The following is a 72,089-nucleotide window of genomic DNA, read 5'->3' as shown; positions in this document are numbered from 1 at the left end:
ATTACAGTTATTGCTTCTTCCTCACCTGCTTATGAGAAGGGGTGAGGAGGCACAGTACTTTAGTTGTTTGAACAGGTCACATATCAATCCAGAACATTAAGAACCTTCCTCTTATTGACTCCTCAGCCTTATTTCCAGGGTCCCAGAAGAGTCCCCTTTCTTCCCCTGTACTCAGTCCTGGGGCACAAGGGGAACCTGGGATGATGTTTCTTATTTACACTGTGCTTCAACACTTTACCTTCTGCCCACTGCACAATACCATAGCTAGTATTATATCCAGGTCTGCAACCCCTGCAAGGACTGGTATCAGAGTAGTCTTGTGGCTTTATACAGAGCAGTCCTCCTGGGATGTCATGTTTCCTTTAACACCTTCTTTAGGCCTTGCTCACTATAGATGCTTCCCCTTCAACATCAGCTTCCTATCTCAAGGGCCTCACTGTAGGGGACACCTAAATACTGCTGCAGCTCCCTTACAAAATGGCCCGCTACCTGGACAATTCTCTTTACTAGTGTAACTCCCTTACCAAAGGGCCCCGCTCCCTTACTGTGATAGCTCCCTTACCAAAGGGCCCCGCTCCCTTACTGTGATAGCTCCCTTACCAAAGGGCCCCGCTCCCTTACTGTGATAGCTCTCTAACCAAAGGGTCTCACTACATAGGGACACTTTCCTTGTACTATAAAACAACACTCCTGTCTTAATCTAATTACTCACTTGACCTCTACTCTCAGCATCTCTCTGTCTCTCACTCCTCCTGGAATCCTCCTGAACTCTCTTTTATGGCACCCCTCTCACCCCCCCCCCTCCTTGTCTCGGGGTAAGCAAAGGGGCAGAGCTAAGCTCCTGCCTGGTAACTATGACAAGGGCAACTGCTTAGGATCTCCTCCTTTAACCCTCTATAGTAACCCATATAAGGAAGCGTGTAACACACCATACAGATGGGCCGGCCTTAGGCTTTGCGGTGTCAAGGCAGCATGCTGGCAGCGGGGACCCCCTGTAAAAATAAACTTAAGGGACTAACGTTGCCGAGCAGCATCGCAGTGTCATGACGTCACGTTGCCATAACAAACCGCTCTTGAAAAGGCCCCTGCGCTCCCTCCAGCCGGGTGAAAGTTGGATTCTGGCATCGATGAGACGAGGGAGAGGACGGAAGCACGTGGACGCTGAAGGTGCGGGGCCCGAGGCGCCTGCCTTGCCCTAAGGCCTCCCAAAACAATTGTTAAAAAAATGAATCAAAGGAAAGCCTAAAGAGAGAGGGATAGAAGAAAGTGAGAGGAAGAGAGATAGGGAGAGAAGGTACCGAGAGATGTGGGGAGAGAGAGGTGGGAAGAGATAGAGGTGGGAAGAGAGAGGTGGGAAGAGAGAGAGAGGTGGGGAGAGAGAGAGGTGGGGAGAGAGAGAGGTGGGGAGAGAGAGAGGTGGGGAGAGAGAGGTGGGAAGAGAGAGGTCGGGAGAGAGAGAGGTGGGAAGAGAGAGGTGGGAAGAGAGGTGGGAAGAGAGAGGTGGGAAGAGAGAGAGAGGTGGGGAGAGAGAGAGGTGGGGAGAGAGAGAGGTGGGGAGAGAGGTGGGGAGAGAGAGGTGGGAAGAGAGAGGTGGGGAGAGAGAGGTGGGAAGAGAGAGGTGGGAAGAGAGAGAGAGGTGGGAAGAGAGAGCGAGAGGTGGGAAGAGAGAGAGAGGTGGGAAGAGAGAGAGGTGGGAAGAGAGAGAGAGGTGGGAAGAGAGAGAGGTGGGAAGAGAGAGAGAGAGGTGGGAAGAGAGAGAGGTGGGAAGAGAGAGAGGCGGGAAGAGAGAGAGAGAGGTGGGAAGAGAGAGAGGTGGGAAGAGAGAGAGGTGGGAAGAGGGTGAGAGAGAGGTGGGGAGAGAGAGAGGTGGTGTGAGGATTCTGGAGTCACGCCGCTCACGGCGTGCTCCTCACTTACCTGCAGCTCCGTCTGGGTTCCCCGCGGCTCACATGGACTCCAGAAGCAAGCCGTCGATCCCAATTGCTCCTATGCCCGCGCACGCACGTTTGCTTCCCTCTTCTGCCCTCGGATCAGGGCGTGGGTCCGCGCACGCAGCCACTGACGCTGCTACACGGAGGCGCGGCCACACAGAGGCGCACCCGCCTCTTAAAGGTACAGCTACCCAAACTATTGCTACGATTAAATGCAGTCAGACTACTGGCCTTTATGGCTCCTCCCCTGGGACTCATGCTGGACCTATCCCTGCTGTAGCCTGGCCCTTCCACACACCCCTACCTTGCTGCACTGCTATTGGACCCTTTCTCCTATATATACCTTGCAGAGTCACTAACTCATTGGCTGAGCATAGAACCAGTTGTTCTCATCACTCTCTGCCTCCCTAGTTCTATTTCGCAGACTTCCTCGTGAACCGAACCTGCTTCCGCTACGTCTTCCTGTACCTCTGGCAACCTGAACTCGGCATACGGCTACACGACTCTCCGCACCTCTGGTATCCCGATCCTGGCTTACGGTAAAACGACAACGTCCCTCTCTCTAACCCTGGACTTGGCAAACGGCCTCCACTACCAACCGTACCTCTCCTACCCCGATCCGGAATCCCAGACCAATCTACTCTTAAGACGTGTCCTCGTGGCTGTGGGTGACGTTCTAACCTTTCCCACCTCAGCAACGCGGTCTCGTCTCGTTTGTGGTGAGCACATCCTTACATTATGCTCAGCCCTACAAACATGGACCCCGCTGAGGTGGAGCGTACTTTAAATGCCCATACTGCTCTTTTTACCAGATTAGAGACTTATCTGGACCAATCAGATAGACGGATGGATACCTTGCAGCAAAGCGTCCACGCTCTTACTCTTCAAGTTCGAGTCCTCACTCGGCAATCTCCACTCGTGGCACCCTCTGCACCGGCTAATCCTTTTCCGACACCTCCGTTCACTCCGGAACCACGTATTCCGCCTCCCAAACACAATGCGGGGGATCCCCAAGGATGCCGGGGTTTCATTAACCAATGCCTCGTCCAATTTCGTCTCTCTCCCTCTCGCTTTGTGTCTTCTGTCTCCAGGGTTGGCTACATCTACTCCCTTCTCACCGACCAGGCACTGGCATGGGCCTCTCCCATCTGGGAACAACAGGGTGCTCTCACACAGGACATCGATCTCTTCGTCAAGGAATTCCGAAGAGTTTTCGATACCCCAGCACGGAAGTTAACGGCAGCTTCTGCTCTCCACCACATAACCCAGGGAGATCGTTCGGTTGCCGTGTATGCTGTGGAGTTCCGCACTCTTGCTGCTGAGACGGGTTGGAATAATGAAGCTCTATCTTGTGCGTTCTGGCAAGGTCTGTCTGAAACCCTAAAGGACGAGCTCGCCGCACGAGATCGCCCTACTAACCTAGAGGAGTTAATCGCTCTGGCTATCCGTGTAGATCAGCGCCTACTAGAGCAGAAATACGAACATTCTCATTACCGTCAACGGGTTCCAAGAAGTCTTGCTCCCTCCTTCGTGGCTCCGTCACCTTCTTCCGGGGACATTCCTGAACCAATGCAGTTGGGAGGAAACAGGCTGTCTCCTGCTGAGAAGCAACGTCGGCGCACGGCCGGACTTTGCATGTACTGTGGCAATTTTACTCACGCTTTACCCCAGTGTCCCCACAAACCGGGAAACGCCAGCTCCCAATGAGATCCCGGAGAGTTTCGTTGGGAATACTGACACTTTCTCCCATCGTCCAAAACGTCCTTCCCACCAGGATAGTCTTGCCTATAATACTGTCTGGAGAGGGGTTTCACACCCGGGCACGGGCGTTCATTGATTCCGGTTCTGCAGGTAATTTCATTGATGAGACTTTTGCTACACAGAACAATATTCCATTTATCAACAGGAGGACGCCTGTAGGTCTGGAGGCCATTGACGGTCGACCACTAAAGCCGGCATTTATCACGCTACAGACGGTACCTCTTCTACTGCAGTTCGTCGACGTCCATACGGAGATCATTACTCTCGATGTAATCCACACTCCCTCTGCTGAGTTGATTTTGGGTCTTCCTTGGCTTCAACTTCATAATCCTCGCATCGACTGGACGGATCGGGAACCTGTTCAGTGGGCTCCTTCTTGTGCCAAGACATGTACCAGGGTTTTCCAAAGGATTGGTGGAGTGTCTACCATATCAGAGAAGATCAACTCCTTACCTTCTGTGTACTGGGAATTCCGTGACGTATTCAACAAGGCACGTTCCGAGGTACTACCGCCGCACCGTTCTTTTGATTGTCCCATTAACTTACTTCCTGGCGCACCTCTTCCCCGGGGAAGATCCTATCCTCTCTCTCTCCCAGAGACAAAGGCCATGAACACTTACATTGCTGAGAACTTAGAAAGGGGTTTCATCAGAAAATCTTCCTCCCGGGTCGGAGCAGGCTTCTTCTTTGTCAAGAAGAAGGACGGTTCTCTTTGTCCATGCATAGACTACCGGGGTTTGAATAATATCACACGCAAAAATCGCTACCCTCTGCCTTTGATTCCGGAACTCTTTGACCGCCTCAAGGGAGCAACTATCTTTTCTAAACTGGATCTAAGAGGTGCCTACAATTTAGTAAGGATACGAGAGGGGGACGAGTGGAAGACTGCTTTTAACACCCATGACGGCCACTACGAATACCTAGTTATGCCGTTCGGTTTGTTCAACGCACCAGCAGTTTTCCAGGATTTTGTGAACGAGATTTTTCGGGACATTCTTAACACATTTCTTATTGTTTACTTAGATGACATCCTCATCTTTTCTAAATCTGTTCAAGAACACATTAAACACGTTCAACAAGTACTATTACGTCTTCGGGAGAATCATCTCTTTGCGAAATTGGAGAAATGTCAGTTCCACCTCAAATCCGTGGCGTTCTTGGGTTACGTTATCTCGGACTCCGGTTTCGATATGGATCCGGAAAAACTTAAGGCTATTTTGGATTGGCCTCGTCCGACCACTCTCAAAGCCGTGCAACGCTTTTTAGGTTTTGCAAACTATTATCGACGTTTCATCCGCAATTTTTCTGATACCGTATCTCCCATAACTGCCCTCACTAAGAAGGGTGCAGATCCTTCATCATGGTCGGAGACCGCCATAGGGGCGTTTGATATGCTAAAGAAGGCTTTTGTGTCTGCTCCCATCCTCACCCACCCAGATCCTGGACTCCCTTTTACCTTGGAGGTAGATGCATCGGACATCGGGGCTGGGGCTGTCTTGTCCCAGAGAACATCTCCTTTAGCCAGACTGCACCCATGTGCTTTTTTTTCGAAGAAATTTTCATCCGCAGAACGGAATTATGATGTCGGGAATAGGGAGCTTTTGGCGATCAAATTGGCTTTAGAAGAGTGGAGACACTTCTTAGAGGGTACTGAGACACCCATTACCATTCTTACGGACCATAAGAACCTCCTCTACCTGGAAGGGGCACGTCGTTTGAACGCTCGACAAGCCCGCTGGGCTTTGTTTTTTACACGATTTAATTTTCTCATTTCCTTCATTCCTGGCTCCAAGAATCTAAAGGCGGACGCCCTATCTCGACAGTTCCTTGCGGAGGACAGGTCTGAGGAGCAGCTTCAGTCTATTATCCCCTCTAGTTGTATCCTATCCGCTAACTCCTTTGATATCATGGGCAAGATTCAATCCGAACAGTCGCAGACTCCTGGGGGACTCAAGGTTCCGGAGGGAAGACTCTACACGGCACCTCAACACCGCAAAAAGGTTCTCGAGTGGTGTCATTCCTCTAAATCGGCAGGACACCTAGGGATACGGAAGACCAACGACCGGGTTCAACGTACCTTCTGGTGGCCAGAGAGGGCTAAAGACATGGAGGAGTTTGTCAAAGCATGTAGCATTTGCGCTCGCAACAAGGTACCTCGAGTCAGACCTGCTGGGCTTCTTCTTCCTCTACCCATTCCAGACCGTCCCTGGAATCATATTTCTATGGACTTCATTGTAGAGCTTCCAGACTCCAAAGGAAAGAATACGATTCTGGTGGTCATCGATCGTTTTTCCAAACAGACGCACCTTGTTCCTTTGAGGGGTCTTCCGAATTCCTCCAGGCTGGCAGATGTCTTTATCCAGGAGATTTTTCGTCTTCATGGAGTACCTTCTACCATTGTCTCTGATCGGGGGTCGCAATTCGTGTCAAGATTTTGGCGTGCCTTTTCCAAAAAATTGGGGATTTCACTTCAGTTCTCCTCAGGATACCATCCACAGACCAATGGGCAAACGGAGAGGGCCAATCAAAACTTGGAACAATACCTTCGATGTTTTATAACTGATACACAGGAGGACTGGGTGGATCTGCTTCCTTGGGCTGAGTTTGCTCTGAACTCTCTTCGCAATGACTCTACCCAAGAATCTCCATTCTTGATAAATTATGGATTTCATCCTTCCCGGTCACCCTTCTCTTCGCTATCCTCAGGGGTACCAGCAGTGGACAAGCACGTCTCCCGCCTGAAGGTTTTATGGTCCAAGATTCAGGAGAACTTAAAGGTAGCTACAGGGAGACAGAAACTCCAGGCAGATCGCCTTCGACGCCAAGTGCCGGAGTTCGTCCCAGGAGACAGGGTGTGGCTTTCGTCTAGGAATATCCGACTGAAGGTTCCCACCATGAAGCTTGCTCCCAAGTTCCTTGGTCCCTTTCCCGTGGTTAGGAGGATTAATCCTGTGGCTTACGAGCTACGCCTTCCACCTTCTATGAAGATACCTTCGGTCTTTCATGTGTCCTTACTTAAACCAGTGTTTCGCAGTCCTAGCTTTTCCAAGAATACTTCTTCTCCACGTCCGATTATGATTCAGGGTCAACAGGAGTACGAGGTCCAGTTTGTCCTGGATTCGAGAATTTCCAGAGGAGGAGTACAATACCTGGTCCACTGGAGGGGGTTCGGACCAGAGGAACGTTCTTGGATTCCTCACCGGGATCTTCACGCACCTCGGCTTCTACAGGCTTTTAATCATAGAAACCCCTCCAAGCCTTATCATGGTCGCCCGGAGGTCGCCCCTGAAGGGGGGGGTACTGTGAGGATTCTGGAGTCACGCCGCTCACGGCATGCTCCTCACTTACCTGCAGCTCCGTCTGGGTTCTCCGCGGCTCACATGGACTCCGGAAGCAAGCCGTCGATCCCCATTGCTCCTATGCGCGCGCGCCCACGTTTGCTTCCCTCTTCTGCCCTCGGATCAGGGCGTGGGTCCGCGCACGCAGCCACTGGCGCTGCTACACGGAGGCGCGGCCACACAGAGGCGCACCCGCCTCTTAAAGGTACAGCTACCCAAACTATTGCTACGATTAAATGCAGTCAGACTACTGGCCTTTATGGCTCCTCCCCTGGGACTCATGCTGGACCTATCCCTGCTGTAGCCTGGCCCTTCCACACACCCCTACCTTGCTGCACTGCTATTGGACCCTCTCTCCTATATATATACCTTGCAGAGTCACTAACTCATTGGCTGAGCATAGAACCAGTTGTTCTCATCACTCTCTGTCTCCCTAGTTCTATTTTGCAGACTTCCTCGTGAACCGAACCGGCTTCCGCTACATCTTCCTGTACCTCTGGCAACCTGAACTCGGCATACGGCTACACGACTCTCCGCACCTCTGGTATCCCGATCCTGGCTTACGGTAAAACGACAACGTCCCTCTCTCTAACCCTGGACTTGGCAAACGGCCTCCACTACCAACCGTACCTCTCCTACCCCGATCCGGAATCCCAGACCAATCTACTCTCAAGACGTGTCCTCGTGGCTGTGGGTGGCGTTCTAACCTTTCCCACCTCAGCACCGCGGTCTCGTCTCGTTTGTGGTGAGCACATCCTTACAGGTGGGGAGAGAGAGAGGTGGGAAGAGAGAGATGGGAAGAGAGAGCGAGAGGTGGGAAGAGAGAGAGAGAGGTGGGAAGAGAGAGGTGGGAAGAGAGAGAGGGTGGGAAGAGAGAGGTGGGAAGAGAGAGAGAGGTGGGGAGAGAGAGGTGGGAAGAGAGAGAGGTGGGAAGAGAGAGAGAGGTGGGAAGAGAGAGGTGAAAAGAGAGAGAGGTGGGAAGAGAGAGAAAGAGGTGGGAAGAGAGAGAGATAGAGAGTGAGAGAATGGCGTGTGATTTTAATGTTGGAATATTAATAATGTTATGTTATTTTTTTATATTATGGCTTGCATTAATTATTCTCCTCGGCAGGTATTACATTTTGAAAGTAGACACGACATATTTTATCTGAAGTGTAATTTACAGGCCACAAATTTTAAGTGATATCAACTATGTTTTTGTACTCAATCTACAGTATGTGCGCAAGTAATAATTTATGGAATCAAAAGAAGAAAATGTATGTATTGGATTTAGAATTCTTCCTACACTAATGAAGTAGAATGTGTCATGTACATTGATATAAATGATGTTGATTGTGGACAACGTGTAAATATTATTAAATGTGTTAGGAAATGTGAGAAATAATTTTTTTTTAGGATACTTAGAATTTTTTTACTTTATAACTTTAAATGTATAAAAATTAACAAAAGGTATAAAACGACAACATCAGTGGGGCATTGACAAGGGTACACCCCGATGCCGCTGCATGAAATGTAATACAGGTAGGTCACCCAGGTAGATGCTCTGGAGATGTCACTATGAATAACTATGGTCCCGTTTTGACTCCCTGGCCAGACAGGTGGCTGATGAAGCAGTGGGTGCGCCAGGTGCACTGCATGTGAAGGTCTGTGTCTTTTGTCTGAATTGCCCTGCAGGGGGAGGGACTGGGGGTCCTTTCACTGCAAAATACACGAACAACTTTGGAATAGAAAAACTATAAAAGTGTCAAAGAGGTGATCACTATATAGAGATGTAGCCAGGTCCCCCCCCTGGTCCTCGTTGGTTCCCCTTACCTCTGGGGAGTGCTGCGGAGATGTGCCAGTTGGGAGCATTGCGGTGGGGGCTGCTGGTGATAGATGGGGCGAGCGACTCGCCGGTGTCCCACGGCGGATGGAGACAGGGCGCCGCCATCTTGAATTACCACGCATGCGCAGAAGAGCCCCGGTGGCCATTAGGAAACTCGTGCATGCGCAGTGAAGCGCGAGCGTCGGCCATTACAAATATAGGGCTCCGCGGGGACTACATGCCCCATAATGCACTGGGGTGGCAATCACATGCAGGCACACAGCCAATAGGGCTGCAGGATTCTCCTACCGGCAAGTTAGATAAATTTGGCACACTTATACCGCGCGTGTCATTCTGGAGCAGGACAGCAAGGCCCAGGGAGAGGTGCTCTGCTGGACTAGGCCAGATTACCCTCTGTAGGTCCCAGATAGGCCCCGATCACCCTCAGCTTGTGGCTGCTATAGGAAAGGCCGATAGTCATGGACGCTTCCCCAGTAGTCGCTGTAGTGAGGGTGCAGCACGCCGGTGACGGACGACACGCGGAGCGCAGGGCCGTGGTCTGGGACCAGACCATCATCAAAATACAGAGACTCTTAAAGGAGGGACGCTCCAGCGGGAGTCCACCCCACGCAGAGGCGGAAAGTGTCGGTGGAACAGACTGATCGCTTGGATATTGTTCAGCGACACCCAGGGCTGGAGCACCCGGGCAGGTATATCTACAAGTGCACCAGCAATCCACACACTTAGGTGGGATTGACAATCAATGGGTTGGACACTGGTGCCCCCGCACCACAAGTACTGTGTGAATACCTCCGGGTGTATATGTACATATATTGTGTTGTTGCAAAGTGTGATCTGTTATTACAAGCACGTGTTAGTAAATACTGTTATATTAAGCCTGGTGTATTTACTCGTTATATTGTCTTGGGAAGGGCTATTCCACTGCGTGCGGATCCTTTCCAGGTGGCGCTGTACAGTATGTAAGAAAATAAGGTCACCCCAGGCTCCCTTCAGCGGAGAATCAGGCCTCCCCTAAGCCATGCAGGTAACGCGTCCCTAGACACGGGGGAAAGGGGCTACAGGGAGTGATTGGGAATATGAATGAGAAACTGCTTATGAATGTGAGTAATATCTGTGATTATTTCCCTCTGACTCTGTCTAGCTCCTCTACAGCTGCACACTGATTGGCTGCTTCCTTCCCGTCACATCTGTCATTCCTCCCTCCTCCTCTACAGCTGCACACTGATTGGCTTCTTCCTTCCCGTCACACTCTGTCATTCCTCCCTCCTCCTCTACAGCTGCACACTGATTGGCTTCTTCCTCCCGTCACACTCTGTCATTCCTCCCTCCTCCTCTACAGCTGCACACTGATTGGCTTCTTCCTCCCGTCACACTCTGTCATTCCTCCCTCCTCCTCTACAGCTGCACACTGATTGGCTTCTTCCTTTCCCGTCACACTCTGTCATTCCTCCCTCCTCCTCTACAGCTGCACACTGATTGGCTTCTTCCTTCCCGTCACACTCTGTCATTCCTCCCTCCTCCTCTACAGCTGCACACTGATTGGCTTCTTCCTTCCCGTCACACTCTGTCATTCCTCCCTCCTCCTCTACAGCCGAGATTCGCTGCTGCTTGTCCTGTCAGCTCTTCCTTCCTGCAGGGGCTTCTGGGAGCTGTAGTTCTATTCTTCCAATAGTATAATATTTACAGATAAATTAACTACAAGACCCAGAACTCCTTGCACAATGATATAACGTCATCGAGGGATCAACCAATCAGTCTAGAGCTTAGATAACCACACCCCATCCCTCCCACACATGGCTGCAGTAAGGTAATGATCTGATCTTCTGTCATCATTCACATTATACACACACACACACACACACACACACACACACACACACACACACACACACACACACACACACACACACACACACACCTATTGTAATACACAGACACCCTATTGTAATACACAGACACACTGTAACACTGACACACACACACAGCTATTGTAATACACAGACACACTGACACACAGCTATTGTAATACACAGACACTGTAACACTGACACACACAGCTATTGTAATACACAGGCACCCTAACCCTAACCCTGCTGTAGCCTGGCCCTTCCACACACCCCTACCTTGCTGCACTGCTATTGGACCCTCTCTCCTATATATATACCTTGCAGAGTCACTAACTCATTGGCTGAGCATAGAACCAGTTGTTCTCATCACTCTCTGTCTCCCTAGTTCTATTTTGCAGACTTCCTCGTGAACCGAACCGGCTTCCGCTACATCTTCCTGTACCTCTGGCAACCTGAACTCGGCATACGGCTACACGACTCTCCGCACCTCTGGTATCCCGATCCTGGCTTACGGTAAAACGACAACGTCCCTCTCTCTAACCCTGGACTTGGCAAACGGCCTCCACTACCAACCGTACCTCTCCTACCCCGATCCGGAATCCCAGACCAATCTACTCTCAAGACGTGTCCTCGTGGCTGTGGGTGGCGTTCTAACCTTTCCCACCTCAGCACCGCGGTCTCGTCTCGTTTGTGGTGAGCACATCCTTACAGGTGGGGAGAGAGAGAGGTGGGAAGAGAGAGATGGGAAGAGAGAGCGAGAGGTGGGAAGAGAGAGAGAGAGGTGGGAAGAGAGAGGTGGGAAGAGAGAGAGGGTGGGAAGAGAGAGGTGGGAAGAGAGAGAGAGGTGGGAAGAGAGAGGTGGGGAGAGAGAGGTGGGAAGAGAGAGAGGTGGGAAGAGAGAGAGAGGTGGGAAGAGAGAGGTGAAAAGAGAGAGAGGTGGGAAGAGAGAGAAAGAGGTGGGAAGAGAGAGAGATAGTGAGAGAATAGCGTGTGATTTTAATGTTGGAATATTAATAATGTTATGTTATTTTTTTATATTATGGCTTGCATTAATTATTCTCCTCGGCAGGTATTACATTTTGAAAGTAGACACGACATATTTTATCTGAAGTGTAATTTACAGGCCACAAATTTTAAGTGATATCAACTATGTTTTTGTACTCAATCTACAGTATGTGCGCAAGTAATAATTTATGGAATCAAAAGAAGAAAATGTATGTATTGGATTTAGAATTCTTCCTACACTAATGAAGTAGAATGTGTCATGTACATTGATATAAATGATGTTGATTGTGGACAACGTGTAAATATTATTAAATGTGTTAGGAAATGTGAGAAATAATTTTTTTTTAGGATACTTAGAATTTTTTTACTTTATAACTTTAAATGTATAAAAATTAACAAAAGGTATAAAACGACAACATCAGTGGGGCATTGACAAGGGTACACCCCGATGCCGCTGCATGAAATGTAATACAGGTAGGTCACCCAGGTAGATGCTCTGGAGATGTCACTATGAATAACTATGGTCCCGTTTTGACTCCCTGGCCAGACAGGTGGCTGATGAAGCAGTGGGTGCGCCAGGTGCACTGCATGTGAAGGTCTGTGTCTTTTGTCTGAATTGCCCTGCAGGGGGAGGGACTGGGGGTCCTTTCACTGCAAAATACACGAACAACTTTGGAATAGAAAAACTATAAAAGTGTCAAAGAGGTGATCACTATATAGAGATGTAGCCAGGTCCCCCCCCTGGTCCTCGTTGGTTCCCCTTACCTCTGGGGAGTGCTGCGGAGATGTGCCAGTTGGGAGCATTGCGGTGGGGGCTGCTGGTGATAGATGGGGCGAGCGACTCGCCGGTGTCCCACGGCGGATGGAGACAGGGCGCCGCCATCTTGAATTACCACGCATGCGCAGAAGAGCCCCGGTGGCCATTAGGAAACTCGTGCATGCGCAGTGAAGCGCGAGCGTCGGCCATTACAAATATAGGGCTCCGCGGGGACTACATGCCCCATAATGCACTGGGGTGGCAATCACATGCAGGCACACAGCCAATAGGGCTGCAGGATTCTCCTACCGGCAAGTTAGATAAATTTGGCACACTTATACCGCGCGTGTCATTCTGGAGCAGGACAGCAAGGCCCAGGGAGAGGTGCTCTGCTGGACTAGGCCAGATTACCCTCTGTAGGTCCCAGATAGGCCCCGATCACCCTCAGCTTGTGGCTGCTATAGGAAAGGCCGATAGTCATGGACGCTTCCCCAGTAGTCGCTGTAGTGAGGGTGCAGCACGCCGGTGACGGACGACACGCGGAGCGCAGGGCCGTGGTCTGGGACCAGACCATCATCAAAATACAGAGACTCTTAAAGGAGGGACGCTCCAGCGGGAGTCCACCCCACGCAGAGGCGGAAAGTGTCGGTGGAACAGACTGATCGCTTGGATATTGTTCAGCGACACCCAGGGCTGGAGCACCCGGGCAGGTATATCTACAAGTGCACCAGCAATCCACACACTTAGGTGGGATTGACAATCAATGGGTTGGACACTGGTGCCCCCGCACCACAAGTACTGTGTGAATACCTCCGGGTGTATATGTACATATATTGTGTTGTTGCAAAGTGTGATCTGTTATTACAAGCACGTGTTAGTAAATACTGTTATATTAAGCCTGGTGTATTTACTCGTTATATTGTCTTGGGAAGGGCTATTCCACTGCGTGCGGATCCTTTCCAGGTGGCGCTGTACAGTATGTAAGAAAATAAGGTCACCCCAGGCTCCCTTCAGCGGAGAATCAGGCCTCCCCTAAGCCATGCAGGTAACGCGTCCCTAGACACGGGGGAAAGGGGCTACAGGGAGTGATTGGGAATATGAATGAGAAACTGCTTATGAATGTGAGTAATATCTGTGATTATTTCCCTCTGACTCTGTCTAGCTCCTCTACAGCTGCACACTGATTGGCTGCTTCCTTCCCGTCACATCTGTCATTCCTCCCTCCTCCTCTACAGCTGCACACTGATTGGCTTCTTCCTCCCGTCACACTCTGTCATTCCTCCCTCCTCCTCTACAGCTGCACACTGATTGGCTTCTTCCTCCCGTCACACTCTGTCATTCCTCCCTCCTCCTCTACAGCTGCACACTGATTGGCTTCTTCCTTTCCCGTCACACTCTGTCATTCCTCCCTCCTCCTCTACAGCTGCACACTGATTGGCTTCTTCCTTTCCCGTCACACTCTGTCATTCCTCCCTCCTCCTCTACAGCTGCACACTGATTGGCTTCTTCCTTCCCGTCACACTCTGTCATTCCTCCCTCCTCCTCTACAGCTGCACACTGATTGGCTTCTTCCTTCCCGTCACACTCTGTCATTCCTCCCTCCTCCTCTACAGCTGCACACTGATTGGCTTCTTCCTCCCGTCACACTCTGTCATTCCTCCCTCCTCCTCTACAGCTGCACACTGATTGGCTTCTTCCTCCCGTCACACTCTGTCATTCCTCCCTCCTCCTCTACAGCTGCACACTGATTGGCTTCTTCCTCCCGTCACACTCTGTCATTCCTCCCTCCTCCTCTACAGCTGCACACTGATTGGCTTCTTCCTCCCGTCACACTCTGTCATTCCTCCCTCCTCCTCTACAGCTGCACACTGATTGGCTTCTTCCTTCCCGTCACACTCTGTCATTCCTCCCTCCTCCTCTACAGCCGAGATTCGCTGCTGCTTGTCCTGTCAGCTCTTCCTTCCTGCAGGGGCTTCTGGGAGCTGTAGTTCTATTCTTCCAATAGTATAATATTTACAGATAAATTAACTACAAGACCCAGAACTCCTTGCACAATGATATAACGTCATCGAGGGATCAACCAATCAGTCTAGAGCTTAGATAACCACACCCCATCCCTCCCACACATGGCTGCAGTAAGGTAATGATCTGATCTTCTCTGTCATCATTCACATTATACACACACACACACACACACACACACACACACACACACACACACACACACACACACACACACACACACACACACACACACACCCTATTGTAATACACAGACACCCTATTGTAATACACAGACACACTGTAACACTGACACACACACACAGCTATTGTAATACACAGACACACTGACACACAGCTATTGTAATACACAGACACTGTAACACTGACACACACAGCTATTGTAATACACAGGCACACTGTAACACTGACACACACAGCTATTGTAATACACACGCACACACACACACACACACACACACACAGACTCACATACAGCAGCTATTGTAATACACAGACACACTGTAACACTGACACACACAGCTATTGTAACACACAGGCACACTGTAACACTGACATACACAGCTATTGTAATACACAGTCACACTGTAACACTGACACACACAGCTATTGTAATACACAGGCACACTGTAACACTGACACACACAGCTATTGTAATACACAGGCACACTGTAACACTGACACACACAGCTATTGTAATACACAGGCACACTGTAACACTGACATACACAGCTATTGTAATACACAGACACTGTAACACTGACACACACAGCTATTGTAATACACAGATACACACTGTAACACTGACACACACAGCTATTGTAATACACAGACACACTGTAACACTGACACACACAGCTATTGCAATACACAGACACACTGTAACACTGACACACACGACTATTGTAATACACAGACACTGTAACACTGACATACAGCAGCTATTGTAATACACAGGCACACTGTAACACTGACACACAGCTATTGTAATACACAAACACACTGTAAAACTGACATACACAGCTATTGTAATACACAGGCATTGTAACACTGACACACAGCAGCTATTGTAATAAACAGACACAGTGTAACACTGACATACAGCAGCTATTGTAATACACAGGCACACTGTAACACTGACACACACAGCTATTGTAATACACAGGCACTGTAACACTGACACACACAGCTATTGTAATACACAGGCACACTGTAACACTGACATACTGTACACAGCTATTGTAATACACAGACACACTGTAACACTGACACACACAGCTATTGTAATACACAGGCACACTGTAACACTGACACACACAGCTATTGTAATACACAGGCACACTGTAACACTGACACACACAGCTATTGTAATACACAGGCACACTGTAACACTGACACACACAGCTATTGTAATACACAGACACACTGTAACACTGACACACACAGCTATTGTAATACACAGGCACACTGTAACACTGACATACAGCAGAACGGTATTGAGTATTTGTTTATGATTATTTAGCTCGGTTAGCATGGTACAGATAAAGGCTTAGTAAGGCTGCGGCCAGTCTGTGAGCGTGCATGCTGGCGCTCGAGCACCGTGACGTCATGCGCTCTGCTTGGCCGTGCGATTCCTGGCCAGCTAGTCACGCGCGTGTGGGGGCGCGGCGGCCATGACGCCACAGAGCTGGTCGACCTCATTGTGTTAACTGCTCATGTGATGCTTCGGCTAGCCGCAAAATCAAATTTGACGGTCTCGGCAAGCAGCAAGCTCACGGGCACGCATGATGGTTAGGGAAGCAGGATCCTTATTGTGTTTTAATTTGAAATGTCTAGACACATTGTGTGCATTGTTGCCATTTATCACATTCCGTCTATGCTCGAGAAACCGAGTACTTGGAGACCGCATGGAACAACCCACATATTGTGGGCCTCACTCGCTTCGCGAGTACGGACACTTATTCTGCCCTACAGACCACCGTAGTAGTGATGCGCTGATTCCCCTCGCCCAATAGGCAAACGGCAGCTTGCGCATGCTCCTGTCAGCACGTCCTGAACAGCAATTCCAGCTCCCTACCTACAGTATACCGAAGCATCGATAAGTGGGGAAAAAGGTAGTGCTTCACTTTAAGTACACATTCGCTTTACATATATGCTCTGGACCCATTGCGTTCGTGAATGCGGGGTATGCTTATATGTTAAACCGGATCTAAAACCTATTATAAGGGAAGATGTTTATGAAGGGAATGATGAAAATGTAGAGACTTTGTGGATAGAAATGAGCAGTGGAGGTAAAAGTATAAAGAAAATGTTTGTACAGATTATTAAGAATTTTAATCAGTGTTGGGACCTGTGAATTATGGTCATGCCTTGGAGGGGCTCACAGGCTTTCAATGTTTTGGCCAAAGTGTTAAACTAAATGACCCTTTTATTCAAGAGATATATAGGTATTTCACTGTGTATTTTTGCCATTGGATGTAGCACTGGGCTCTGGTTGTGTTTGTTTCTAATATAGATATAGGACAAAGTATCTGTTGTCTACCTTTAGCATAGGTTGAACTTGATGGGCGTACGTATCTTTTCAACCTCATCTACTATGTAACTTTGTTATAAACTATGGATTACTGATGGCTCTGTTCTGGACTCTACTCTCTGGAATCTCCTACAGTATGATACCACTATGATAATACGTCATTTTTGATCTACCAAGGCACTACCGGTTTGCTCTGGTGATGAAGTTTTGTGCTCCTGATTTTAAATGTTTTTTCTTTTTTGTGGTTGTTTTTATATTTGGTAGCCCTCGACAACACTACAAGCAAACCTGGTTGATGGTGAGACTCCATACAGAGGCGACACAGTTTATCTGAGTGCGGCTAGCACCGCAAGCCGGGGGATGCCCCGGCATGCTAGCCGCACTCCCTCAGCGTGATGCGCGGGCACGCGTCATCGGGTGCCTGCGCCCCCTGCACGCGCGTCCAGGGCTCCCTGAGGGAGCCCTGGTGTCCCGCGATGTGGGGGACGGCGGCAGGGGGTTCCGGGGGACCCGTGGACCCGGCGAGCGGAGGGAGAAAGCCCCGATCGGAGGGCGCTCCTCCGCGGCTTCGGCGCGCGCCCGGCACCCTCCGGCGCTCGCCAGGTTACTGCTGCGGCTGAGAACGGGCAAATGCTCGAATAAACTCGGCCGCAGCAGTATCTATGATATTTGTTCTACAATATACAATTTCAGTCTGCACACATGATTATAACACTGTTGCTATCAGCAACCACCATTGGCTGCCATGGATACCGCCGACTACATGGCATAATATGGACCAAGACATGTGTGTTAACTGGTAGTTTGGGCTATTATACTGAGCACACTATGGCCACCCTGCTGTTTCAGCTCTACACTAACATTGGTGGTTCGTGGGTAAACACAACATTGGCTTGATGGCCCCGTTTGGCTCAGCACGGCTGTGCATTGACGTCTGCGCAAGCGCTGGATGCGTCTAGCCATTGCGTAACCTTTAAGATATGGTCATGCTCAGACATTTAGATTGGAGGGGACGTCCGCACATGCGCGGGTTGTTGTCTTGGACATGGCAATACTACGCTGTCAGACGCATGTGCAGTGGACAGGTCATATCCCGTTCATTTTTAGTAGCATGCGCAGTCGATCAGTCCCCTCAATGTACCTTACCTACAGTGCGCATTCGTGACTATGCAGATGTGAACAGCGCTCTGCGCAGGGCAGTTCCCCTACTGATATTGGGCAGTTGTGGCCACCATAGCCTAGGTAATTGGCTTTGTTTTTTTGGTGCGAAAATAGGCTTCAGGGCATCGCTATATATACTAGCAGTTTGTTATACTGCTTGTGGAGCTTGATAAAGGACCAGGAGGTCCGAAACGTTGCACTTATTCACTTATTCACTTGTTCCTGTTCTTTGATGCAATAAGTAGTGTCTACGTTTTCCAGTGAGTGCTGCAGTTCTGTGTACAGTTGTGTGAAAAAGAAAGTACACCCTTTTTGAATTCTATGGTTTTACATATCAGGACATAATAACAATCATCTGTTCCTTAGCAGGTCTTAAAGCTGCAGTTCAAGCAATATCCTGCATGTGTGTTTTTTTTAATAAATCAGTTCTGTAGTAAGAAAAAATACTTTTAACATTTTCTGTTTTAAAAAAAACAACTTTGAAAGACCATTTTTCTTGTATTCTATTTTAACAAGCATGCTTGTTCCTATAGCAACGATTTACATTCCCCATATTTAAAGATGTTGCCAAACTTTGCCGATCAATAGACGGAGAACGAATTGACCGGCAGCGGTGCAGTTTTTTAGGTAAGTAGAGATTGCCCACATGAAACTATTGAAGTTTAAAAAAAAAATTAAAAAAAAAAAAACGGGATCCTGAACTGCAGCTCTAAAATTGGGTAAATACAACCTCAGATGAACAACAACACATGACATATTACAACGTGTCATGATTTATTTAACAAAAATAAAGCCAAAATGGAGAAGCCATGTGTGAAAAACTAAGTATACCTTATGATTCAATAGTTTGTAGAACCACCTCTAGCAGCAATAACTTGAAGTAATCGTTTTCTGTATGACTTTATCAGTCTCTCACATCGTTGTGGATGAATTTTGGCCCACTCTTCTTTACAACGTTGCTTCAGTTCATTGAGGTTTGTGGGCATTTGTTTATGCACAGCTCTCTTAAGGTCCAGCCACAGCATTCAATCAGGTTGAGGTCTGGACTTTGACTGGGCTATTGCAACACCTTGATTCTTTTCTTTTTCAGCCACTCTGTTGTAGATATGCTTGGGATCATTGTCCTGTTGCATGACCCAATTTTGGCAAGTTTTAGCTGTCGGACAGATGGCCTCACATTTCACTCTAGAATACTTTGGTTTACAGCGGAGTTCATGGTCAACTCAATAACTGCAAGGTTCCCAGGTCCTGTGGCTGCAAAACACACCCAATCATCACCCCTCCACCACCGTGCTTGACAGTTGGGGTGTTTGTGCTGATATTCTGTGTTTGGTTTTCGCCATATGTGGCACGGTGCATTATGGCCAAACATCTTCACTTTGGTCTCGTCTGTCCAAAGGACATTGTTCCAGAAGTCTTGTGGTTTGTTCAGATGCAACTTTGCAAACTTAAGCCGTGCTGCCATGTTCTTTTTAGAGAGAAGAGGTTTTCTCCTGGCAACCCTTCCAAACAAACCATACGTGTTCAGTCTTTTTCTAATTGTACTGTCACGAACTTTAACATTTAACATGCTAACTGAGGCCTGTAGAGTCTGAGATGTAACTCTTGGGTTTTTTGCAATTTCACTGAGCATTGCACGGTCTGACCTAGGGATGAATTTGCTGGGACGTCCACTCCTGGGAAGATTGGCAATTGTCTTGAATGTTTTCCACTTTTGAATAATATTTCTCACTGTAGAATGATGGACTTTAAATTGTTTGTAAACGGCCTTATAACCCTTTCCAGATTGATGGGCAGCAACAATTGCTTCTCTAAGATCATTGCTGATGTCTTTCCTCCTTTGCATTGATTTAACACACACCTGAATGCTCCAGATCAGCAAACTGCTAAAACTTCGGTTTTGATAGAGGTGGTCACACTTGCTGATGATCAATTAATCAAGGGCATTTAATTAGCAGCATCTATCTGCTACTTAGCATCTTCATTCCTATGGAAGCAGTAAGGGTGTACTTAGTTTTTCACACATGGCTTCTCCATTTTGGCTTTATTTTTGTTAAATCATGACACAGTGTAATATGTCATGTGTTGTTGTTCATCTGTGGTGGTTTTTACCTATTTTTTAGACCTGAAAGGAACAAATGATTGTTATGTCCTGATATGTAAAACCATAGATTTCAAAGAGGGTGTACTTTCTTTTTTACACGTGTGTGTGTGTGTGTGTATCTATATATACATATATACAGTATGTGTATGTATATATAATTATATATATATATATATATATATATATATATATATATATATATATATATATATATATATATATATATATATATATATATATATATATATATATATATATATATATATAATATATATTCATGTAGAGGTATCAGTACCGTGTTAGCCGAGCTTCAATAATCAAAAAATAAATAGATGATACCGTTCTGTGGCTAACGAAATGCTATTAGCCACAGAACGGTATCATCTATTTATTTTTTGATTTTATATATATATATATATATATATATATCATGGAAATATTACTGTATGCTCATTATGCCTTTCACTATTATTACCCAGCACACAGCATTTCCACTGCAGCAAGGGATTCTGGGAAATTACATGCAAATGAGCACATAGTGCCACCTTTTGCGTCAAAACCATTAACATTATATACATACATACATACATACTGTATTGGCCCGAATATAGTACGGCCTTCCACATAACACGACCCTAAAGTTTTGAAGGTGTTCTACATGAAAAATAAAAGGTGTTGGGCTGCGCATATACTACGAGTACAGTTATGGGAAGGTCATTTTTAGGAAGAAAGCATAGCACTATATTTGGGCCAATACGGGTGGGGGGTGGGGGGGAAATTAGTTGATGCGCAAGTTACAGATTGCAATTGTATATGAATATAGGTGTCTAAATATGCTGCCACAATGTAATAGGTTTACACATGAACCCAAAAATGCATATAGATAAATAGACACAGGGCGCAATTTTAGACTAAGATTTGTACAAATATGCAGTCCTGATGGTGATTCTGAAATAATTGAAAGAAGCCAATATAGGGAAGTACTGTAAGATATATTGTATCGGGCAATATAGAAATACACACACCCAAACAATGTATACACCAACACTCTTACAAAGGTATCACTACATTTTCATTTAGCAACTGGCAGTACTACTACTGTTTATGTGTTTGCAGTCAAACATTCTTGCTAGAATAAAGGGATTTATTATAACAGATTTTTTTCAATTAAATTATATATCTAGAACGTTTTCCCAATGTTTGAGGTTTAGAAATATAAAGGTTATGTGTCCCTGTCACTGAAGGGTGACAGACAGAAGGACTCCTAGTCCCTCACATATGTCCCTCGCACTGTAGGGTCACACAGACAAAGGAACCACAGTCCCTCACATCTGTCCTTCCGACTGCAGGGTGACACTGACACAAGGGACACTCATTTCATTGTATCCTTTTCTGTCACTGCAGGGTCACATATACATCCCTATCTCTCTCCCCCCAGGAGATATGTAGGAGGATATTACGGTGAAGGAAGTACAATATATATATCACTAACTACAGAGGTCACCATGCAGTGAAACACTTCCAGAAGAACCAGAGCCCATTCTTGGTGCATCTGACTAACTCAATGATGATTAACAATGACATGAAGCAGATGACTGAGAGGATCTTGAATCACACCCTGGAGATTATCTACCTGCTGACTGGAGAGGTGAGGGCTGCTGGACAAAGTCATAATGACATCACTCTTATCTCCCTCACTACAACAGGGACCTGCAGAGCGTTAATATGGGAGGTACTTGAGAAGCAATATCCAGGGACACGTAATTAGAGAAAGCAAGAACCCAAGGGCAGACAAGATGTTTGGTCATATGAAGATCCCAGGACCACATAAGAACACTATTGGGCAGCAGGAGAGCACAGAGACAGATAGGGTCAGAGAAGGATGTAGTTTGGCAAAGGGGGTTGACCCCGTTATGGAATGCACTTGGATTCAGGAAGAGACATGTTTGGGCAGAGGGAGATCCTGGGCCCACTATATATATATATATATATATATATATCCCATGCATTACCCGGAGGAAGGTCCCGTTTGTGGGTCCGAAACGTTGGTGATTTGTGTCTTATTTTTCTAATAATATATATTCATGTAGAGGTATCAGTACCGTGTTAGCCGAGCTTCAATAATCAAAAAATAAATAGATGATACCGTTCTGTGGCTAACGAAATGCTATTAGCCACAGAACGGTATCATCTATTTATTTTTTGATTTTATATATATATATATATATATATATATCATGGAAATATTACTGTATGCTCATTATGCCTTTCACTATTATTACCCAGCACACAGCATTTCCACTGCAGCAAGGGATTCTGGGAAATTACATGCAAATGAGCACATAGTGCCACCTTTTGCGTCAAAACCATTAACATTATATACATACATACATACATACTGTATTGGCCCGAATATAGTACGGCCTTCCACATAACACGACCCTAAAGTTTTGAAGGTGTTCTACATGAAAAATAAAAGGTGTTGGGCTGCGCATATACTACGAGTACAGTTATGGGAAGGTCATTTTTAGGAAGAAAGCATAGCACTATATTTGGGCCAATACGGGTGGGGGGTGGGGGGGAAATTAGTTGATGCGCAAGTTACAGATTGCAATTGTATATGAATATAGGTGTCTAAATATGCTGCCACAATGTAATAGGTTTACACATGAACCCAAAAATGCATATAGATAAATAGACACAGGGCGCAATTTTAGACTAAGATTTGTACAAATATGCAGTCCTGATGGTGATTCTGAAATAATTGAAAGAAGCCAATATAGGGAAGTACTGTAAGATATATTGTATCGGGCAATATAGAAATACACACACCCAAACAATGTATACACCAACACTCTTACAAAGGTATCACTACATTTTCATTTAGCAACTGGCAGTACTACTACTGTTTATGTGTTTGCAGTCAAACATTCTTGCTAGAATAAAGGGATTTATTATAACAGATTTTTTTCAATTAAATTATATATCTAGAACGTTTTCCCAATGTTTGAGGTTTAGAAATATAAAGGTTATGTGTCCCTGTCACTGAAGGGTGACAGACAGAAGGACTCCTAGTCCCTCACATATGTCCCTCGCACTGTAGGGTCACACAGACAAAGGAACCACAGTCCCTCACATCTGTCCTTCCGACTGCAGGGTGACACTGACACAAGGGACACTCATTTCATTGTATCCTTTTCTGTCACTGCAGGGTCACATATACATCCCTATCTCTCTCCCCCCAGGAGATATGTAGGAGGATATTACGGTGAAGGAAGTACAATATATATATCACTAACTACAGAGGTCACCATGCAGTGAAACACTTCCAGAAGAACCAGAGCCCATTCTTGGTGCATCTGACTAACTCAATGATGATTAACAATGACATGAAGCAGATGACTGAGAGGATCTTGAATCACACCCTGGAGATTATCTACCTGCTGACTGGAGAGGTGAGGGCTGCTGGACAAAGTCATAATGACATCACTCTTATCTCCCTCACTACAACAGGGACCTGCAGAGCGTTAATATGGGAGGTACTTGAGAAGCAATATCCAGGGACACGTAATTAGAGAAAGCAAGAACCCAAGGGCAGACAAGATGTTTGGTCATATGAAGATCCCAGGACCACATAAGAACACTATTGGGCAGCAGGAGAGCACAGAGACAGATAGGGTCAGAGAAGGATGTAGTTTGGCAAAGGGGGTTGACCCCGTTATGGAATGCACTTGGATTCAGGAAGAGACATGTTTGGGCAGAGGGAGATCCTGGGCCCACTATATATATATATATATATATATATCCCATGCATTACCCGGAGGAAGGTCCCGTTTGTGGGTCCGAAACGTTGGTGATTTGTGTCTTATTTTTCTACAATATATTTTCTACAATTCAAACCTGAGTGCTGTCTGCTGATTCCCGTGCGAACTGTATCATGTGTGTGTGTGTGTACTGTGTATATATATGTATATATATATATATATATATATATATATATATATATATATATATATATATATATATATATATATATATATATATATATATATATATATATATATATATATATTTGTTTCTTGCTCTGCACAGTGATATTTATTACTGTCTCTCACATTATGTAGGATTATATTGTTGTGAAGAAGCACGGTGAGCATGTCACAGACAGCAGCAGTCCCTGTGTGCCAGAAATGTTCTGCAGGACCCAGAGACCCATCATGGAGAATCCAACTAACTCCCTGATACATGAGAGAAACAATGACAAGAAGCTGCTGTCTGAGATGATCCTGGAACACACCAACATCATCATTCACCTGCTGACTGGAGAGGTGAGGGCCGCTGGGCAGCGTTAGATATTACCTCCTTTCTGTCTTCATTCAGCCTTTTCTTTAGCAAACTTTGTTCTATGTATCTGTATTCTCCTCTCTGCCTTGCTCACCTGGCTTTCCATAGGGAAAAGATTCTTACAGGACCAATTATTATATCTGGATACTGAGTGGGGGATTCTCTGTGTTTCAGGTACCTATAAAGTGTGATGATGTTGCTGTGTATTTCTCCATGGAGGAGTGGGAGTATTTAGAAGGACACAAGGAGCGTTACAAGGACGTGATGATGGAGAATCACCAGAACCTCAGCTCACTGGGTAAGAGGAGGTTTTCTGTTATTCTAATATAGATGTCAGTCATGTTTGGATCCAGCAAACAGGAGCTCAAGTTACACTTTGTGTTTTTGTTGTGAGCTTTATGTCAGGAACAAGAAACAAGTTACAGAGCCAGAAACAGAGGTTCATCTTTGTCACTCAGGACGGGATATTTTAGAACAGAAGTTCTCAACCTTTTTTCTCTCGTGGCCCCATATTTATAATGCTCTGTTATTGAAGCCATTACTATAGTGCGAACAGGACAGACGGGACAGGCCGCCACATACATACTTACATACATACATACATACATACATACATACATACATACATACATACATACATACTGTCATATTCTCTAGTCTGCTGTTACCATGCTTGGCCACCGGGACTGCTACCACTCTCAATGTCTTGTTCTAGCCTGCAGTACCTATACTTGTCCACCGGGAGTGCTGCTGCTAAACTAAGGAACATTCCAGAACCTGATACCTGACACCTCTGCACCTGTGCTCCACCTCCCAGCCTGCCTTTATAAACCTCCCTTTCCTGTTCCTCCTTGCCTGTTTATACTGGTTCCTTAGCTTCTGCAAGGTTCCTGTGTTTACTGCCGTGCTAGCTATTGCTATCATCCTGTTCCAGTTTCCTTGTTGCCGACCTCTGCTTGTTTCCTGACTTCGCTACCTGCCGCCTGCCTCGGACCCCTGCTTGTTTCCTGACTTCGCTGCCTGCTGCCTGCCTCTGATCTCTGCTTGTGACCCCTACTTCGCTCCCTGCTGTTCCTGCCACTGGGATCCACTTCAGCCGAAGTCCAATCCTTGACACACACATACATACATACATATACATACGACAGACACAGAGGATTGCCGACAGGGGGGTACAGCCAGGACTGCCCCCGGGCCCGGCCTCCCTGCAGCAACCCTATAGTTTACTCTCTGCAGGCAATAAGGGCCCTCGTGTATTCTGTTTGCTGCCCCCGTGTGTATGTACGTAGGGGGGATTATTGTGTGTGTATTTGGGGATGGGGGCTTATTTTGTGTGTGTGTGTGTATTTCTGGAGGGTGGCTTGTTGTATGTGTGTGTATTTGGAGAGGGGGGCTTTTTGTGTGTGGGTCTGTTTTGGGGGTGAGCTTATTGTGTGTGTGTTTGAGTTTGGGGAGTGGGGGTTATTTTGTTTGTGTGTATTTGGGGTTGGCTATGTGTGTGTGTTTGGTTGGGGGGCTTATTGTGTGTGTGTGTGTGTGTGTGTGTGTGTGTTTGGGATGGGGGAGTTATTGTGTTTGTGTGTATTTGGGGAGGTGGGGTTATTTCTGTGTGTATGTGTGTGTATTTGGGGAGGCGGGCTTATAGTGTGGGTATTTGGTTAGGGGGGTTTAGTGTGTGTGTGTGTGTGTGTGTGTGTGTGTGTGTGTGTGTATGTGTATGTATTTGAGGTGTGGGACTTATTGTGTGTTTGTATTGGGGAGGTGGGCTTATTGGGTTTGACTGTATTTTGGAAGGGGGATTATTGTGAGTGTGTGTATTTTAGCAGGGGGGCTTATTGCGTGTATGTGGGTGTATTTGTGGAGGGGGCTTATTGTGTGTATGTGTGAGTGTATTTGGGGAAGGTGAATGTGTGTGTGTGTCTGTATTTGGGATGGGGTCGTTTAATGTGTGTGCGTATGTGTATTTGCGGAGGGTGGCTGTGTATGTGTCTATTTGGGGAGGGGACTTAGTGTGTGTGTGTGTGTGTGTGTGTGTGTATTTGGGGAGGGCAGCTGTGTGTGTGTATTTGGAATGGGTGGTTCAATATGTGTGTGTGTGTGTGTGTGTGTGTGTATTTGCGGGGGGGGGCTTATTGTGTGTGTAAGAGGGCTTATTGTGTGTGTATATATTTAGGGATGGGGATTATTGTATTTGTGTGTATATATTTGGGAGGGGCTAATTGTGTGTGTTTTTGGGAACGGGAGCTTATTGTGTGTTTGTACTGTATTTGGGGAGTGGAGCTTAGTGTGTGTGTGTGTGTGTGTGTGTGTGTATTTGGGGAGGGGGGGTTATTGTGTTTGTGTATATTTGGGGAGGGGGGGTTATTGTGTTTGTGTATATTTGGGGAGGGGGGTTTGTGTGAGTGTGTGTATTTGAGGAGGGGGCTTGTAACAGGGACTTATCACTGTTGGAGAGAAACTGCGTCTAAATCTAGCAGTGTGCTGGTTAATTGCTCACAGGCAATCAACCAGACTCCACCTGGATGATTAGGACTTTTAGAACAAGCCTGGTCTGAGAAACAGGAAGGAGATTCCTTAGCTCACCAAGGAGCTGACATAAGGAAATGGAGGGCTGTGTTCTGAGCGCAAAACAAAAGGGGACCAGACCTCTGTGCCTGGACCCTCAAGCAAACACCAACCCGGACACCACTGACCTGCAGGGCCACCTGCGTGAAGGTACCGCTGAGACTTTGGGGCGATAAGTGAGTAAGGGGCTTTTCCCCCCCCACCCCCCAGCTTTGCAGAGAGGGACTGGGGAAGTAAATTAGCCCTTACACAGGGCTGACACAAACGTGTTTGTTGTTTTATGTATATTTATGTTTGCTGTATTGTTTAAAGGAACAGGCAATAAAGACCCCCGATGAAGTTCCTGAAGCGAATGAAACACGTGTCGGGTGATGATGACATCACTGCCATCTGTTCTGTAGCGTGACTGCAACAAAGGTTGCAAGTCAGTTTGCCACACAATACTCTGTATCTTCTAGCTAGCTAACAAAGATGTGGACCATCAAGGAATCCACTAGCAGCTAAGATTTTGTTCACATACGCACCCTAGATGACAATATCAGGGGGGGTGTTAGATAAGGATTAAAGGGGAGCAGCTGTGAGTAACACTCTAAGAGCGGATAAGGTACATTGAACTTTACCTATCCGTGAAGCCACAGATCCCCCAACTCCCTCCATGCATAGCAGATATATATATACAGTATATTTTCTTAAAGACATTAAATGGTAATCATATCACAGACTGTGACCAATAGGGAAAACAGGATATCATTGAAGTTATGTCAGTATAATATATATCCAATGATTTAGTCTCAAAACACCCACCACCACCACCACCACCACCACGACGCATAGAAACCTACTGACATTACAGTGTTCATAGCCGCACGGCTATTCGCACTCAGTAGCAAATAAAATGAAAAAAAAAAAAAAAAAACACAGAACACTCTCCTATTGACATTCTATACCCGCTGCATCTGTAATCAGCGCGGCTTTAGGCTGAGTCCCCAGTCAGCCCTGTGACACGCGCCCGGCGGGGGGGTGGCGCATGCACAGCGCTAGTCTGCGATCTGCGGTCTGAGGCGAGAGAGAAAGTTTGTGACGGGAGGGGGTGTGGCGTAGGTTTGCGGGGGCGTGGCCATGATGTCCCGCGGCTGGTTTGCCCTTATTGGCTGAACCGCCGGCGGGGGCGTGGCCACACCTCCGTCACAAATGCCAATCTCAAAATCTCAAAGCCTGAGAGGGAGCGTGGCGTGCTGGCACACGAGCGCTGCGCCCTGCTCGGCCGTGCAATTTGTGGCTAGGTGCACGCTCATCTGGGGGCGCGGCCACAACGGCACTGAGCTGGTTCGCCCTAATTAGGTGAACCGCTTACGTGACGCGCATGGAGGCGGCAAATTCAATTTTGCTTGCTCTGCAAGCGTCTCAAGCCCCGATGCTCACCCTGGCCAGAAACATAAGGCCTCGGCCAGGGTTCCTGCTAGCGTGCGGAGGCCTGGCCTTAGACAGTGCGCCATCCGGGGGTGCGTCGGCGGGCGTGCCAGTGACGAACCGCTCACGTGACCGGACCTGCGCGCCAGCAAGCGGGGAAATGTAACGTTTCCCTAAGACCTACGCTTCTGCAAGCGCGCAGAAGCGTAGGCGAGCCCCTACTAAAGCCGCTCTCATTGCGGCTGTAGGGGCTCAGTGCCGAGCGGAAGCGCGCCTCCGCCCGCAAGCACTAAACATGTTGTTTCACGTGGGACCTGCATCGCGAGACAGGTGCTTCATGGCCGGTGTCAACTGCCCAGCCACCCGTCCCCCCGCATGACAGGGCTGTCCCGTCACCCCCCGCAGCCGCTAGACAACCCACGCAGCCGGGTTTTCCATACGGAAACCCCCGTACTGCCGCCCCCCCCCCCACCCGCAGCATTTTTCCCCCACCACCAGTACCGCCACCACCACCCACAAGCACCCTCACGCCGCACCCCCCCCCCCCCCCGCTGGTAAGTCTGATTTTTGGGGGTGTTTAAAATAAATATTAAAAAAATAACCCACGGGGGTTTCCCGCGGCTGCTTGGGTTGTCTAGCGGCTGCGGGGCGTTGACGGGACAGCCCTGTCATGCGGGGGGAGGGGTGGCGGTGCAAGGGGGGGGGGGTGTGGCGGTGCAGCGGGGGGCCCGGTGGCTGGTCACAGCAGTTGCCGCCAGCCTCGCTGCAAGCATCACGCCACTGCTCACGCGCGCACCGGTGTGCTGCGGGAGTGGGGCTGATGCTGGCCCGATGGGGGGCGGGGGGTCAGAGCAGTTGACACCGGCCATGAAGCACCTGTCTCGCAATGCAGGTCCCACGCGAAACGGGGCTCCCTCTGACGCCGGCGTGCCGGAAGCTTAACCCAGACTACTTCCGGCGCTACCACAGGTAGACAACGCGATTTTTTTTTGCAGTGATTTCTTATTTTTTTTAATTAACAGGCGCCCGGCCGTGCGTGACCTACGGGGCCAGGGACGCCAGTACCCTTTCTCCCCCGCTGTTGGCGGTCCTGATTAAGATCAATGGTGTACAGCACATATATCGTAACCCAGTTTATAATTGGTATACATCATTATGCATAAGGCCGCGTCCATGTTTAGTGCTTGCGGACGGAGGCGCGCTTCTGCTCGGCACTGAGCCCCTACAGCCGCAATGAGAGCGGCTTTAATAGGGGCTCGCCTACGCTTCTGCGCGCTTGTGGAAGCGTAGGTCTTAGGGAAATTTTACATTTCCCCGCTTGCTGGTGCGCAGGTCCGGTCACGTGAGCGGTACACCTAATGAGGGCGAACCAGCTCAGTGCCGTTGTGGCCGCGCCCCCAGATGAGCGTGCACCTAGCCACAAATTGCACGGCCGAGCACGGCGCAGCGCTCGTGTGCCAGCACGCCACGCTCCCTCTCAGGCTTTGAGAGTTTGAGATTGGCATTTGTGACGGAGGCGTGGCCACGCCCCCGCCGGCGGTTCAGCCAATGAGGGCGAACCAGCCGCGGGATGTCATGGTCACGCCCCCGCAAACCTACCGCCACACCCCCTCCCGTCACAAACTTTCTCTCTCCCCTCAGACCGCAGATCGCGGACTAGCGCTGTGCATGCGCCGCCCCCCCGCCGGGCGCGTGTCACAGTGCTGACTGGGGACTCAGCCTAAAGCCGCGCTGATTACAGATGCAGCGGGTATAGAATGTCAATAGGGGAGTGTTCTGTCTTATTTTTTTTTTCCATTTTATTTCCTACTGAGTGCGAATAGCCGTGCGGCTATGAACACTGTAATGTCAGTAGGTTTCTATGCCTTTATTCACTACAAAAACATCAGAAAGTCTTATAGCTCAGTGGTTATGCTCCAGCATTAGCATAGTGGACCAGGGTTCGATTCCTGGCTGGGGTGTTTATTTTTTTCCATTTTATTTGCTACTGAGTGCGAATAGCCGTGCGGCTATTTGCACTCAACTTAACTGAGTGCGAATAGCCGAGCTGTTATGAATACTGTAATGTCAGTAGGTTTCTATGCCTTTATTCACTAGAAAGCATCATAAAGTCTTATAGCTCAGTGGTTATACTCCAGGCCAGGGTTTCCCAAACTTTTTTTTCCGTGACCCGGTTATTTTTGAACTTCTCCTTCGTGACCCACTAAAAATGTTATCGCCTATACTGGTCTATAGGGCCTGCACAGACACACACACAGCCACTGATACACACACACAGCCACTGATACACACACACAGCCACTGATACACACACACAGCCACTGATACACACACACAGCCACTGATACACACACACAGCCACTGATACACACACACAGCCACTGATACACACACACAGCCACTGATACACACGCAGCCACTGACACACACACTGATACATACACACAGCCTCTGATACACACACACGCAGCCACTGACACACACGCAGCCACACAGAGACACTGCTACACACACACACACTGATACACACACACTCGCTCTCCCCTATACGCACACAGACACAAAAAGTGAATTGCAGGCAACGACGGATGTATGTGACTGGAGAGGGGGCCAGGGGCACTTTAGAGGTGGGGCCAGGGGCACTTTAGAGGGGGGGCCAGGGGTGGGAGGGAGGGGGGACAGGGGTGGGAGGGAGGGGGCCCAGGAGCACTTGGGTGGGAGGGAGGGAGGGGGCCAGGGGCACTTGGGTGGGAGGGAGGGGGCCAGGGGCACTTGGGTGGGAGGGAGGGAGGGGGCCAGGGGCACTTGGGTGGGAGGGAGGGGGCCAGGGGCACTTGGGTGGGAGGGAGGGGGCCAGGGGTGGTAGGGGGCCAGGGGTGGGAGGGTGGGAGGGAGGGGGCCAGGGGCACTTGGGTGGGAGGGAGCCAGGGGCACTTTGCCAGGGGCACTTGGGTGGGAGGGAGGGGGCCGGGGGCACTTGGGTGGGAGGGAGGGAGGGGGCCATGGGCACTTGGGTGGGAGGGAGGGGGCCATGGGCACTTGGGTGGGAGGGAGGGAGGGGGCCAAGGGCACTTGGGTTAGGGGGCCATGGGCACTTGGGTGGGAGGGAGGGAGGGGGCCATGGGCACTTGGGTGGGAGGGAGGGGGCCATGGGCACTTGGGTGGGAGGGAGGGGGCACTTGCCCAGGAGCACTTGGGTGAGTGAGTGGGGGCCTAGGGGCACTTTTGGGGGCCCAGGGGCACTTGGGTGGGTGGGAGGGGGCCCAGGGGCACTTGGGTGGGAGGGGGGGGCACTTGGGTGGGAGGCAGTGACTGGGTGGGGTGACTTACCTTGCCGCCGGACGCTTTCCCCTGCTGCCCCCGATATCCCCTGCTTCCCGGGACGGGAGGTGGGCTTGGGGGCACGGGAGGTGGGCTCGGGAGGGGGTGCCACGGGAGGTGAGCTCGGGAAGCTGGCCGCGGGGGGAAGCGGGCCGCAGTTGGAGCTGGTACTTCCTCCTGCGTCCCACGTTGGGAGCGGGGGGGAGGAAGGGAGCGGGCCCTGCCCAAGCGCGCGGGACCGCGGGGGGAATCGCCGCCATTTTTTAAAAATTGAGCAGGGGGGGGGGGCGGGAGACACCGCACGGCCAGCCTCGCTGCGACCCGGCAATTTTGGTGCCGTGGCCCGGTGCCGGGTCGTAACCCACCATTTGGGAAACGCTGCTCCAGGCCATTTGCATAGTGGACCAGGGTTTGATTCCTGGCTGGGATGTTTATTTTTTTCCATTTTATTTTCTACTGAGTGCGGCTATTTGCACTCAACTGTGAATATCCACCACACACACAGACACACACACAGACACACACACAGACACACACACAGACACACACACAGACACACACACACACACAGACACACACACAGACAGACACACACACAGACACACACACAGACACACACACAGACACACACAGACACACACACAGACACACACACAGACACACACACAGACACACACACAGACACACACACAGACACACACACAGACACACACACAGACACACACACAGACACACACACAGACACACACACAGACACACACACAGACACACACACAGACACACACACACAGACACACACACACAGACACACACACACACACACACAGACACACACACACACACACACAGACACACACACACACACACACAGACACACACACACACAGACACACACACACACAGACACACACACACACACACAGACACACACACACACACACACACACACACACACACACACACACACACACACACAACAAAACATCACAGCTTGCACTCAATGTACTGGTTCATATAGACAGGTGCTAGTTTCAAATAATATAAAAACAACATTACCATTCTCTCGTCCGGTAAAGAAAGACTGCACTCGGCTCAGTAATCATGAAAATCTGTATTGGGCATCTGAATAGAAAAGATAAGTCACCCAATCCGACGTTTCGGTCCTGGAATAGCACCCCCTTGAGAAAGGTCCTAATCCAGGACCGAAACGTCGGATTGGGTGATTTATCTTTTCTATTCAGATGCCCAATACAGATTTTCATGATTACTGAACCGAGTGCCCGGAGCGAGTGGATTTAACCTCCGGGCGAGTAAATATTGGCCCAAGCAGCACACGTGTTTGTTTGTTTTTAAATTTTCCCTGCTCGCTCCAAAAACAAAACAAAAAAAAAAATCCCCCTTCCTGATTGGGCAGACACGTGTTGGCGCGCTGTCATGCTCTATGTGAGCTGAGCAGTCAAGCCTGCCCTTCCTTCTCTGCACAGAAGTAAGTACTGATGTCCTCTCATGCATCCCCCCCTTGTGTAGTGTGTGTGTGTGTGTGTGTGTGTGTGTTTCTGCAGCTGCTGCCTGCCCCAGAGTTCGGGGAGCGCGAGCAATGTGTGCAGTGAGTTCCGGGCGGGAGGGCAGTGTGCTACCACCCTGGCCAGTGCCACAGAACGGGGAGGCAAAGAGAAGTGGAATGCAATTGCAAACATAAAGTAAGTGTTTTAACCACACACATATACAAAAAGGGACGTTTTATTCAACCCATTTAATACCACTGGCAAAGGCTTTGGCAACATCTGGTGGTTTTGTGGGAGCTTAATGCAAAGTTGGGGTGTTGGTGGGATCTCTAATCAGAGCATAGTATTTTTACATAACCCAAAACATGTTGCATCTTGATGCATAATTAAAATGGCATGAAAGTTTATTTTTTCTTCTCTATTCTAAAAAAGGCTTTTGCAACATAGCGGTACAGGGAACTTTTAATGTGAAGTGGGATGTGTGGCTGGTGTTTGTTATTTGTACAGTATATGTGCTTGAGATCTCACTGGCACGTGTGTCATGCTGCTGACCACAAAGCTATTGCAACAGGTCCGTGCTCCTTTCATTACTGGTCATAGGGATATGAGGCTAGAAATGTATCCAGCAGACTCCACCCCACAGCTTGTTGCATGAAATGGTTACTTTGCATTGTAACCCCCTTCCCAGTGAAACTTCAACATCAGGTTGTTTTTTATTTTTTTATTTAAATTACTGTTTTTTCCATAACTAATATCTCACCTTTTTTGGGTATCCTGGTTAGGTAATGTGATTAATATTACACATTTTGGCACAGAAGTGGTTAAACTGAGCTGTCCTCCAATTCTGCATGTTATCAGAGGCAAATGCAACATGTGCTTGTCTCCTGTGAAACTTGTCTCTCGGCTGCTGGTGAATTCATGCAGCAGGCTTGTGTCTTTCAAAGGAAACAAAGCAAATGCATTGCCAAAGGGGCGCGGGGGTCTTTATATATCGGCATGCTTTTCTGCAGAGCCAGCTATCACGGAGGGGTTAACTGACAATTCTCAGCTGGACTTCTTTCCTGGGGTTTTCAAAGGCTATTGAAACGTGTGCTGTTCCCCTGGAATACTAATGCCAAGTGGAGTATGTGAAACCGTGCTTCAAATGAAGGGGTGGGGGGTGGTGTTTTATCACACCGATCTCACTGTTTCATACTGCAGCATATCGTGACCCTTGGAGTGTTCACCTGCATGTTACCAAATCCTACTGCAATGTATCCACTTGAACTTGAGTTGAATCAAGGCTGGGATACTGCATTTTAGTCCAATGTATTTGTTCTTATGCCTAGCAGATAAGGAAGCTTGCACGATCTCTGAATGGAGGTGTTTTATGCTCTAGGTCTAGGAAATATTGGAGATGGCAACAGGATGTTGCAAGAAAGAAAATTATTTTTAGCTTATCTGTAATTATACATTATCAATGCTAATGCGATGAAGATGGGGGAGTGTACCTGAGACAGGTACAAAAGGTCCCTTATATTGGCGCACAGCAGACCCTTATGATATACTATGGTCAGGGGTGAATGAATATGTACAAAGCACAAAAATAAAAAAAGTTTATTAAATATTTTTACAATGTTGTGTGGTGTAATTCACTTAGATAAAAATAGACTGGATAAGTCTATACTACTACTGGGTATCCCTAGTCAGTGCCAGTGTGGGATAGTGATCTCATGCCAAATGGCAGTGTGTGTAGCAAGTCTAGGTTGTATGGTAGCTGCCTGCACTGATGTAATGCGCTGATATGGAAAGGCTAAAATCCAAAGCTAAACAGCACCAAGGTAACTACCTATGCCTGGGCTGAGCATATAGTTCTCAGCCGTGCTGTCTCGTGTGGTGAGAGAATCCTACTGCGCGTGTGTCACGTGGATGTTGTCGGAAAAATCGTGAGGGCAGATGAGATTCATGCGTATGTGAGGCAAGGTAGGTAAATTACAATTGCTATACCCTGCTTTGAGTATAGGTATCTCTAGGGTTCATAAGAGATGTGCAGCTGTATGGTCAATGCTGTATACCTCCAGGACTGAAGGACAGATAGCCTAGCACTGTTGTGCTTATAGGTAAGAGACTCTCTTACTGCGCATGTGTTGCAATGTTCCGGTGCAGCTAAGGTAATGCCTTGCGCTGATAGGGCAGGGTAGGTGGAGTAAACCTATATGGATTACCTATTGCCCTAGGATATTTCAAGAAGGGGCACAAGGCTAGTGCTACTATGTTTGCAGATGCCTAGTCAGAGTGATAAGTGTCAGAGTAGCTACTGTATACTCAAAGCAGGGTATAGCAATTGTAATTTACCTACCTTGCCTCACATACGCATGAATCTCATCTGCCCTCACGATTTTTCCGACAACATCCACGTGACACACGCGCAGTAGGATTCTCTCACCACACGAGACAGCACGGCTGGGAACTATATGCTCAGCCCAGGCATAGGTAGTTACCTTGGTGCTGTTTAGCTTTGGATTTTAGCCTTTCCATATCAGCGCATTACATCAGTGCAGGCAGCTACCATACAACCTAGACTTGCTACACACACTATCAAGATTTGGCTGAGTATCAGTAAACATTTGCATGCAGTGATCTCTCACACTCTGTTTCAAACACCTCCTATTTTGAGCCATTTGGCATGAGATCACTATCCCACACTGGCACTGACTAGGGATACCCAGTAGTAGTATAGACTTATCCAGTCTATTTTTATCTAAGTGAATTACACCACACAACATTGTAAAAATATTTAATAAACTTTTTTTATTTTTGTGCTTTGTACATATTCATTCACCCCTGACCATAGTATATCATAAGGGTCTGCTGTGCGCCAATATAAGGGACCTTTTGTACCTGTCTCAGGTACACTCCCCCATCTTCATCACGACACTCCCTTGGCAGCACGCTACTCCATCTAGGGGTTTGAGCGAGGTCTCTCTCCATAGTACTAATGCGATGAAACATATCTCACCATCTAATGAGACTTTAATTTCATATTGAATCAAGCATACAGTATAGTGTGCTGAAACCAGACAATGAATTGTCCATAAAGGTGCCTCAGAGTCAATGTAGTACTCACTGCAGTAAGTATGTAGAGATTAGCCTGTGTACTGAAAAAAGCAACTGACCCACCTAAGGGCACCAGATGTTGCAAGCACTCACGGTTGGGGGGAAAGTGATGTCCTCCTCCGGTAAGCGGTATCAGAAGTGTTGCACCGCCAACCCTCTTGTGACTAAATATCACCTGGGGTGGTCTCGCGACCGGCGGTGTTATCCTCTTTGGCGGGTATCCGTGGACCGATGAGCTCCGCGTCTCAGCTGAGCTCCTGGTCTCTGTAGTAAGGCGCTGTCTCTGCTACCGCGCGTGACAGGAAGATCACGTGACCGGCAGGGCCCCCCCTCTCCTGTGCGTGTGCAGCGAGTACTCGGCGTGCGATCCAGCAGGTAACAGCATATGAAACCTTCCAGCTCCGCTGGTGCTCCGCTTTTCTTCCCGCCGTTGCTGGAAGGTTTCACAAGCACATAGTGTGGCTGGAGTGAGTTATTATTATTATTTTTTAAATTTACCTAACAGATTTGACGATAACAAAGCCAGGTGCAGGGGAGATGAGCGAGAAAGAGACATAGCGTTTGTGTAGTTCAGGCCATATCTGGGCACTGAATGAGGTTAGCATGGATAGCAAAGCTTCATTTCTACATGTTTTTCATAATGCAACATCTGCCACATTTTAAAGGAAAGCCATTTTCCAATGTGGACTACACAAAAATGCCACTTTTTAAAACCAACCGATGCAAATAGAATTGCCTTCTATATATATGGAACGGGAAAGGTGGAGTGTGAGGGGGAAGCTGATGATGTCACACATAGGGAGGGGGCTGGAGGTACTGTCGCGCATGGGGGGAGGGGCTGGAGGTACTGTTGCGCACGGGGGGGAGGGGCTGGAGGTACTGGCGCGCACGGGGGGGAGGGGGCTGTAGGTACTGGCGCGCACGGGGTGGGGAGGCTGGAGGTACTGTTGCGCATGGGGGGAGGGGCTGGAGGTACTGGCGCGCACGGGGGGGGGGCTGTAGGTACTGGCGCGCACGGGGGGAGGGGGCTGTAGGTACTGGCGCGCACGGGGGGGAGGGGGCTGTAGGTACTGGCGTGCACGGGGTGGGGAGGCTGGAGGGCAGAGTCTTGGTACTTTTTTACATTCACTTGTACACTTCTTCATCCATCCCCGGTTGCTGGGCTGGCCCGCCTGGGGCGGGTGTTGAGTGCAGGGGAAGGTGGCCTGCTCGGATCGGTGCCTCATACTCCACAGTGTGTGTGTGTGTGGGAGAGAGAATGTGTGTGTGTGTGTGTGTGTGTGTGTGTGTGTGTGTGGGGGGGGGGGGGGGGAGAGAGAGAGAGAGAGACACAAGTACCCACCCAGTCAGTCACCCACCCTCTCTGTGTGTGTGTGTGTCACCCACCCTCTCTCCCCTCTCTATCTCTCTGTCTGTCTCTCTCTATCTCTCTCTATCTCTCTCTCTCCCTCTCTCCCTCTCTCCCTCTCTCCCTCTCTCCCTCTCTCCCTCTCTCCCTCTGTTTCTTACCCTCTCCCTCTGTTTCTCACCCATACTCTCTCTGTCTCTCACCCATACTCTCTCTGTCTCTCACCCATACTCTCTCTGTCTCTCACCCATACTCTCTCTGTCTCTCACCCATACTCTCTCTGTCTCTCACCCACACTCTCTCTGTCTCTCACCCACACTCTCTCTGTCTCTCACCCACACTCTCTCTGTCTCTCACCCACACTCTCTCTGTCTCACACTTTGGATCTGGATATCTTATTTACCCTATATATATCTTAACTGCCCTAGATCTAGACATTTGAGATCTGCTTTTTTAGATCCGACATTTACACACACACACACACACACACACACACACACACACACACACACACACACACACACACACGTAACAAGGACTAATTGTACTATAATGTAATACAATAAATACATTTATGTCAAAAACGAATGTTGTTCTGACTAGGAATTTATTAAATGTATTTTATTTATATATTTTATTTTAAAGCGGGGTTGGGGGCGGGACTAGGGGCGGGACTAGGTGGCGAGTAGATTTTTTGGTTGGGCGAGTAGATTTTTGGGTGATTTGTCGAACCCTGTATATATATATATATATATATATATATATATATATATATATATATATATATATATATATATATATATATATATATATATATATATATATATATATATATATATATATATATATATATATATATATACAGTGTTCGACAAACCTATACATTTGCTCGCCCCGGGCGAGTGGATTTAACCCCCGGGCGAGTAAATATTGGCCCAAGCAGCACACGTTTGGTACTAGGTGGCGAGTAGATTTTTTTGTGTGGCGAGTAGATTTTTTGGTGATTTGTCAACCACTGTATATATATATATATATATATATATATATATATATATATATGTGTGTGTGTATGTGTATGTTTTGAGACTAAATCATTGGATATAGTCTATCTATAGGGAAATACAAAGTGCTTACTAAGGAACTATATTAACAATCTCTATGTGACACTCTGTATGCACATCCAGAATTATGTGTGCAGCATTCAGTCAAAAATATTCCAAGGAAGGCTTTGGAATTATATGGATACTTACCTTAGCAAGCTATATGCGTTAAATTGATGCAAGTATTGTTACTCAACAAGATACTGAAGTACTAACATCGCTTTTTATTCCATATCAAAAGGAATTATATAAGCTTTCATAAGCTCAGCGTCGACGGGGATATATGGTTGAATATATGTTATAAGTGACACAAATCACACCTTACATATCCATACTCTGTGGTTGCACACTATTATACACACCTTTATTCACTTTTTAATTATATACTTCACTTTAAGTTAAAATCACTTACACCTATCACTTCACCATTCTCCCGTGTTATAGGAGTACACTTATTAATTTACTGATGCTTATGAGGATTAAGATACTCTTGATCAATAGTGGCTAACTCTTATCAATTTATCCTTGTTTACATACAAGATTACTTTGATACGCTAATTGTTGAATTAGGTTTTAAAAATAACTTTTGTGCTGATTAAATAAAATTACTTATTAGTGGAGATGAAGTTTCATCTCTGTTAGAAAAACAGAGTTATAATTTATAGGCAGAGTGCACGCACTATAGGGATTACTTCTTTCTGTTAGTCAAGGGGCTTTTCCCCCCAGCCTTGCAGAGAGGGACTGGCGAAGTAAGTTAGCTCTTATACAGGGATAGGTGTATATTGGTTTATGTATATTTGTGTTTGCTGTATTGTTTAAAGGAACAGACAATAAAGCCTTAGTTTAGTTTCACCTTAAAAACGGGCTCCATTGCATACCTCTGCACACGTCTCCTACATATGGTGTCAGAAGTTGGGATAAGAGGTGGCTCTTGAAGTTCAAAGGGTCCCCAGGGACTGCCTGTGAAAATGTTTGTGCTTTTGCTTGCATAAGTTCCTGCAACAGTCTGAGCAACAAAACCTGTGCAGATGTGACCAGAATTAAAAGGCTACACATCCAGGCAGCAAAACTACACTGCACTGGAGAAAGCCACAACCCCACAGTTGGACTCGGAGGATTGTAACAGATGGTGACCCACACAAGGTACTGATTCTGTGACCAGAGTCTACCCCACCACTTTTGGAAAAAAACGAAGAAGAAAAAAAAACAATGGGATTTAAAATGGTTGCCCAGGTGAAGTCAAATATAGAAACAATGGTGGATTCGGCGCAACTGCGCATGTCTGGATCAGAGAGACTCCTGGGTACTTCAAAAAACTTTATTGGAACACACAAGGGCTAGCACCGCATTCTCCCCCTCTACGCGTTTCACCCTCACAGGTAGGGCTTCGTCTTGGAGTGGGGAGAAGCGGAAGCTGCCACATTAAGTACAGAAAAAAGCGCACGAAAAGCACATAAAAAAAGTTAAAACATTAACCTCATCAATGCCTGAGCTTATTAACATGTTCCCTCTTTTTTGCATCATCCTGTAAATAAACTATCAAGGGATTCGTAGAGGGAATACCATATAGTGAAAACATTAGAATGTCTTTGCATTCTTTGTGTATCTATATAATAAACATATAATATAATATCCCTGGCTCTGGTTGATCATTGATGGTATATAATGAATTTAAAAACTGCTCTAAATCCTGCTAGTATCCTGTTGACTCTCTTAATACAATGTTATGTACAGATTAGCAGCCATCTACTCGTATATTGTGTGGCTTAATTCCTATCTAAGAAATTATATACCATATTCTAATACAACTATACGTCTGTATACTATGGCTGCATAAACATGAATTATTAAGCACAACTGGTTGTTGAAAAAAGAGGAAGAGGTTTAGAAGGGACAGGAGGAGGGGGGGGGGGTGGGGAGGGGGACAGAGGGGGGGGGAGGAGGGGAGGGAAGGGGGGGGGAAGGGAGGATGGTATACTGGGGGGGGGGGGCGGGGGGAGGAAGGAGTGATGGAATGGGAATAGGTTCAGAAACATCCACAGAGGCTATAATAATAATGACAAAGTTATAGCATCATTTTAGAATAATCCTAAAATAGGATCTAATGAAAGCATACATCCCTGAAACATATACTTCTGATGACTTTAAAGAAAACAACGCAGATCCCAATCAATGTTAAGTCCGTTGGGCTGTAGAGAATTTAAAGTATATATCCAATGGGCCTCTCTCTGATGCAATATCTTTATTCTATCACCTCCCCGAGGGGGTAATGCAATGTGTTCAATGGCACAACATTGAAAATTCTCCACAGAACCCAACGGACATACATTAAAATGTATAGGGACCGGATGTGTCGTGTCATGATTCTTAATTAATCTGAGGTGTTCCATGATGCGGATTTTGAGAGCCCTGCTTTTGAGCCCTACATATTGTTTGTTACATCCGCATTTTAGTAAGTAGATCACAAAATTAGTCTGACACGACATAAAGGTTCTGATAGGAAATCTACGTGTTTCGTCATAATTTGAAAAGTATTTAGTCTTAAGCATATTCGGACAGATTTTACAGTGTCCACATTTGAATGAACCTATTAGTTTAGGAAAAAGGGACAGTCTTGTCCTGTTGCGGTTGGATGGTTTTAGCATACTGGGTGCCAAGAAATTACCAAGTGTAGCTGCCTTACGAAACACAACTTTGGGGCCTACACAGACCATCTTGCGCAGCAAGGGGTCTAAAGATAGCGTAGCCCAGTGTTTATGTATTATTGTTTTAATGCAATTGGCTTGCTCACTGAAATTCGTAATAAAGAAAGGGGGTTCAGTGTCTTCAACTAGAGTGCCCTGTTTTTTCCGGCTGACATTCATATCAATAAGCGCAAGACAGACACATTGACAATTGAAGTCAAATATAGACTCTGCAAGAATGGGGAAGAAAATGTGTTCCTGGTGTAAAGAGCCCAGCAACACGGAGCAGTGTCCCTTCAGGCCTTATTCGGATGATGAGGATGATCCCTACATGGCCTCAGAAGGAAAAAAATTTTCAACAAGCCAAGGAACTGCAGCAGCAAGCAATGCGCTGTGGTCACAAGGAAGGTACAAAAGTTTTACTTAGCAAGTGCACATCCAGTATCACTGATAAGAAAGAATGTGTGCACAGTGCTGCTGATGTTTCAAAACATACCAAAGTAAAGAAGGAAAAAGTCTACAGAGATGCCTGTGAGAGCTGAAGTTTCAAACCTAGAAGGAGACCCTAGTACCCCTGATTGAACAGAGTCATCCAAAACAAAAAGGCGGAAAAAAAGTGGTTCTTCATTTACCGTGGTTAAGAACAGACACATTCGCAGACCCCGTGGAGAATAAGGAGGAGCGAGAGGCCTGCAGCCTAGAGAAAATGGAGGATTTGTCACGCGGATGAAAGAATATCCAGAGGGCCCAAGGCAGAAGTCGTGTAACTCAAAGAAGTGTCCGTCTGGTGCCAACTGTGAGGAGCCCTCAACCAAACACACCATGGAAGGGGAGCCGGAACCAGTGAGTGACGATCCCTTGACCAGCCCTGCAAACTGCCAGGCATGTCAGTAAACAATTAAAACTGAAGAGAGAACATAATGCTGAGCTACAGAAGACTGTGCTCACAATTTGCTCTTTGGCCAGGACCAAATTAGAGGATCTAAAGACTGTGCTAGATACTGCGAACGCTACTAATGCCACCATGGTGGAAAAACAGTGCAAATCTGATAGTATGATTGCTAATCTGAAACAGAAGTATGAAGAGGCACTGAAAGAGATTAGTCTCTCTCAGCAAGAGGTTCGCAATTGCCATAGAGAGGTGGAAGTCTCTCAGAATGAGGTTCACACATGCCACATAGAACTGAATACCTCACACCATGAGGTCAACAGTGTCTGGACAGAGGTGGACATATCGTAGAATGAGGTTCATACTCTCAACATAGCACTGGGTGACTCAAACCAAGAGATCAGCAGTTGCACACAGAACTGGAAGTCTCTAAAAAGGAACTTAAAGATAATTATATGACCCAAAATATTGAGGAACCAACCAGGAGAGGGGCAGTTCTGGATTTGGTCATATCAAACAATGTAGAAGTAATAAGAAATATTCAAGTCCTGGAACATTTGGGTAACAGTGATCATAACATGGTCTCATTTGAAATAAATTATCACAAAACAGATTACTTGGGTTCAATAAAGACTTTAAACTTTAGAAAGGCAGATTTTAATAAACTGAGGTCTAATCTAGTAGTAAAACAATGGGATGATGTTTTTGCAGGGAAAAATGTAGAAGATAAATGGGCAGTCTTTAAAACATTGTTAGAAAAGCACACTTATTAGTGTATACCCTTGGGTAATAAGTATAAAAGAAATAAGTCAAAACCAATGTGGCTAACCAACCAGGTAGGCGAGGAAATGGACAAGAAGAGGAAGGCGTTTAAATTCTTTAAGTCAGAAGGGACAGAGACATCGTATCAGAATTATAAGGAATGTAACAAAAATTGCAAAAGGGCAATCAAATGAGCAAAACTGGATAATGAAAAAAGGATTGCAATAGAAAGTAAGGTCAACCCTAAAAAGTTCTTTAAGTACCTTAATAACAAAAAAATGGGAAAAGAAAATATAGGACCCTTTCAGTGTGAGATGGGTAGGCAGATTATTGGAGATAAGGAAAAAGCAGAGGTATTAAACAAATTCTTTGCCTCTGTGTTTACCAGGGAAGAATCAAGTTCAATAGTAGTGCCGCAGGAGGAAGCCACAACCTCCATATTAATGACCAATTGGTTAACTGAGGAAGAAGTTCATAAGCGACTTGAAAAAATTAAAGTAAATAAGGCACCTGGCCCCGATGGCATACATCCAAGAGTTCTCAAGGAGTTAAGCTCAGTAATAGCAAAACCATTATATTTAATATTCAAGGACTCCATTTCCACAGGCTCAGTACCACAAGATTGGCGTAAAGCAGATGTGGTGCCTATATTTAAAAAGGGAGCTAGATCACACCCGGGGAATTACAGACCTGTAAGCCTGTCTTCAATAGTAGGGAAACTACTTGAAGGTTTAATACGGGATAATATTCAGGAATACCTAATGGAAAACAAAATTATTAGTAATAGTCAGCATGGATTTATGAAGGATAGATCTTGCCAAACTAACCTTATTTGTTTCTTTGAGGAGGTAAGTAGGAATTTAGACCAGGGTAATGCAGTCAATGCAGTCGATGTGGTCTACTTAGATTTTGCAAAGGCTTTTGATACGGTTTCACACACGAGGTTGGTGTACAAAATAAAGAAAATTGGAATCAGTAATAATATATGCACCTGGATTGAAAACTGGTTAAAGGACAGACAACAGAGGGTTGTCATAAATGGAACTTTTTCAGGTTGGGCTAAAGTCGTGAGTGGAGTACCTCAAGGATCGGTACTGGGACCCCTGCTTTTTAACTTGTTTATTAATGACCTTGAGGTTGGGATCGAGAGCAAAGTCTCCATCTTTGCTGATGATACTAAATTGTGTAAGGTAATAGAATCAGAGCAGGATGTAATTTCTCTTCAGAAGGACTTGGAGAGACTGGAAACGTGGGCAGGTAAATGGCAAATGAGGTTTAATACAGATAAATGTAAGGTTATGCATTTGGGATGCAAGAATAAAAAGGCGACTTACAAATTAAATGGAGATATATTGGGGGAATCCTTGATGGAGAAGGATTTATGAGTGCTTGTAGACTGCAGGCTTAGCAATAGTGCCCAATGTCATGCAGTAGCTGCAAAGGCAAACAAGATCTTATCTTGCATCAAACGGGCAATGGATGGAAGGGAAGAAAACATAATTATGCCCCTTTACAAAGCATTAGTAAGACCACACCTTGAATATGGAGTACAATTTTGGGCACTAATCCTAAGAAAAGACATTATGGAACTAGAGAGAGTGCAGAGAAGAGCCACCAAATTAATAAAGGGGATGGACTTTCTAACTTATGAGGAGAGGCAAGCTAAATTAGATTTATTTACATTAGAAAAGAGGCGTCTAAGAGGGGATATGATAACTATATACAAATATATTCAGGGACAATACAAGGAGCTTTCAAAAGAACTATTCATCCCACGGGCAGTACAAAGGACTCGGGCCATCCCTTAAGGTTGGAGGAAAGGAAATTTCACCAGCAACAAAGGAAAGGGTTCTTTACAGTAAGGGCAGTTAAAATGTGGAATTCATTACCCATGGAGACTGTGATGGCAGATCCAATAGATTTGTTCAAAAAAAGGTTGGACATCTTTTTAGATTGGAAAGGTATACAGGGATATACCAAATAAGTATACATTGGAAGGATGTTGATCCAGGGATTAATCCGATTGCCAATTCTTAAAGTCAGGAAGGAATTAATTTTTCCCCTAAATGGGGTTTTTTGTTTGCCTTCCTCTTGATCAATAAGTAAATATAGATATAGAATAAAGTATCTGTTGTCTAAATTTAACATAGGTTGAACTTGATGGACGTACGTCTTTTTTCAACCTCATCTACTATGTAACTATGTAACTACTATGTAACTATGTAACGTCACAGTCTCGTTGTGGAGCTGTACATCTCTCAAAAAGCTATTCTCATTCTTAATATGGATCTTAAAGTCTCTCAGAAAGAGCTTCATACCCTCAACCAAAAGATAGAAGTCTCACGCAAAGAGACCGGGAGTCTCAACTCAGAAGTCCGTAAGTGGAAGGAGGACTATGAAGAGGCCCTCAAATTTATAGAGTCTGTAAAAAGAGAAAATACGAAGCTGAAAGAAGAAAATTCTGATTTGACAGACCACGTCAATGAAAAGAAAGAAAAGTTGCACTAGCTAATAAAATAAAGAAACTATTGGAAGATGAAAAGTTTGAAGCATTGGAGCAACACACACAAGCAGAGCACCGACTGTAGAACCAACTGTAAGGTCTGTGTACGCACGTCCAGAATGCCGAGGAGAAGCAGCAAACGCTGCAGGAAGAAAATCTTCCGGCTGCTAAAGAAGTTAAAGTGCTGCAGGAACGTCTGATTACCCAGTGTGTTCCCGCAGAGCAGCATGAGAAACTAAAGGCTACCCTGAGCATCACTAGAGGCCAAGCTTAGAGGCCAGGTAACTCGACACAAGAGGGAGCACAAGGAGGTCTAGAAACTGAGACAAGCAGCTGTGGCCCTAACGAAAATATTCACAGTGCTCCACAATATAATGAAGGATACGTGGAAGCAAGCTCAGAGAAAGCACAGTGAAGAGATGAGGACCCTGAGAGGAGAATTGCAGGATGCACTCAAGAAACAGGGATCTCTCGCTGATGAGTTGAACTTGCATCAAAGCCTAGAAGTGGAAGAGCTAAAGCTGGCAGCTAAAAACACTTTCCAGCAACTTGCAGCTCTGCAGACACAGATTGCTGAGCTCAAGATACAGCTCGCTAAAAAGGAAGAGAGTGAAGAGGTGTCTGTTGGTCAAGGGGCCAACCTGACACGCGCTATGAGGCCAAGATGGCCAATGCCCGCAAATTGCTGGACCACATGGACAATGAGGGTCCAGCTGCGGCTGGAGCTGGACAATGTCCAGGAGGAGCACCAGCAGCTACAGATCAGAAAAAGAGTAAAGGAAACAGATTTAAGCCTTATTCTGAGTCAACTGGGAGATGTAGAATTGCAATTCAATTCCAAAGAAACTGAACTGGATTGAGTGGAAAAAGAAGTGCAGAAGGACAGCTTCAAGAGCTAAAAACTCAAATAGCTATTCTTGAATGCTCTTTAAGTGATACAGAAGGGGAACAAAAATGTTTGTACTCCAAATGAAAATTCTCTTGTGTGCACACTATGTAAGTTAAAATGTAACTTTTAATACAACATCCTTTGGTTTTAGCAGCAATAATTGATAGTGATGCTCCAATGTTTGTGGCAAACTCGTGTACATACTATAATCGGTACAAAGTTGGAAGCGGCTGTGTTCTTCTTTGTGCTTTGTTAGAACATATTGTTTTTAGGGCAAATCTTTTGAATGGGAAATGCGGCTTTAAAACGTCCCTGGCTGTTCTCTTATGATGCCGGTGCAAAACCGGTTGAAATCCTTTTTTCGTTCTGTAAGAAACAAAAGTAATTCTGATTACAATCACAAATTATATTTTTGTGTATAGTTTTAGTTTTAGGGGAAGTAAGTTAGCCCTTACACAGGGCTAACACAAACATGTGTTTGTTGTTTTATGTATATTTATGTTTGCTGTACTGTTTAAAGGAACAGGCAATAAAGCCTTAGTTTCACCTTAAAAACGGTGTCCATTGCAAACCTCTGCACACATCTCTTACAAGGCTTATTGTGTGTGTTTGTATTTGAGGAGGGGGGTTTATTGTATGTGTATTTGGGGTGTGGGGCTTATTGTGTGTTTAGTATTTGGGGAGGGGGGTTTATTGGGTTTGATTCTGTATTTGGGAAGATGCGCTTATTGTGCGTGTATTTTAGTATGGGGGCTTATTGTGTGTGTATTTGGGGAGGGTGTGTGTGTATTTGGGGAGTGTGTGTGTGTGTGTGTGCATTTGAGAAGGGTGACAGTGTGTGTCTATTTGGGATGGGGTGGCTTAATGTGTGTGTGTGTGTGTGTGTGTGTGTGTGTGTGTGTGTGTGTGTGTGTGTGTGTGTGTGTGTGTGTGTGTGTATATTTGTGGCGGGGGTCTTATTATGTGTATATCTTTAGGGAGGGGGGATTATTGTGTGTGAATATATTTGGGGAGGGGGGCTTATTGGATGTGTGTGTGTGTATTTGGGAAGGGGGGCTGTGTATGTTTCTATTTGATGAGGGGGTTTAGTGTGTGTGTGTATTTGGAGATGGCAGCTGTGTGTGTGTGTGTGTGTCTATTTGGGATGGAGGTTCATTGTGTGTGTGTGTGTGTTTGCGGAGGGGGGCTTATTGTGTGTGTGTGTGTGTGTGTGTGTGTAAGGAGGCTTATTGTGTGTATATATTTAGGGTGGGGGATTTTGTTTGTGTGTATTTGGGAGGGGCTTATTGTATGTGTGTGTATTTGGGACGGGGGGCTTATCGTATGTGTGTATATATTTAGGGAGGGGGTCTTATTGTGTATGTGTGTGTATAAAATTGGGATGGGGCTTATTGTGTGTGTGTGTGAGAGAGAGAGAAGGGGGAGAGTGTAAGGGAAAATGGAGGGGGGGGGGGTTCTCGCAAGGCCATCTACACCTGGGTGGGGGGCCCCGATGGTAACTCTTGTCCTGGGCCTCGGGAAAGCTGTCTGCGGTCCTGCAGATAGACATTAAAGACAGAGGCACACACAGGAGTTCAGATACTCAGGACAGACAGACACACTCACCACAGGAGAACAGATGCACTAGGGACACACACCACATCGCGTATCTCACACTCAATTCTACTGCTCACTTTTAAAGCTTTACATTCTTCTGCCCCTCATTACATCTCAGCCCTAATTTCTCGCTATGCACCATCACGACTCTTGCGTTCTTCTCAAGGATGTCTTCTTTCTACCCCCTTTGTATCTAAAGCTCTCTCCCGCCTTAAACCTTTCTCACTTTCTGCCCCACACCTCTGGAATGCCCTTCCCCTCAATACCCGACTAGCCCCCTCGCTATCCACCTTTAAGACCCACCTTAAGACACATCTGCTTAAAGAAGCATATGAGTAGCACTGGATAATCATGGACACATGACACAAAGCTTGGCCCCCTGCAGACGCACTTACTAGTATTCCCTCCTACTGTCTCTGTACGTTCTCCCTACCTACCAATTAGATTGTAAGCTCCTCGGAGCAGGGACTCCTTCCTTAATGTTACTTTTACAGTATGTCTGAAGCACTTATTCCCATGATCTGTTATTTATATTTGTTATTTATATGACATGTATTACTACTGTGAAGCGCTATGTACATTTTATGGCGCTATACAAATAAAGACATACATACATACATACACATAAGAAGAGATACACATAGTAAAGACAGACACACATAGAAAAGATACACAGGAGAACAGATACACACACACACACACACACACAAGTACATATATATACACACACACATGACAACAGGCATAAGCACACAGGAGAAGAGATATACAAATACACAGTAGAACAGATGCATACACCACAGAATCTTTACTATATATTTGTGAAAGCGTCATATGTTTCTATGTCTGTATGTGTCTCCGTGTGTCCCTCCCTGTGTCCCTAGCGGCAATCCCATTGGACCTTGGGCCAGGCCAATGAGATTGCTCCCTTGGGCCGCCCGCCCCCGCACACCTCTCATTGGCCTGAGGCGGAGTGACGGGCCAAAAGAGACACACACACCACCCCCTTCCCCCCCCCACGCTCTCTGCGGCTCTCCCCTCACATAGGCCGCTCCCCCAGCTGACCATCCCCGAGAGCGCTCCCCACGGCACTCACCACCCATAGGCCACTCCCTCACCCGGCGCTCTCCCTCACCCCCCACCCGCTCTCTCCCCCCGCTCACCCCCCCCCGTTTACCCCCCGCCCCGCTTATCCCCCCCACCCACACACACAGAGCACGCTCTCTGCGGCTCTCCCCTCACACAGGCCGCTCCCCGTCCCCGCGGGCACTCCGGCTGTCTCCGCCTCTCCTCCGGCTGTCTCCGCCTCTCCCCGCGGGAGGCCCAGCACCTCCTCACCGGAGCGTCTCAGCCTCTCCGCTGAGGAGCCCGAGGAGGAGGAGGGGGGTGGCCGGGACCCGTGCGGCCGTGTGCAAGGTGAGTACACGCAGAGGAATGGGTTATTTAACGCATCCCTGACTCACCCTGCCCTTTGCCCCCCCTACCCCCCTACCCTACCTGCCCCCCCCTACCCTACCTGCCCCCTGCCCCCCCTGCTGCCCTTCCCCTGCCCCCCCTGCTGCCCTTTGCCCCCTGCCCTCCCTCCCCCTGCCCTTTGCCCCCTGCCCTCCCTCCCCCTGCCCTTTGCCCCCTGCCCTCCCTTTGCCCCCTGCCCTTTGCCCCCTGCCCTCCCCTGCCCTTTGCCCCCTGCCCTTTGCCCCCTGCCCTCCCTCCCCCTGCCCTTTTCCCCCTCCCTCCCCCTGCCCTTTGCCCCCTGCCCTCCCTCCACCTGCCCCTCCTCCCCATGCCCCCCAGCCCTTTGCCCCCTGCCCCCCCTGCCCTTTGCACCCTGCCCCCCATGCCCTTTGCCCCCTGCCCTTTGCCCCCTGCCCCCCCTGCCCATTGCCCCCTGCCCTCCCTCCCCTGCCCTTTGCCCCTGCCCTCCCTCCCCCTGCCCTTTGCCCCCTGCCCTCCCTCCCCTGCCCTTTGCCCCCTGCCCTCCCTCCCCTGCCCTTTGCCCTCTGCCCTCCCTCCCCCTGCCCTTTGCCCCCTGCCCTCCCTCCCCCTGCCCTTTGCCCCGCTCTTCCCTCCCCTCCCTCCCCCTGCCCTTTGCCCCGCTCCTCCCTCCCCACCCTGCCCAACCCGCCCCTCCCTGCCCTTTGCCCCCCCCGCCCCTCCCTGCTCTTTGCCTGCCCCGCCCCTCCCTGCTTTTTGCCCCCCCCACCCCTCCCTGCCCTTTGCCCCCCTCGCCCTCCCCGCCCCTCCCTGCCGTTTGCCCCCCCGCCCCTCCCTGCCCTTTACCCCCCTGCCCTTTGCCCTCCCCACCCTTCTACGCCCCTTGGCCACCCACGCCCTTCAACGCCCCTCCCCCCTGCCCTTCCACGCCCGGGCAACGCCGGGTATATCAGCTAGTAATAAATATACATAGTACAGACACACACACAAACACCACATGAGGATAGATACACACAGGGCACACACATACTACAGAAGAACAGACACACATTACAGAAAGACACACACCACAGGAGAACATATACACAAGGAGAACAGATACACACACACACACACACACACACACACACACACACGAACAGATGTACACAAGAGAACATACACACTCACACACACACGACAGCAGACATAGAAGAAGAGAGAGACACAGTGGAGAACAGATACACATAAGACATACATACATAGAGCGCAGGTCAGATACACATGTACAACAGGACACAGACACATATACATGACAGAACCACACACCACAGGAGAACAAATACACAAAAGACAGAAACAGGAGAACAGGTACACACAGAACAGATGTATAAAAACACCACGGAAGAACAGATTCAAAAGGACAGAGACAAACACAGGACAGACACAACGCAGGAGAACAGCTAAAGACCAGACAGAGACATACACAGTAGGGGATATACACACAGTGGAGAGCAGATACACATAGGACACACACACACATAGACGACAGGTCGGATAGACAGACACACACCCCACAGGAGAATAGTCGCGCACACACACACACACTACAGGAAAACTGATACACACAGGACAAATAGACGCACACACCACAGGAGAACAGATACACCCCGGGCAGACACACACACATTGGAGAAATGATACACAGACACACAGGAGATATCTTGCCAACATATTCCGTAGTGCTGTACAATAGGGTTGGAGGACGAAAACAATAAAATAACAAATATAAACATAGTTACCGTATGTAAGGAGCGTCCTGCCCCAAGCAGCTTACAATTTATAAGGAAGGGTAAGTGGAAACATTAGGTATAGGGGGATAAGAAGGTTGGTGTGTGTTGGATCGCTGCTTGTTAATAGAAGGAGTTGGTGTTGTACAAGTAAGTGGGATTATGCTGAGGTAGAACTGTGACAACAGGTAATGTGTGAGGATAGAAATGCTTCAAAATGCTTCTGAACAGAGTAGCTGTAACCGCAGCAAATTGCTGCTGAGTTTGGTGTGACTCAGGTGTTATGTCCAAGACAGTCAAAGATAGAGTGAAATCACCTGAAAGCACACAGACCCCTGCAGCTGGCATGCAGGGTTAGTGGCTGCCGAACTCCAGGTCTTTGAAGTTATCTCGCTTTTCCTCATGATGTTAATCCTGTCCGCGCTGGCTTCGTTTTCAGGAGCAGGGAAGGCATATTGGAAAGACTCTCTTAGGGGGCCGACCTTTGTGTGTTATGCCCGAGTCTCTGAGGTAGAATGAAAGTATGCATGCTTCTGATGCCACCTTATGATTTGCTGCTGCTTGGCAATCAGAATGGAGTCATCTGCCAGCCCCCTAACAACTTCCTTGCTTTCTACCTGCTCCTCATTCTTTTCATCCTCCCACGGCTCCCTAGGGGGTGCTAATTAATTTTTGCCTGAAACTAGTTGGTGGACCCCTGCTGTGGCCTAGGGGGGACGCTTTTGTCCACTTTTTATGTAATAAATCTATTTTTTGTTGCTTAAAACCGTGAGCCTCCTTCTGTTACTTTGGGCAGTGCACTGCCTTATTTTTCTACTTGTTCTCCACATATATAGTGTATGTTTTATCTTGTCCATGTCAATTGCAATATGTGGGTCTCACTAAAAGAGCTCTGTGTGTCAGATTCCTGGAACACAGACGTTCCATCATTAAGGGAGTGCTGGCACACAGTGTTCCTCGACATTTTTCCCAAGTACTGTACACCAAAAGGATCCCAAGGGACTTGTTATTATGGGTATTGAGAGTATTCCGAGTACCCTATTAGGGGGAGATAGATTTAAGACACTATGTATGAGAGAGTCTTTTTGGATATACTCACTTGGTACACTTTCTCCCAGGGGTCTTAATGAGTGCTTGGATACTAGCACACTGGTTTAGTTTCCTGCCTTGCTGTTCTCTGCCTTTCTGCTCTGGTTGCTAGTTCGGTTCCTCTCCCCCTATCCTAGGATGGGGTTCTGTGTTTTTGGAGGGGATTCCTCTATATTATATGATATATCCTTAAAGTAGGTGTTATTTAATAGTTAATCCAGTTTTTTCCTTTATCTTTTTATAATTTTAGTTATTTTTAATGTAACAATTGTTATTATATGTAATTAGATATAATGTTAATTAATGCACTATGTGAATTATTAATCTAATAATTTTTGTTAGTACATATAATGTAAAGATTGTTTTGTGAATGTTGTTCTCATCACACAAGGAATTAAATAGGTTGATTTTAATATTTTTTAATTTTATTTAGATTTTTCTATCATTCATTTTTATATGGTGTAGTGGTATTTGGTTGTTTATATATTCATACTATTATAGTCTAATTAATATATTGATTTATTAATATCTTTTGAAACTAAAATTATAGGTTTAGGTTTTAATTTCAATTTGGTATATATATATTTTTTTTCCATATTTGATGAAACTTAGATTGGTAATAGTGGGACAGCTTTTTCTAACATGTCATTGTGTTAGTTGAGTTTATACATAATTAAATTGTTTAGTTTTAGCTATTTTCATTGTATGATGTGAACAACATAATTATTGTTTTTTTTTTGTTGTTGTTCATTGTAATGTTGATATGTATAGTAATTTTAGAGTTATATGATTTGTGGTGAAACTTAGTACCAATGTGAAAATAGGTTTACTTGATCCAGCCTATTTAACTGGCTGTCGCTGACAATCACAATACTCCTGACGAAGTCGCCGCAGTGTGACGAAACGCGTAGAGCTGTGACGTCATCGCGTTTGTGTTGGTGTATTTTGAGTCCCTGGCTTCCCTGCGCTCCGGCTGGCGGCAATTTCAAGTGTTGGCAATCATTGTATGAGGGAGCAAAGGACGTGCAGGCATTGGATGCCTTTATATCTTGCTGCCAATTCATGGTGAACCTGGGCTGTTTACATCCACTCTGCAAACCTGGGACTCACCCTACCACCGCAGATGACCACAATAGAGATTTCTCTCCCACGAATGGTTCTGTTTGAAATTCTGTAAGTGCACATTCTTATGGGTTGCTGATTTTTTAAATAAATGTACCTTAGGGGGCGTGGCCAGGACGCCGACAGAGATGGACGTGTAGCAGAGGAGCTCCCCAGACCCTCTCATAAATAAACGAATAGAGGCGCTTTCCCCAAAAAATTCCCCCTCTAAAAGCACATCCCCAGACCCACAGACCTGGCCGGCATGGCGAGCAAACAAAAAACCCAGACAGCACAGGCTGTAACTAAACTATTCTCCCCTCGGAGTTAAGAGGCGGCCACGAAAAATCAAGATGGCGCGGGACCATCAAGCGCACGCGGCCCCAAGCAAAACGCCCCAACCCAGGACCGGCCGGGAATACCAGCGCAGGCGGCCGAAGCACTCACCCGAGAGGGCATGAAGGAACTCATGGCAGAAATGCTAAACGACTTGCACACCTCATTAAAGGCCGATCTCAGAGTGGCGGTCACAGAATTAAAACAGGAGATAACAGGCCTCACGGAGCGCACGGCGGCCCTAGAAGCCAAAATGGCGGACACCACACAGGCCCAAGAACTAGCCGCAAACGAGATATACCGGCTCGGGGCTGAGGTAGAAAATCTCCGCGAATGCCTGGAAGATCAGGAAAATCGCGATAGGAGACAGAACATACGAATCAGAGGTATCCCCGAGTCGGTACTCCCGGGCCAGCTAAAGACCTACCTCCTGGACTTCTTCGCCTCATTAAGTGGAAACCTGGAACAGAAGGACCTCGAAATGGACATTGCTCACCGCTCCCTAGGCCCACGGTCAGAGGATCCAAATAGGATGAGAGAGACGTAATAGTCAAGCTCCACAGATTCTCAGTGAAAGAGAAAATAATGGAGATTGCCCGAGCCAAAGAGCTCATCACGTTTGAAGACAACCCCCTACAACTTTACAACGACCTCTCCAAGCGCACGGTTGATCGCTGCAAAGAATTAAGACCGTTAACCATATTCCTGCGGGACAGCGGTGTAAAATATAAATGGGGTTTCCCCTTCAGGCTTATGGTTCAGCGAAATGGCAAGATGCTCTCAATTAAGCACCAGGAGGACATGGAACATTTTGCAAAGGCATTAAGCCTCACGCCCCCCTCCAGCTGGAGAACCGAAGGATCCAGACCAGAAGAGCCACCGATCAGGGCATCGGAAAGGCTCACAGGTCAGCGGGGCCAGCGGAACAAATAAGGAACCCAATCCCACACTCACAGTTCACACAAAGGCACCGACTCCAAGAATGGCTTAAAGACCCCACCACGACAGCACCGCAGGGAGGAAGCAAGCCCCGCCGGGGATTGCCACACTGACACGTCCGTACCAAAGGAAAAGCAGCAACCGGCAAAGAACAGCACCGCTCCCAAATCCTACCTCGTCGCCCCTCACATCACCTACTTCACTCACCTGAAGCGAGGAATGAGGCTCGAGACGACAGGAGACGAGTAGCCCAGCTTCGCACGGAGGGGGGAGGTGGGGGGGGGGGCAAAGGAGCACCCAGGCCCCCCCCCACGTCTCTGTTGTCGGCCCCCCCCCCCGGCTTTTCGGTCCACAACCCCCCCCCATGTGAGGTTTCTGGCCCAGAGAGTCGGAACTCCCCGACACCATGGTTTCCCGGGCACAGGACGAATTGCCCCAACAAGCGTAAGTAACCCAAATCCCCGGGTTAAACTGGCAGAGCCAAGCAGGCCAGCAGCAATGGACCCAGGCAGGGGGGGTATCAAAAATGACAGATCATAAATATAAGATTAACAACTATATCGATTGTCTAACAACATATGTAATATTCATATGTAGCCAATAATGTCTGTTTATGTCAGCCAGTTGCAATTATGTCTGTATAAATTGTTTAACTGTGTTGCACTAAATATTTCTTTTTTCATTGCATGTTCTACTTCCACTGCATCAAGTCATATCTGAATACCCCAAGATACAGAGACTGTTGATTTCCTTGGAACTGGAACTATTTCTTCTGGATATCCAGGATTCCATTATTTTTGGACTCATTAGGCGCCGGTATCTCTTTTGTTTATTTGCTGTTTATTCTGATTGTACTGTCAGGTTACCACCAGGCTGCCTTGCGACCATAGGGCTCACCCTTAGAGTAGGGTCAATTGTTTGTAATCCCCATTAGCGCTATTATACATCACTCCCCTTTCCCAATTCATATGTAGCCCCTGTAAGTAAGAGAGGGCTACTTATCCTTCTCCTACTGAAGTAAGCCCTGGTAAGGGCAGGCGCCAGTAGTAACCATGGGTTTTCCCCCTTCAAGCCCTGCCTGGAGTGATGGAGGCGGGCCCCTGACTCTGTGCAGGCCTAGACAGAGGGGAGGTCCTGCTGACATCATGAGGGGCAGGGCTGGCTCTATTTAGTGGCCAGTTCCTCTCAGTGACGGTAGTTCTTGTCTGTCCTGGGAGTTGGAGGAGTTAGTTCTATGCTGTCCTAGGAGCAGAGGAGAGTTTGGAGTGTGAGCAGAGCTAGAGTGGACCAATGCCCCTCACCCTGCGGAGGGAGTGAGGGGAGAGATCTAGCCTCACCCATAGGGCCTACCCTGGGGTGAGGGCCGGGGTATTGCAGCCCCACCAGGCCCTCCTGCTGGAGTACAGCCTGGAGGAGAGGAGAGGAGGAAAGAGGCCTGTACACATCTAGAGTGTGCGGGATTTATGAACTGCTTTGTGCTGCTGCTGTGTGCTGTCAAGGATAAGCTGTACAAGGACAATAAAGAGACACTGCTTCTATTTTACCAAGAGACTGTGTGTGTGTGATCTGGAGCATTCACCCTGGGACCAGGGTTCTTTCTTTGTAAGGGACCTACCCCACATCCCTGGGGATTATAGAGAATGGAGGCGCTGCACCACTAAAGAATGAAGGCCATTACCCCAGAAGCCTGGTCCTGTTGTCCCCAGTACCAACGCAGGAGACTCAGGCCCTCCTGTTTCAAGCAGGTACGCACCACCCAAGTACATGTAGCCAGTCCTCACTACACCCTAAATAGCCATCTGTGTCTGGGGGGGGAGGGGAACATGGGTTACACATACTACAATGTGGATGCGGCCTACAATATGTAGGCCGCACCAAGCGTAATTTAAAATTACGCATTATGGAACACCTTAGAAACATTGTTAATATACCTATACTGTTAGCCTCAGCCAAACCTCTCACACATCTTCTATCACACTTTAGAGATGTTCATCAATGCAGCACCACAAGAGTTCACTATATGGGCATTGAACATATAGTTACCAATATTAAAGCTGGTGATAGAGATCGGCAAATTGTAAAAAGAGATATTCACCCTGCAAACTAAATATCCCGGGGGATTAAATGAATACGTAGAACTGACTCCATTTCTGAGGTAAATAACAATTAGGGAAACATCTAAATGAAGAAAATATTTAATGTGTATATATGTTGTATCTGCCATTTATTACAAACTGTGTATATAGATCCTAGTGAGCTTGTTCTCTTGGGCGACCTCTGGGTTTCCTTTTTTATATATATTTTTATATATGTATTTTATCTTCATTTAATTTATTTAATCTTTTTCCCCTCCCACTTCCTCTTTTTCTCCCCTGTTTCCACCTTTCTTCTTTTCTTTCCTCTCTCCCTCCCCCCCCCATTGTTTTCCTCCCTTTCTTTTTCCCTTTATGTAGTTTTTTGATTTGTTAAATGTATTATGTGTTTTTTGCACCTCTGTTTATATTATTATATATGATCAAGTTTTTATTATTGTACACTTGTTTATCTTGGACACCCGTGGGTATGATATTTTATGTCTTAATTTGACCAATAGGGCATTAATTAATCTTGCCCTTACAATATGGCCCGCCTTTTTTGGAAATAACAGTAGCCCTGTTCATCAAAGGTTTATCATTTCATTATTTTAGCCATTGTGTCTGCAAATGTTTCTATGACATCAATTACGATTGTTGACCTATTTACTCATTCCTGCTTTCTAATTGGTGTGTGTCTTTAAAAATGAACAACCAATGACAGAGGCGGAAAGACATATAAAAGACCCCTCACGGGTGTCCAAGTTATGCCTGATGAAGTATATTGATTATAGAAAACGCGTTGCGAATTGTGTAACCAGCTTCCCTACCCCTGGGGGCTGGTATACTCATTCCGGTCGCGCCTTTCTCATCTAACCGGCATCCACGACATCTACGGACGGCTTTTTGGGGGCCTTTTTCCACACATGCGCATATGCTCTGTCCACCACGCCAGCATTCACATACACGTGGAGGCAATCTTGAAGTGAGTGTTACAGAGTGAGCCCCAGCGCGCGGGACTGCTACATGAAAGGAAATATAACTGCCCCCTTGCCTGACTAACAGTGGTGCTGAGCTGATAAGAATTTCGTTCGACCTGGACACGTATTAACTTTTATTTACATGTACAGTAAGTTTTTACATTTTCTTGTTGTCTAATACAGCAGGGCCCCGCTTCTCGGCGCTCCGCTTTTCGTCGATCCGCTGATACGGCGGCACCGAGAAGGGGGCCGCCATGTTGAATTTTAAATCGCGCATACGCAGAACGGACGGGTGCGCCGGCGCGCATGCGCAGACCGCCGGTTGTGCGCGCAAACTTCAGGTCGCACATGCGCAGAACAGCGAAAATGCAGGTTTGCGCATGCGCAGCACTGAAAATCGCCGGATCCGCTTTCCGGCGATTTTCACTATATGGCGGGCCTGTGGAACGGAACCCGCCGTATACCCGGGGCCCTGCTGTATACAATACATTATATCCTTACCTTGGTGCGCTCCTGTGCTTTCTTTCTTGGTTGCTTGGATCACCGACGGAGTATTCCACCGGCGTTCATCTTTGCAAGCTACAGGAGCTGCAAGAGGAAGGAGAAGAACTACTCTATGTCACCTTAGGAAGCAAGAGCGCGGACTGAACATTCTTTTACTGATAACGTACGCTTATTTAATATGGTCAGCAATTAGTTCAGCAGATGATAAGATGGCCACAGTTGGTCAAATGTATCAATATTTTATCGAAAATGATGACTTTTACAAATTTTCACCAGATGCTCTGGGGTGGAAGCGTGCGATAAGGAAAAAGTTATGTATCGATCCACGGTTTTTTCGTATTGCTCCTGCACCCGGAGTTACAGGAGGAGGGAATTGGTGTGTTGCCCCTGAATTTTCCAGGATCTTTGATCATGGAGAGTTCAAAAGGCGAAAGATCATGGTAAAACCAACTATAAATCGTCAGTCCCAGGCAAGCAATGCGCCAGCGCCAGCACCAGCTTCCAATAACGGTCCGACCGTCTGTGAAAACCTGCTGACCGGCAACCCTTGCTATCAGCCCCCGCCTGGATACCTGCAGCCTGAGCAGGATTTCACGTACAGATACCAGCAAGCTTGCATGTACCAAAGCGATTTCCAGCTTCATCAGCTGTCAACTACAGGTGTAGCAGGCCCGCTGTCACCTGTCAACTACGTGTATAATCAAGACTACGGGACTGGAAGTGGCTCGGCGCCAACCGAATGGCAAAGTCTATGGTGGGTACAGCTGCCGTATGTAATTATTTTTTTACCATATCAATGTCAATGCACAGTAAAGCGATTCTCCTGTAATCAATCGCTTTGCTTATGGTTATTTAGTTCTTGTTGTCACAATTCGCCAAAATGTAGTCCAGCAATATCATTGGCTGCGCAGCTTCTACAGTTAGGCACATGCACATTGGAACCTTGTTAAAACGCATACAGTATGCATCTCATCACATCTAGGCGCATGCGTGTACTGTATGTGAACAAGAGACGCCCCCCGAGAAAATAATTGTTGGGACTGACCGAGGGGACTGTGGGAACTTCTTTAGGGGACTGACTAGTTTGTGTCATACAGTATTTATTTTTCTTCCTCAGAAAATAAACTTTGTCATCAGGCTGAGAACAGCAAATGGAGGGATTGCGATGGATAATATCGCTTTTTGTAACGATGCTTGCACACTGCTGAATCTGAATCGGTGCCATTTTTATTGATTAGGGTAGAATAACTGAGCTTTATTACATACTTTTTAACATACTGTACTGTATAATAAACCCCAAAAATAAAAAGTATCCATTTATTTTACTGTATGTGTGTTCTACCGTAATAATAATATAAATACCGATAATGCGTTTTAATACTGTTTTGATGTACTGTAATGCGCAGTAAGTAAAAAAAAACATTAATGGTGTACTGTAATTAAAACCATACAGGTATATTTAAATAAAGCAGCAAATTATTTTATTGGTGGGTGCAGTAAGTAAAAAAACATTAATGGTGTACTGTAATTAAAAACATACAGGTATACAGTATTTAAAAAAACATATTAGAATACAATTTAAAACAATTAACAAGTCAGAAATGAATCAACATTTTAACAGATGACCAATCACGATGCAAATTCCATCCCCAGCAGATTGTCCTTCCAGGGCTGATGCCTTGTATGCCACAAAATGCCATTAATGGAGTCTCGCACGATTTTCATTAAAGGATCGGTAATTGAAAAATAGCGCCGCAATTCCTCCACAATAGTCTTTCGTAAATTTTCAGGAAGAGCCTTTTTCTTGCTATTCCCTTTGTAGTTTACATTGTGGGCCCACCCTAAGTACAACGAGTATGGCTTGTGGTGCTTGAAAATTAACAAGGCATGACTCGGGTATACGAGCACTTGCAAACCTATACATCTCCCTGAGTGGCTGGGGCAGCTCGCGCAGGATGATGTCGGGCACCATCTCAATGCAAGCGTATGTGGGTTGGATTCTGGGAGCGGGTGTTCTTCTGGGAGCGGGTGTGCTTGTGACAGCGGGCAAGGGTAGGTTGTCTGGGAGGATGCTTTCCTCCTGTCTTGGTCTCCTTGTCAGTGTTGCCTCCTGCGTGGTCTTGACGGGGTTGTCATGTCATCCTCGTCAACGGCATACATGAACACATATTCTTCTGATGGAGGGGGTGCACTTGGTGATGGAAGGTTGAAGGTCCCATTCATCCCATCCATGCCACCCTCCTGCTCTGGTGTCCGAGGTACAGGGGCATGAACTCCGAGCAAATGATGTATCCCCGCTATGTCAGTCTCTATCTTCTCCATCCGCTGATCCATCTTCTCCATCTGTTGATCCATCTTCTCCATCCGTTGATCCATATTTAGCATGGTCTCTAAAAGAAGATCTATCTTTACCAGCATAGAGTTCCCAGGGATATCGACACTTAACCCATTCAGCATGCGGTCTAACGAGCTGGATCTTGTGCATGGGGTGCTGTGGACATCTGGGTGGATGGGTGCATAAGAGGATGAGACGGGGGTTCCCTGGAGATAAGCGGCAGCGTCATCGAGGAGTGATGGAGGAGGTGTCCTGTGGATTTCCGGGAGAGAAGCGGTAGCGGCGTCAAGGAGTGATGGAGAAGGTGTCTTCTGGGTTTCCGGGAGAGAAGCAGCAGCGGCGGCGAGGGCTGATGCAGAAGGTGACCATTTGTTTTGCTTTGAGTGTACACCACCGAATTTCTTCTTGACATAATAAGGCTTCTTTAAAGCCTTACCTGTAGCCTTTGGAGTCGTCAGAAGGTTTTCTTTATTAGCCTTAGCCTTTCGCTTTGGCTTGGAAACAGCTGCCGCTTTTCGCTTTTTCTGCATGACAGGCACGGCAGAGGCGAGTGTGTTCCAGCGTCCGTAGAATCGGGGATGACCCATGGAAGCAGATGGCACAATGCAGTATCTGGACAAGGTCAAGTTCAGATATAGATCATCAAGTGGTGGGCTATGCAATGTGTGTCACCTTTTATGCATGGCGACGAGGTGCAAGTGTTAAAAGTGGACGTACTCCAATGTGAGTCATTAAAGTATAAATACACCATCCATTTTGTGGATTCACTGCACATTGAATACACATCGACTAAACATCGAATATACATTCTTGTGCTTGTTTTTCTTTCTACACGCAGCGATGCCTGTTAAAAAGATTTCTAAGGATCTCAGCATGAGAATAAAGGAGATGTACACAAGAGGACAAAGAATTGCGGATATTAAACGCTGGCTAAGTACTTCTGGCCTCGTTGTGCTAGCAGGCAACTGTGAGCTATCATGCCCACGGTAAGACCAAAAAGGTAAAGAGGACACCAACGGTAACTACAGCGTAAGTACTGTACTGTACTGTATCTATCTATTATTGGTATCGCTGTCTATTTATATAACTCTATTTTATACAGTATCTATCTATTATTATTATTATCGCTGTATATTTATACAGTATAACTATTCTATTAAAGTAATATCTATATTTGGCCATACTGTAGGCCTGAGCATAAATGTACCTGTACTTGTGGCCTACTGTAACGTATTGTTGTTTTTCCTTTAAACTGCAGGGAGACAACTGTTCTGGTTGACAGAATAAGTGAGGAGAATGATGAGAAGAGTGCCTTAAGGGTCAAAGACACTATGCAGGAAAATCACAATCTCACTGTATCAGAGACCAGCATTAAGAAGATGAGATGCAGAATTGGATGGAAATATGGACGTGTGAGGTTGGTACTGGACAGTACAGGAGGTGAAAAGTGTGGTTTAATAAACTGTACTGTACCTATAAAATTATTCCTTGTCATTACAGAGCGTACCCTATGATAAGGGACGTCAACAAGATAAAGAGAGTGGTCCAGGCACAGGCATGGATCGACAGTGGCGAAACTTTTCAGGATTGCATCTTCACTGACGAGTCTACTGTATCTCTGGAGAGATTTGCGACCTTTGCATTCCACAAAAAAGGACGCATATCTATGAAGCCGCATCCAAAATACCCAGTGAAGATGCATGTGTGGGGTGCCATCTCTAGGCGTGGACCAGGATGCATCGTCATCTTTGATGGTACAGTATAATAATGCACAAAGTCACATGCTGTAGCTTTAGGCTAAGGCCCCGGTCTCTCTGCTGTAACGCGCGCCCGCGCTTTTGGCGGCGCGTTCAGCCGATTCCCCGGTCTGCAGCTCACTGCAGGAGGAGAGACCGGGGGGGGCGTGGCGGAGGAGTGACGGGGCCGCGGCCATGACGTCACCCGGCAGGTTCGCCCTCATTGGCTGAACCGCCGGGGGGCGTGCCTAATCGCTCGACACGAGTCCTGCTCTCAATTCTATTGAGAGCAGGAATAGCTCTCGCACGAGCGCTGCGGCCCCCCCTCGCAGCGGGCCCGGCGCCATTGCGGGGAGGGCTCTCGTGCGCGCAGCGGACGCTGTAGTAGGCAGCGGGGGCAAGGCTTTAAGCACTGTGCTGTACTACTGTAGTGTGCATTATTTTGAGCACTTTTCTTGTTACAGGAATCATGAATAAAGCTTTTTTCCAAGAGCAAATGGTGCCTGAGATTGTGGAATACATCACACGTGAATTCCCAGATGGTCACCGTTTCTACCAGGACAACGATCCGAAGCACACCGCGTCAACTGCGCATATTCTTGCCTGCGGTATCAACTGGGTGAAGACGCCAGTGGAGTAAGTACGGTAACAGTGTCTCGTTTTTTTCCCACTGTTTACTGTGTATCTCTTTAACTAATTTTCTTTTTTTTCCCCTCCAATGACAGATCGCCAGACTTCAATCATATCGAAATGGTCTGGCATCAGCTGAAAGACCATATCCGAAAAGTGGTGAAACCCTCAAAAAAGGATGAGTTGGCGAATGACATAATGAGTTTTTGGAACGATGTGCTCACCGTGGAACGATGTAATAAATATATCGACCATATTGCGACTGTGTTGCCCATTGTGATAGAGCGAAATGGGCAAGCATCAGGAAGGTAGTATGGTACAGTACTGTACTGTAGTATGGTAAGTACAGACACACCAACTCAGTATGATACAGGTAAGTATGGCACAGATTGTTTTACAGTATACAACATGCACTTTACTGCACTCATTTTTAAATTTTAGAGAGCTGCACTACCAATCTTGTTACAAAGTATTTTACAGTATAGTAGTTCCATTATACAGTAGTTTGACCGTAGTAACTGCATACAGTAGTCCAATATGGAGTAGTTTTATTGTACACAATGCAGTTATATGCACTTAACTGCACTAATTTTTTCTTTCCTTTTCAGAGACAGCTGGCTGCACTACAAAAGGACGGGTGGGGGTAGGGGGGTATCATGTGTGAATTGTGTGAACTGTGTGTATAGTGTATCTACAGTAGTCATGATTTACACAAAACACCTCCTCTCAATGAACTCAGAATGCAATGTGGCCATGACGAACAAGAGAAAGACTAAAAATTTGTATTACTGTTTTTATTATTATAAATGTGCATTATTCATGATTATTTGTATTTTTCTTTCTTCCATGATTATGCACTGGCCCTCAAATTTCAACTGCCAGAAGAACTACAGTACACTACTGTACGTGTACAAAGAAGATAAACACTGAAAATGATTATTTGTATTTTTTATTCCTGATTAAAATAAAATAAATATTTCATTACATTCACATTTTTTTTCTTTGAACTTTAAATTCACTGTGAATGTGTGTGTTGGGGGGGGGGGGATTCTTTAAGAAGGCGTACATTTTTATTCATTGGTTACATTTTTATTCATTGGCTAATCAGATTAACATATTCAATTCGAGATGGGTTTATCACAAGTGCGCATGCGTTACCGTAAACAAAGCCTCAAAGGGTTGGGGGAGGGGGGTGGATGGATGAGTCATCATAATGGATTAGCATAAATTATACACGCATGCGCATTAATCATCAACTAGGTCCCTTCCCAAAGAGGATTACACGCAGGCGCAGAGATGTGACGCTCGGGACGATTAAAAGCACAAAGCCAAGCTTTTGAAAATGAATGTTTTTCATAATGTTTTGATCCCCACATCCCCAAATCAATAAAAATTACATAAAGCATTTGAATGACCAGTGTCACATTAAAAAGCTACAGTATCGATAGAATATCAGAATAACAAGAATTTTTATGCAGGCACACGCCTGGAAATGAAACTTTAAAATTTTTTTTTTTTTTTTTTTCCAGACTTGAACTTCCACATGATTGCATGTGAATTAATCATCAACTAGGTCCCTTCCCAAAGAGGATTAGACACAGGTGCAGAGATGTGACACTCGGCTCGGGACGATTAACAGCCCAAAGTCAAGCTCTTGAAAATGACTGGTTTTCGAGAGGTGTCGATAAGAAGTTGAAATCCTTGAGCCTTGTGTGTGTCTGCGGGGGGAGGGGGGTAAATCTGCATGAAGGTTTAGCAGTACTGTAGTTCAAAGACATATTTTCAACAGGTCATCATAATGTTTTGATCCCCACACCCCCAAATCAATAAAATTTACATAAAGCATGTGAATGACCAGTGTCACATTAAAAAGCTACAGTACCGATAGAATATCAGAATAACAAGAATTTTTATGCAGGCACACATGTCTGGAAATGAAACTTTGGAAAAAAAATATATTTTTTCTTTTAGACTTACTTCCACATGATTGTGAAGTTAAACACGCAGGCGCTGAAATGTGACACCAGGCTCTATATGTTATACACGCAGGAATGTGATGACAGGTTTGGGATGATTGAAGCCAGAAAGCCATCTGGCTGGGAGAGGTGTACTGAACTGTAGATAAGAAGTTGAAATAGTACTTTAACCGTGTGTGCGGAGGCGAGAGGGAGAGCGCTGTATGCGCCGAAATGTGATACTGTAACACGCCTATGCGTTTCAACAATGTTCAAATGAGACATATAGTACTGTACGGTACACGCATAATACTGTATAAAAAGAGCATGAAAACAAGTAAAAGTTAAAGTACTGATTACAAAATAATACAGTACATACAGTACTGTATAGTAATGTGATCATTTTATATTCGAAGACGCAACGCTATATTTTTGTAATACTGTATACTGTAAATCCTCCATTTTACAAATACAGTACTGCGCGCGCGCACACATAATGCATTAGACTTTTAAGAAAACAGCTCGCGAACGCCCATCTGTGTTTTTAGACGGTATTTCAGTATAGCAGACAGCACTAAAAATCCGAGCGCTAACATACCGGAAAGCGCTACGGAAAAAAACAAAATATACCGCATCTGGCTGCGGTTAGCAGAGCGCCGCGGATCTGGCCGCATTAGGATAAAGGCGGCCGCAGCTGTAGCGCTTCACAGTAGTAATACATGTTGTAATCATATAAATAACAAATATACAAAGGAGATTATAGGTGGCACACCACTGTTTGAAAGAATTTTTTTTTTAAGGAGTTTACATTTGGTGCTCACCTTCCGTTGATCCTGGCATAAATAACATAAATAACAAATAATATATGTAACAGGTCATGGGAATAAGTGCATTAGACATAAACGTAACATTAAGGAAGAGGAGTCCCTGCTCCGAGGAGCTTACAGTCTAATTGGTAGGTAGGGGAACATATAGAGACAGTAGGAGGGAATTCTAGTAAGTGCGTCTGCAGGGGGCCAAGCTTTATGCATCATGTGTCAAGGATAATCCAGTGCTATTCATATGCTTCTTTAAGCAAATGTCTTAAGGTGGGTCTTAAAGGTGGATAGAGAGGGTGCTAGTCAGGTATTGAAACTCTATTTCAATAGAGTTGCAGAAAATAGCTTTATAAAAAGTAAATTAACCCCTGAGTTTCTTTAAATTTTGCCACAATACTACTTTAGCTTCCTGTATATTCCTATTGCAATTTTGGACGTTTTTTATACTCATTGAAGTGTTCAACTAGAAATGTTAAATTATGTTTATGCTATTAATTAACTTTTTTTTCTCACTGTGCATTTATTTCCCACAGATAAATCCCTGAGCAGAAGTACACCTGCAGGATGGCACACTCCTTATTGCTCACCAGATTGTGTTAATGAAGAGAACCGGGTTGTTAAAAGTGATCAAGGAGCAAATTACTTGCGGCAAAATAACCCAAGTAAGAGACAAAGAAAAGCTGTGAGAATTATGGCTGAGGAACCGGGGTCACGTGAAGAAGAAAATCCCACAGCCTCCCACATTTATACACCAAGAGAACATACAGGGACTGAATATGCATCTACTCATATTAAGAAGTGGGACAAAGGAAACACTAATGCACAAAAAAATCACAAGAACTTGTCAGTAATGAAGTATAAGTGCAGTAAATGTGGTAAAGACTTTAATAATAAATCATCTTATACAACTCACCAAAGAACTCACACTACAAAAAGGTTTTATAAGTGCTCTGAATGTCAGAAATGCTTTCCTAGTAACTCAGATTTTGTTAAACATCAGACAATTCACGAGGGAGTGAAGTTGTTTTCTTGCTCTGAATGTGGGAAACATTTCTCTCACAAAACATTTCTTTTTAGACATCAGAGAATTCACAGACCAGAGAAACGATTTTCTTGCTCGGAATGTGGGAAATGTTTTACGAGGAAGTCAAATCTTGTTCGACATCAAATATCTCACACAGGAGAGAGACCATTTGTTTGCTATGATTGTGAGAAATGTTTTTCCCATAAGTCAGATCTTGTTAGACATCAGAGAAGTCACACAGGAGAGAGACCATTTGTTTGCTCAGAATGTGGCAAATGTTTTTCTCGCAGCTCAAATCTTGTTAAACATCAGGTAATTCACACAGGAGAGAAACCATTTGTTTGTTCTTAATGGTGAAATGTTTTTCCCAGAACCCACATCTTGTTAAACATCAGAGATTTCACACACGAAAGAGAATATTTACTCCTAATGTGAGAAATGTTTCATCTAAAGTTCAGAGCTTGTTAAACACTAGAGACACCACAGAGAAAAATCTATGGTATTAAAAATGCCCCTGAGAATCATGGATTTTTGCTCTCAGAAAGTTCATGATATTATTGTCCTTATGTGACGGAAGATGCCCTTAAATAAAGATTATGTCCAGCCTGCTGCCTTTTTGCCCATCAGGATCTTTTGATTTGAGTTAAATAGAAATAAAAATGTATTTACAATGGGGTATAGCTTTTTGCTAGACTGTATACCCGCTCCCCTAGTCACATCCCCCAAAGGCCCCCTGCAGTGTTTCCTCTGTTCTTACCTGGCCACTGCCTTTGCTGCGTGACACCTACTGAGATGGGGCCTTTGATTCCTAGATCTCTGACAAAGTGGCACCCTTTGTTAGGGAATCATTATCCCCTTCTCTCTTATTTTAACTTTTCTGTTGTTCAATGTGGTTGAAGATGATCAATCTCTCCAAATATCACTGTAGGTCCAAAAAGCCCATAGAGAACAATCGGGCAGAACATCTTTAAAACTCCCTTCCTAGTAGTTTTGCTTTTAGACTCCCTTAGGGAAGTCATTCACTTGCTGTGTTGTCTCTCTGTGGACACACTGGACCATGCAATAACTCCCTGCCTCTGCACCCAGCACAAGGAACGTTCCATCCCCACGAGCTGTAACTTCTCTTATACTGTAAGTTGTAGGAACTTTTACTACCCTCCCATTTATTTTTCTGCTGCTTGCTTCTAAATTGTATGTTAACCCTTTGTGGACTGTATCTCTCTTTATTAAATCTAATGTGACTGAGCCTATGTGGTTCTTTGTACTTGGTTACTCGAATGAAAACTGAAACGTCATACCCGCTCAACCTTGAATAAATGGGGAAAGCTTAGGATCGGTGCAGTAGGAGAAACACGATTAAAGCTATGAAAAACTCTGTCAGAAAAGTGTCTCCTATGGTGGGGAAAAAGGCAGGAATGTCGCAAATTGCATGCACTCAGTAACCCCAACTGTAGAATCTCTCTTAGCATCTGTAGCTAGTCTGAGTTACTATTTTAGGAATGAGGATGTGTTGGGTAATGGATTGCCCTAAGCCTGGAAGGCGGACAGTCTCCAGTCGATAATGAATAGGCGAGTGGCCAGATATATAAAAAATATTTAATAGTAATAAAGATATAAAATAAATTGGGGACAGTCCACATTAAAGTTCTGTATTGTAGTATCGTAATATCTTTATATGCACACTCCATCTCAATTCAGATTGTATTGAAAAGCAAAGCAGTCTGAATGTGGCTGCTAAAGGATATCTGATGGTCGGGTCACACTGAAAATCAGTACATGGCTGGTCAGAAACGGATATAACCATGGGATTGGGTAGTCCTACAGGTGTACCCTATACATAATGCCCAAGGTGCCAGAAAAAGGTTACACTGAAGACGCAGCACCCTGTGATTGCCAACAAATTGTGGTCAGCTGATTGAATTGATCACAGGAAAGTGGTCGACTGGCAATGAGCAGGGACCAGGCAATTTTTCCTAGTGGTACCACCTATAGGTCTGGTGAATAAACTTGCCACCAACCTAGTGGTCCGCGGACCCGGAAGTAATGCAGTTCAGCTCCAGAGACCCCCTGCTTCAATCATATGTAATAAAAATAAAATAAAAGCAGAGCTTCATTACCTTATTGAGTAACAGCTAAGGTCATGAAGGGGTTAAACACCAGGATCTGGATTGTTAGTGGTAGAGGGGGTGGGTAAAGGTTGTAGTTGCCTCAGGGTGGGTGGTTTGGCCTCCCAGGAAGGTTGCTGGAGGGGTTAATCCCTTAATTACCTTAGCAGTTACTATGGCTACCGCCCCCCCTGGGGGCCTATCCACCCACCCGGGGTAACTACCCTTTCACCCACCCCCTCTACCCCCAACACTACACAAAGGAATGTACAACAGCCATATTAGCCAAATATGGCGAATAGCACTTTAGCCCATTCAAATATACAGTACAATACAATAAAATACAAATGACCTTAATACATGTTTTACTTACCCCTGCCAGGATGAAGGCCGTCCTCCTCTTCGTCCTCACCAACATTTCAGAAAGGGCTGATGCCCAACCATTAAAATACCATTAACTGCTTAATTACCTTAGTGGTTACAGACACTAAGGTAATTAAGGGGTTACTGGTGTTTTAATGGGGTGGGTGAAGGGTGTACTGTAGTTGCCCCAGGGTGAGTGCTTAGAACTCCTGAGATGGTTGCGGGAGGGGTTAATCCCTTAATTACCATTGCGGTACCCTCTACCCCCAACACCACACTCAGGAATGTGCGGTAGCTCTATTAGCTAAATATGGCTAATAGCACTTTTACCCATTCAAATATACAGTACTGTACATTACATTTAAATAAAATACAAATTTCAATACAATCAAAACAAACACTAACTATTTAATCCGTTGATTGTCACTGTCAACAATGGAGGCACAGATAGCCACATTGGCAATCAATGGGCACCCTATTATCCACCTCCTTTACCCCCAACAACCCCTCCTCCGAACACCACCACACACTGTAATGGGCAAAAGCTTAATTAGCCAGAATGAATTTTTGTTACATAGGATTGAAGCAATTGGTCTCCGGAGCAGAACCTTATTACTTTCATGTCCGGGGACCCCCTGCTTCTGGAGATACAGGCCCCAGTATGGGTTGCTGGTTGTAGAGGGAGAGGGGGGTTGGCCCGGTATTAAAGGGGTGGCACCCCATATGGCCACCCCCTGACCTCACCAGGGAGGCAAGGGGTTAACTGGACTGCGGCCCAGGAATGCGACTTACACCTTGTCATGTCAGGAAAATGTATGTTCCCCTGTTCCCATGTTTCATTATAATGTCAGTGTCTGCACCACACACACACACCGGAGAATTTTGTGTTAAAGTATGAAACGGTTTAAGTGGTATTTGTGTATCTCCGGTTCTGAAGGTTGCAGCAGGCTGAAACTTGGATCATATGATGTCCCAGTTCCGGCATTAAGATCTGGAAAGTTTGGACCCGCTGGACCTAGCGGAACTCGATATTTTAATATGTCTGTGTTTTAACTTTAATATTGTATTCCAAGGCGGGGATTAAAACCCGCGCAGATTCCTTCACACAAAGTAATGCAAATGGTCAGGGGGGCGACCCAAAGTCTAGGAACCAAGTACTGATCAAAATTCTCTGCCACTCTAACTGTTTACCTGAGGGCGGAAAAGCATCAAACTGGAGTGGTTTGTAAATGTTATATCTACACCTACAGACAATGAAGATCCTGCCAGATACTTCATCTGGTAGACTGGTCGTCGCCCCTGATTTAAGTATGGGGCTACAGAAATAAGACCCTCAGAGTCCCAGTATGCATGGGCTAACTAGCTGGGGGGCATGGGTTAAACTGTGTTTCTACGTTAGGGATTGGATACAGATAATTGTTCACCAATAGTCTGTATTCAATGTTAAGAATAGGGTTACAAAGGTATATAAACTGTGTCAACCCTACAGTTCTTGTTCTTCTGATTTCACCTTGAATGTCACCGGATTGCTGGAGAATTGCGAGCTGATACTTCTCCATCCCCCAACCCTAAGTAAGTTGTACCCTCTTGCCTGTTAATTGTACTATATTGCTGTGTTCACCTTTTTAAGGTATAAATATATTTTATTATATTTAAGCCTCGTTCAGTTCAACCCAGATATTTGGTGTTTGTTATATCTTGTCATAAGTTACCGTCACACTGATATCCCCTGCAAGTTTAAATGTATTGATCACATGGGCCGTGACGCGGAAGATTTAAACTTGCAGGAGATACCTCGTTCCTCGGGAAGCAGGGGTCCCTGGACCTGAAATAAATGCGGTTCAGCTGTAATAAAAATAAAAACAACGTGATCGCCTGTAGGAGCTGTGCAGAGAGACAGAGAGAGGTACCACTTCTCTCTGCGCAGCTCTTCCAGACTGGTGCGGCCCTTTAGGATTAACACAATGAGAGTTGCATTCAGAAGCAGGGTGTCACGATGTGCTCATCACAAACAAAGCGTGTCCACGGTGCCGAGGTGGGGATGGAGTGTAGGTTTTGTCGAGGTAGCCGGGTCTGGGTTGGAGAGGTACGGATCGTTGCAGGTACTATTAGCCGGGATCCGGGTGGAGAGAGGAGAATGGTGGTTGTACGGATGCCGAGGTAAGGGTTGGAGAGGTTCGGATTGTCGTAGATAGCTGGAGTACCGAAGAGCGGTCCAAAACAATTCGGGTCAATGACTAAGGAATCTGGGAGCGCATCCCCCACGGTGTGCTCCCTCCTTACCTCCTGCTGCACAGCCTCACGCTTTAAGGAATCGGGGAGAGCGTCCCTCCCGGTGTGCTTCCTCCTTGCCTCCTGCTGTACAGCTTCCTGCGCACCTTACAGAGCGCACGCGCCCACATTGGGCTTTCAAGGTTACCACGGAGCTTGGCTCCGCCCCTCCGCTTACGACACGCGGCCGCCCCACGCGGTGCGCTCATGTGACGTGTGTGCACCGCTCCCCTGCTGCGCGTCAACACTAATATCTCCCTCACCTGTCCCCTGCTTCTCACAGCCTATCCCTGCCTTCGCAGGGGCCGCTCCTCCGCTCCACCCCCTTGTCG

The 72,089-nt window shown here is 46.4% G+C and overlaps 1 protein-coding gene across 5 annotated transcripts; it reads left to right on the top strand.

Moving 5' to 3' along the window:
- Positions 1 to 14,376: 14,376 nt before the first annotated feature.
- LOC142465295 (gastrula zinc finger protein XlCGF66.1-like) lies at positions 14,377 to 68,263 on the top strand. 5 transcript variants are annotated; one of them, XM_075569327.1, is made up of 6 exons: positions 14,377 to 14,604; positions 21,723 to 21,932; positions 23,496 to 23,739; positions 24,409 to 24,612; positions 24,803 to 24,926; positions 66,528 to 68,263. In XM_075569327.1, exons 3-6 carry the CDS (start codon positions 23,656 to 23,658, stop codon positions 67,367 to 67,369), a joined length of 1,254 nt encoding a protein of 417 aa, XP_075425442.1. In that variant the 5' UTR covers positions 14,377 to 14,604; positions 21,723 to 21,932; positions 23,496 to 23,655; the 3' UTR covers positions 67,370 to 68,263. The 5 variants fall into 5 exon arrangements, with proteins under 5 accessions (XP_075425442.1, XP_075425444.1, XP_075425441.1 ...); XM_075569329.1 differs by having other exon boundaries at positions 21,689 to 21,932; positions 23,530 to 23,739; XM_075569326.1 differs by having other exon boundaries at positions 21,689 to 21,932.
- Positions 68,264 to 72,089: the final 3,826 nt, after the last annotated feature.

This window comes from Ascaphus truei, chromosome 13 (genome assembly GCF_040206685.1).
Source record: "Ascaphus truei isolate aAscTru1 chromosome 13, aAscTru1.hap1, whole genome shotgun sequence".
NCBI classification, from domain to species: Eukaryota; Metazoa; Chordata; class Amphibia; order Anura; family Ascaphidae; genus Ascaphus; species Ascaphus truei.
Note: the sequence above shows the minus strand (reverse complement) of the source record. Positions and strands in the feature narration are given on the sequence as shown.

What these genes read in the sequence shown, in the direction of transcription:
- LOC142465295 (XM_075569327.1), top strand. Translation starts at nt 23,656, where the DNA reads ATGATGATTAACAATGACATGAAGCAGATGACTGAGAGGATCTTGAAT. An exon ending in TCTACCTGCTGACTGGAGAG is followed by an intron (nt 23,740 to 24,408) that starts GTGAGGGCTGCT and finishes CACATTATGTAG; the next exon opens with GATTATATTGTTGTGAAGAA. An exon ending in TTCACCTGCTGACTGGAGAG is followed by an intron (nt 24,613 to 24,802) that starts GTGAGGGCCGCT and finishes TCTGTGTTTCAG; the next exon opens with GTACCTATAAAGTGTGATGA.